The 67,035-nt window shown below is 39.6% G+C and overlaps 2 protein-coding genes, 1 long non-coding RNA gene and 2 other non-coding genes across 11 annotated transcripts; 3 read left to right on the forward strand and 2 right to left on the reverse strand.

Moving 5' to 3' along the window:
* Window positions 1-9,769: 9,769 nt before the first annotated feature.
* On the reverse strand, window positions 9,770-9,877 carry LOC148554778 (small nucleolar RNA R71). The gene has a single exon (XR_015886807.1). It is a non-coding gene; the product is annotated as a small nucleolar RNA R71 (small nucleolar RNA).
* Window positions 9,878-31,433: 21,556 nt separating this feature from the next.
* Window positions 31,434-31,541, forward strand: LOC148554779 (small nucleolar RNA R71). Its single transcript, XR_015886542.1, has one exon. It is a non-coding gene; the product is annotated as a small nucleolar RNA R71 (small nucleolar RNA).
* An 8,292-nt stretch (window positions 31,542-39,833) lies between these two features.
* LOC148554780 (uncharacterized) lies at window positions 39,834-49,090 on the reverse strand. Of its 3 annotated transcripts, none has more exons than XR_015885997.1 (3): window positions 48,337-49,090; window positions 47,893-48,033; window positions 39,834-40,399 (listed from the first exon to the last, which is right to left on the reverse strand). It is a non-coding gene; the product is annotated as an uncharacterized LOC148554780 (long non-coding RNA). The 3 variants fall into 3 exon arrangements; XR_015885996.1 differs by having other exon boundaries at window positions 47,876-48,033; XR_015885995.1 differs by having other exon boundaries at window positions 47,872-48,033.
* A 275-nt stretch (window positions 49,091-49,365) lies between these two features.
* LOC107645713 (NADPH HC-toxin reductase 1) lies at window positions 49,366-52,035 on the forward strand. Of its 4 annotated transcripts, none has more exons than XM_088491411.1 (5): window positions 49,366-49,483; window positions 49,580-49,695; window positions 50,614-50,883; window positions 51,085-51,470; window positions 51,558-52,035. In XM_088491411.1, exons 1-5 carry the CDS (start codon window positions 49,366-49,368, stop codon window positions 51,691-51,693), a joined length of 1,026 nt encoding a protein of 341 aa, XP_088347537.1. In that variant the 3' UTR covers window positions 51,694-52,035. The 4 variants fall into 4 exon arrangements, with proteins under 4 accessions (XP_088347537.1, XP_088347538.1, XP_020959829.1 ...); XM_021104170.2 differs by lacking the exon at window positions 49,366-49,483 and adding an exon at window positions 50,155-50,398 and having other exon boundaries at window positions 49,586-49,725; window positions 50,495-50,883; XM_088491412.1 differs by lacking the exon at window positions 49,580-49,695 and having other exon boundaries at window positions 50,495-50,883.
* A 147-nt stretch (window positions 52,036-52,182) lies between these two features.
* Window positions 52,183-55,168, forward strand: LOC148554781 (uncharacterized). Of its 2 annotated transcripts, none has more exons than XM_088491409.1 (2): window positions 52,183-53,923; window positions 54,011-55,168. In XM_088491409.1, exons 1-2 carry the CDS (start codon window positions 53,161-53,163, stop codon window positions 54,991-54,993), a joined length of 1,746 nt encoding a protein of 581 aa, XP_088347535.1. In that variant the 5' UTR covers window positions 52,183-53,160; the 3' UTR covers window positions 54,994-55,168. The 2 variants fall into 2 exon arrangements, with proteins under 2 accessions (XP_088347535.1, XP_088347534.1); XM_088491408.1 differs by having other exon boundaries at window positions 52,183-52,996; window positions 53,131-55,168.
* Window positions 55,169-67,035: the final 11,867 nt, after the last annotated feature.

A 67,035-nucleotide genomic window follows, 5' to 3' on the forward strand; every position in this document is an offset into this window, starting at 1 on the left:
TCTAATCCAAGCCACACATCTTCCAGAATCTCAACTAAGGGAGGTTACATCTCACATACCAACCCAAAGTGTATTGATCAAAGAAATCATGAAAGGATGAACTCTAAACTGAATTATGTAGCTCCTTTCTCAAGTTCACCACATAATTCATATAGATTCAATCCCTCTCTCGATGGTGATTAAATCTGTGAAGAACAAGAGTTTCCTCTTAGATGAACCACTTGAATTGAGAATGAAAAGAAAAGTTATCAACCCATTCAAATGAGCAGAGCTCCTCCCCCTAATGAAAATGGGGTTTAGTGAATCATAGCTCTAAATTTAGCAACAAGTGCAAAAGTAAACATTCCAATTGAGTAGTGAAGAATATTGAGGAATGAAGGAAAAGTTCTTGAAAACTGAAATTCAAAATTGCCAAAAGAAAACAAAATAGAAGATGGTTGAGAGGCAGTAAAAACAGAAAAAGTCTAAGTGTAAAAGTAAAAGTCTCTAAAAAGTAAAATGTTCAAAAAGTCCTAAAATTCATAATCCCCCTTAAAGTACAAACTCCTTCTCTATTTATACTAGTCCTAAAACTCATTTGGAGATCTTCAATTGGGTTAGCAATGTGGGCTTTATCCTTGTTGAATATTGCTTCATGAAAGAATTCTTGTCAAACAGAGAAAACATGGCTCATTCTCATTGCTCTGGCCTAATGGCCTGGTGTTGTTGCCCAAGTTATTGGCAAAACACACCAGTGACAACGTGCATGGCAATTTCCTGGGAGTGGGACATGGTGCTTGGGCGTTGTTGCCCAAGTTGTTGCCCAAGTTGTTGCCAAACACTTGGCTTGTTCTTCATTCTTATTTCACTTTTTATGCTTGATGTTTCCTGTGATTTGAACTTTAATTTTGTACTCCACTATAGACTATGATATATGGTTGGAAAGCTCTTGATGTCTACTTTTCAACGCAACTGGAAGTACCTCAATTAGATCTCTGTAGCTCAAGTTATGTTCCATTGAAGAAGACATGGTCAGGCTGCCTGGCGTTGTTGCCCAAGTTATTGGCAAAACACGCCAGCAACAACGCCCTTAGTCTCTGAGGCTCTAAATAAAGCCAGCTTTTGAGTCTTCAAATAAACTCCAATCCCATACTATGATATATGGTTAGAAAGCTCTTGATATCTTCTTTCTAATGCCACTGAAATCACCTCATTTGGAGTTTTCTAGCTCAAGATATGCTCCTTTGAAGAGAGCAAGGTCAAGCTACCTGTCGTTGTTGCCCAAGTTGTTGGCAAAACACGCCAGGAACAACGTGCATGCCTCTTCTTTGGTGGCTTCCTGGAATTGTTGCCCAAGTTATTGGCAAAACACACCAGGAACAACGTGTATGCCTTCTCCTCCATTTTTCATGGGCGTTGTTGCCCAAGTTGTTGGCAAAACACGCCAGGAACAACGTGTATGCCTTCTCCTCCATTTTGCATGGGCGTTGTTGCCCAAGTTGTAGGCAAAACACGCCAGGAACAACGTGCATGCCTCTTCTTTGGTGGCTTCCTGGCATTGTTGCCCAAGTTATTGGCAAAACACGCCAGGAACAACGCTCAACCTTCTTCTCCCTGGCAGCTTGATTTGTTGGGTGTTGTTGCTGGAGTTGTTGCTGAACACGCAGACAACAACGCCCCTTCTTCCTCCTTGCTCCATCACCTAACATAAACCAAAGAATTTTCCTCAAAGTTTTGCCATCTTATGCAATAATTTTCAAGAGAATCATTCACATCAACTTATATATAAACTCCTTGAGTCATTTGCATGAATTATGCCAAATTTCACTTAGTTCTTGGTTCATGGATGCATAGATGAAACACTCACAAAATTGCTCATTTATTTCAAAGAAAATGAATGAAACTAAGCTAAAACTACTTAAACTAACTAGCTAAAATAGCAAAGATACAAACGCATCACAACACCAAACTTAAACCTTGCTTGTCCTCAAGCAAGAAAAGAACTATGCACAAAGGTTTCTTTTAATCGGAACAAGTTGAGGGGTAACTTGTAATGCCTTGGTGAGTGAAGTGATTAAGTGATAGTGGGATGAACTCTGAATTATATGCTCATGTAAGAATTCCAGTGCTTATTAGTCCCTACATTTTGGAAGTCTTAGATCTTAGGACTTTCATTCAAATGATATCATGGAAATCTCTCTATATGTAATCACCTTGAAGCAGTCTTATAGTTTTTGTGTTTTGGCCTTGACTCTAAGTGTCATGTCTCAAAGCAGCTCTTTAGATAAGCTTTCAATCAATACTCCTAAACCAGTTGGTTTTAAGGTATTAGGTGTTGAAGCACCCCCCTTAGGATTTACTTGCTCAAGCCTCTCTCTTTGACACAATTCTACCACATGCATTTGACTAGGATAATAACTCTTTGAGTTCTTATTTCTTTCTTTTTCTTCCTAGTAATTGATGCTCAGAGCCTTTTGCCATGTTCTTTTTTTTTTCTTTTGCTGCTTCTTGGATCAAAAGATATTTGAGAATCTCCACAATACTTCTTTGAACTCTATTTCCTGCCTATGAGCTCCCATGCAGGTTTTCACAAACATGCAACCTCAATACACAATCATACAACTAGAACTACCACTTCTCTTAATCTTTTGCTTGCCTCAAAACAAATTTTTTGACTCCTCAATCATTCTTTTCAAAGAACTGTTCTCTATTTGCAATTTATAGATCTTGAGTGTAAGCAGATTTTCAAGTGTATGGTGCTATGATGTATTTAGCATCTTAATTATTGAACTTTTAAAGAGATTATGCTAAGCAGACAAGCAGGGGTGCAATATTGCTTTCAATCATAACAGTTTTAAATAAAAGACAATCACTTAACAATACAACCTTTTTTGAGTTCACTTGCTTTACTCCTTATCATCATCATTGTTGGTCTTTACATCCTTCTTTGCCTCTTTGATTGATGATGCTTAATCCTTCCAAAAATTGAAGTGACTGCCTACAATGAATTTTGAAAGTTGCTTGTCCCCAAGCACTTGAGAAATGGTTAGCATGCATGAATTATTTGTGGGCTTTTGAACTTACTTTGGTATGGGAACACCAAACTTAGTACCTTTCCAATGGTTCTCATGCATCAAATCAACCATATGTGGAACTTCTTTTTCTTTGCCAAAGGTAATAGAACTAAAAACTAGGAAACAGCAGAATAGTTAACTAGTTTATCTAAATACTTGAAGCTAGCATTATGCAGAAGGAGAGAATATGTTTTATGATGAGATTTTGGTGGAACACCAAACTTAGAATCCTTCATTCTCCCTTATATTATTTTGGTGTGCAACACCAAACTTAGCTTCTTGCAATATGGATAAAGCTAATTAACTTTTTTATTAAACTAGCTATGAAAAGAAAACTACCTCAGGTTGGGTTGCCTCCCAACAAGCGCTTCTTTATCGTCATTAGCTTGACAGTTGTCTCTCTTTAGGGAGGATGATGATCATAGTGCCTTAATCCTTCCCCTCTCACCGTGAGCTTCCTTCCAGTGTCTCTCTTGATGATTTCCACATGTTCAAGTGAGAGGATTTTGTTCACTGTGTAATATCCAGAAAAGTGTGGAGATGTTTCCAGTGGTTGGTAGGTTAGCATCACTTTATCCACTGGCGAGAAACCTTCAGTGGGGATTTTTTTGTTTCTCCATCCTCTTGGCACTTTCTTCTTGGGACTCTTTTCTTTTTTTGGAGGTAGTTCAGATTTCGAAGCCTCAATTTTTGGAATGTTCTTGCTGAGAATCTCAAATGCAGGCTTTGGTTGTAGCTTCTCCTCTATTCTTTGAGCTTGTTGCACCACTTCTAACTCTTCCTTTCTTTTCCAGCATGAGCTTAGGTGCATTGGAAGTGTTTCATCAGGTACCCCTTTCAAGTTTGGATTTATGGAATCAATCTTCATACACTCCTCCTCTTGGATAGAGTCTTGCAAATTCTTGAAGACATGGAACACTATATGCTCTTCATGCACCCTTAGCATCAATTCTCCTTTTTCAACATCTATCAATGCCCTGGCAGTAGCTAAGAAGGGTCTCCCTAGGATAATGGGAGTGTTTTCATCTTCCTCTATGTCTAGGATGACGAAGTCAGCTGGGAGAAAAAATTTGTCCACCTTTACCAATACATTCTCCACAACCCCAAGTGCTTGTTGAATAGATTTGTTTGCCATTTGAAGGGCTATTTTTGTGGGTTTCAATTCATGAATCTGAAGCTTCCTCATCAAAGATAGAGGCATTAGATTTATGCTTGCACCAAGGTCACAAAATGCTCTCTCAATCATCATGTTGCCTATGGTGTAGGGGATATGAAAGCTCCCTGGGTCCTTCCTCTTTCTTGGCAATCCTTTCTGGATGATGGCACTACACTCCATGGTCATTACAACCATTTATCCCTCCTTTAAGGATCTTTTCTTTGTCAACAATTCCTTCATGAACTTTGCATACAATGGCATTTTTTCAAGTGCTTCTATGAAGGGGATGTTGATGTGCAGTGTCTTGAATATCTCTAGGAATTTGGAGTATTGCTTCTCTTTGTTCTCTCCCTTGAATCTTTGAGGATATGGTAGCATTGGTTGATATGCTCTCACTGCCTCTTTCTTAGTTGACTTATCACTTTGTGTAGAGGTTTCTTGCTCCTGCTTTTGCTCATTCACCTCTTCTTTTAAGCCTTCTTTGTTGTGCTCTTCCTGAGTGATGGCTTCTGTCTCCACCTTCTTACCACTTCTCAGGGTGATTGCTTTACACTCTTCCCATTTTATGGCTTTTCCTGTGTCCCTTGGGTTGTCTTCAGTGGTACTAGGGAATGCTCGCTTCTCACCTATCTCTGTGATATGTTTAGCCATTTGTCCCATTTGTCTTTCAAGATTTTTCATAGATGCATCTTGGTTTTTGAGTGTCAGGGCTTGATCTTGTCTTGCCATCTCTTGAGTCTTGATGAGTTTCTCTATTAACATCTCTAAGTTAGAGATCCTCTGAGAGTCTGGATGTGGTTGCATGGGAGGTGATGGTTGCTGGTGGAGGTTGTTTGGAGCATTGAGGTGGTTATTTTGTGAGTTGAGTGGAAGTGTGGAAAAGTTATTTTGGTGAGTTTGTGAGTTGTTATGAGGTGGATGATATGTGTTTTATGAGTTTTTGTATTGGTTAGTGTTACTGGATGAATGATTTTGGTTGTTTGTGTTGCGGGAGTTGTTGGAATTGTGGTTTCTCTGCCATGAATTTTGATTGTCACCCCATCTTAGGTTGGGGTGATTCCTCCAAGATGAGTTGTATGTGTCACCATGGAAGTCATTTTGAGAAGAATTTGAGGCATTTTGCATATATTGAACCTGTTCTTGTTGCTGCTCAACATGGCTCGCTTCATTTTGACCCCATTCAATTGAAGGTTATTTGTTATGCTCACTGAAGCTAGTTGGAGGCTATCTATTCTCTTAGCCATCATTTCCATTTGTTGCTGGCTTTGTTGGTGCATCAACTTGTTCTGTGTCAAGATCGTGTCCACTCCTTCCAGTTCCAACACACCCTTCTTTTGAATAGGTTGGCGTTGCCTCTGATGAGCAAAGAAGTATTGGTTATTTGTCACCATGTCTATGAGATTCTGAGCTTCTTCGGCTGTATTCATCAATTGTAGCGAGCCTCCTGCAGAGTAATCTAAGGACTCTTGAGATTTTTGAGTCAACCCTTCATAGAAATTTTGAAGTTTATCCCATTCACTGAACATCTCAGGTGGACATTTCCTAATCAGAGCTTTGTATCTTTCCCATGCCTCATACAATAATTCTCCATCCATTTGAGTGAACGTTTGCACCTTCGTTTTCAACCTGATGATCCTCTGAGGCGGATAGAACTTGGATAGGAATTTATTCACCAGATCATTGATGAGCGGATAATTTATACGCTTTTTGGCATTGTTTTTAGTATGTTTTTAGTAGAATCTAGTTACTTTTAGGGATGTTTTCATTAGTTTTTATGTTAAATTCACATTTCTGGACTTTACTATGAGTTTGTGTATTTTTCTATGATTTCAGATATTTTCTGGCTGAAATTGGGGGACTTGAGCAAAAATCAGATTCAGAGGTTGAAAAAGGACTGCTGATGCTGTTGGATGCTGACCTCCCTGCACTCAAAATGGATTTTCTGGAGCTACAGAACTCAAAATGGCGCGCTTCCAATTGCGTTGGAAAGTAGACATCCAGGGCTTTCCAGAAATATATATATAATAGTCTATACTTTGGCCAAGAATAGACGACGCAAACTGGCGTTCAACGCCAGCTCTCTGCCCAATTCTGGCGTCCAGCGCCAGAAAAGGATCCAAAACCAGAGTTGAACGCCCAAACTGGTACAAATACTGGCGTTCAACTCCACAAATGGCCTCTGCATGTGCAACACTCAAAGCTCAGCCCAAGCACACACCAAGTGGACCCCGGAAGTGGATTTATGCATCAATTACTTACTTCTGTAAACCCTAGTAGCCAGTTTATTATAAATAGGACATTTCACTATTGTATTTGACATCCTGGATTGTATTCTGATCCTGTGATCTTGTTTAGAGGGGCTGGCCATCTCGGCCATGACTGGATCTTTCACTTATGTAATTTTAATGGTAGAGTTTCTACACTCCATAGATTAAGGTGTAGAGCTCTGCTGTTCCTCAAAGATTAATGCAAGTACTACTGTTTTCTATTCAATTCATCTTATTTCGCTTCCAAGATATTCATTCGCACTTCAACCTGAATGTGATGAACGTAACAATCATCATCATTCCCTATGAATGCGTGCCTGACAACCACTTCCGTTCTACATTAGATTGAATGAGTATCTCTTAGATCTCTTAATCGGAATCTTCGTGGTGTAAGCTAGAATGATGGCGGCATTCAAGAGAATCCGGAGAGTCTAAACCTTGTCTATGGTATTCCGAGTAGGATTCAATGATTGAATGACTGTGACGAGCTTTAAACTCGCGATTGCTGGGCGTAGTGACAGAACGCAAAAGGATAGTAAATCCTATTCCAGCATGATCGAGAACCGACAGATGAATAGCCGTGCCGTGACAGGGTGCGTTGACCATTTTCACTGAGAGGATAGGATGTAAACCATTGACAAGGGTGATGCCTCCAGACGATTAGCCGTGCCGTGACAGGGCATTTGGATCATTTTCCCGAGAGAAGACCGAAAGTAGCCATTGACAATGGTGATGGATTACATAAAGCCAGCCATGGAAAGGAGTAAGACTGATTGGATGAAGATAGCAGGAAAGCAGAGGTTCAGAAGAACGAAAGCATCTCTAGTGCACTTGCTGGTTAGTTGTGCGAAGTTGTGAACCATGGTATTGGCATCATGTTTTTGGCGCCATTACTAGGGAAAGAAAGAGCGATGAATTTTATATAATCAAAGTGTAATCACAACTTCTGCGCACCAAGTTTTTGGCGCCGTTGCCGGGGATTGTTCGAGTTTGGACAACTGACGGTTCATCTTGTTGCTCAGATTAGGTAACTTTCTTTTCGTTTTCTTTTCAAAAATTTTTAAAATAAAAATGTTTTCAAAAATATATCTTTCTTCAAAATCTTTAAGAATGAATTCTAGTGTTTCATGAAGCATGTTGAAGCCTGGCTGGCTGTAAAGCCATATCCAAACTCCTTTGGGATTGGTCTTCAACTAATCACCTCAATGGATGTAATTCCATTCTAAAGCTTGGCTGGCTATTAAGCCATGCCTGACCCTTTGATTGGAGCTTTAGAGCATAAGATTCCTGGAATTTATATTAAAAATTTTTGAATCCTTATTTTTCTTTTTCAAATAATTTTTGAAAAATATAAAATAAAAATCCAAAAAAATTAGAAAATCATAAAAATCAAAAATATTTTTTGTGTTTCTTGTTTGAGTCATGTGTCATGTTATAAGTTTGGTGTCAATTGCATGTGCATCTTGCATTTTTCGAAAAAAATCATGCATTCATAGTGTTCTTCATGATCTTCAAGTTGTTCTTGGTAAGTCTTCTTGTTTGATCTTTGCATTTGCATGTTGTGTCTTTTCTTGTTTTTCATATGCATTCTTGAATTCTTAGTGTCTAAGCATTAAAGAATTCTAAGTTTGGTGTCTTGCATGTTTTCTTTGCATTAAAAATTTTTCAAAAATGTGTTCTTGATGTTCATCATGATCTTCATAGTGTTCTTGGTGTTCATCTTGACATTCATAGCATTCTTGCATGCATTCATTGTTTTGATCCATAACTTTCATGCATTGCATCATTTTTCTTGTTTTTCTCTCTCATCATAAAAATTCAAAAATAAAAAAAATATCTTTCCCTCTTTTCTCTCATAATTTCGAAAATTAGATTTGACTTTTTCAAAAAAATTTTAAAATCTAGTTGTTTTATGAGTCAAATCAAATTTTCAATTTAAAAATCTTATCTTTTTCAAAAAATCTTTTTCAAAAATCAAATCTTTTTCATTTTTCTTAGTTATTTTCGAAAATTCTAAAAATATTTTTCAAAAATCTTTTTCTTATTTTTATACCAAATTTTCGAAAATAACAATAACAATTAATGTTTTGATTCAAAAATTTCAAGTTTGTTACTTGCTTGTTAAGAAAGATTCAAACTTTAAGTTCTAGAATCATATCTTGTGATTTCTTGTGAATCAAGTCATTAATTGTGATTTTAAAAATTCAAATATTTTTCAAAAACTAATTTCTATCATATCTTTTCAAAAATATCTTCTTATCTTTTTTTTCAAAAATTTGATTTCAAAATATCTTCTCTAACTTCCCAACTCCTTATCTTTTCAAAATTGATTTTTGTTTCAACTAACTAACTAACTTTTTGTTTGTTTCTTACCTTTTTCAAAACCACCTAACTAACTCTCTCTATTTTCGAAAATATCTTCCCCCTTTTTCAAAAAATTTCTTTTTAATTAACTAATTATTTTATTTTTATTTTGAATTTTCGAAAAAAAAACAACTACTAACCTTTTTCAAAAACTATTTTCAAAAATCACTAACTCTTTTTCAAAAATTATTTTCGAAATTTCCCCTCTCTCATCTTATTCTATTTATTTATTCATCTACTAACATCTCTCCCTCACCCACCAAAAATCCGAACCCTCTCTCTCTCTTTCTGAGTTCAGATTTTTTCTCTTCTTCTCTTCTTCTACTAACAATAAGGAACCTCTTTACTGTGACATAGAGGATTCCTCTTCTTTTCTTTTTTCTCTCCTCTTTCTTATGAGCAGGGACAGAGAAAAAGGCATTTTTGTTGAAGCTGATCCAGAACCTAAAAGGACTCTGAAGAGAAAATTAAGAGAAGCTAAATTACAACAATCCAGAGACAACTTGATTGAAAATTTCGAACAAGTAAAGGAGATGGCAGCCGAACCCAACAACAATGCAAGGAGAATGCTTGGTGACTTTACTGCACCAAATTCCAATTTACATGGAAGAAGCATCTCCATTCCTGCCATTGGAGCAAACAACTTTGAGCTGAAACCTCAATTAGTTTCTCTGATGCAGCAGAACTGCAAGTTTCATGGACTTCCATCTGAAGATCCTTTTCAGTTCTTAACTGAATTCTTGCAGATATGTGATACTGTTAAGACTAATGGAGTAGATCCTGAAGTCTACAGGCTCATGCTTTTCCCTTTTGCTGTAAGAGACAGAGCTAGAGTATGGTTGGACTCTCAACCTAAGGATAGCCTGAACTCTTGGGATAAGCTGGTCAAGACTCTCCTAGCCAAGTTCTTTCCTCCTCAAAAGCAGAGCAAGCTTAGAGTGGATGTTCAAACCTTCAGACAGAAAGAAGGTGAATTCCTCTATGAAGCTTGGGAGAGATACAAAGGACTGACCAAAAAGTGTCCTTCTGACGTGCTTTCAGAATGGACCATCCTGGATATATTCTATGATGGTCTGTCTGAGTTATCTAAGATGTCATTGGATACCTCTGCAGGTGGATCCATTCACCTGAAGAAAACACCTGCAGAAGCTCAAGAACTCATTGACATGGTTGCAAATAACCAGTTCATGTACACTTCTGAAAGGAATCCTGTGAATAATGGGACGCCTATGAAGAAGGGAGTTCTTGAGATTGATACTTTGAATGCCATATTGGCTCAGAACAAAATATTGACTCAGCAAGTCAATATGATTTCTCAGAGTCTGAATGGAATGCAAGTTGCATCCAACAGTACTCAAGAGGCATCTTCTGAAGAAGAAGCTTATGATCCTGAGAACCCTGCAATAGCAGAGGTGAATTACTTAGGTAAACCTTATGGAAACACCTATAACTCATCATGGAGAAATCATCCAAATTTCTCATGAAAGGGTCAAAAGCCTCAACAGGGCTTTAATAATGGTGGAAGAAACAGGTTTAGCAATAGCAAGCCTTTTCCATCATCCACTCAGCAACAGACAGAGAATTCTGAGCAGAACCCATCTAGCTTAGCAAACTTAGTCTCTGATCTATCTAAGGCCACTGTGAGTTTCATGAATGAAACAAGGTCTTCTATTAGAAACTTGGAAGCACAAGTGGGCCAGCTGAGTAAAAGGATCACTGAAATCCCTTCTAGCACTCTCCCAAGCAATACAGAAGAAAATCCAAAAGGAGAGTGCAAGGCCATTGACATAACCAAAATGGCCGAACCCAATGAGGGAGAGGAGGACGTGAATCCCAAGGAGGAAGACCTCCTAGGACGTCCAATGATCAATAAGGAGCTTCCCTCTGAGGAACCAAAGGACTCTGAGGCTCATCTAGAGACCATAGAGATCCCATTAAACCTCCTTATGCCATTCATGAGCTCTGATGAGTATTCCTCTTCTGAAGAGAATGAGGATGTTACTGAAGGGCAAACTGCCAAGTTTCTTGGTGCAATCATGAAGCTAAATGCCAAATTATTTGGCAATGATACTTGGGAAGTTGAACCTCCCTTGTTCATCAATGAACTAAGTGATCTGGATCAACTGACATTGCCTCAGAAGAGACAGGATCCTGGAAAGTTCATAATACCTTGTACCATAGGCACCATGATCTTTAAGGCTCTGTGTGACCTTGGTTCAGGGATAAACCTCATGCCCCTCTCTGTAATAGAGAAACTGGGAATCTATGGGGTGCAAGCTGCTAAAATCTCATTAGAGATGGCAGACAATTCAAGAAAACAGGCTTATGGACAAGTAGAGGACGTGTTAGTAAAGGTTGAAGGCCTTTACATCCCTGCTGATTTCATAGTCTTGGATACTGGAAAGGAAGAGGATGAATCCATCATCCTAGGAAGACCTTTTCTGGCCACAGCAAGAGCTGTGATTGATGTGGACAGAGGAGAATTGATCCTTCAATTAAATAAGGACAACCTTGTGTTTACAACTCAAGGATCTCTCTCTGCATCCATGGAGAGGAAGCATAAAAAGCTTCTCTCAAAGCAGAGTCAAACAAAGCCCCCACAGTCAAACTCTAAGTTTGGTGTTGGGGAGTCTCAACAATGCTCTGAACATCTGTGAGGCTCCATGAGAGCCCACTGTCAAGCTATTGACATTAAAGAAGCGCTTGTTGGGAGGCAACCCAATTTTTATTTATCTAACTATATTTTTCTTAGTTATATGTCTTTATAGGTTCATGATCATGTGGAGTCAGAAAATAAACAAAAAAATTAAAAACGGAATCAAAAACAGCAGAAGAAAAATCACACCCTGGAGGAGCATCTGCCTGGCGTTCAATGCCAGAACAGAGCATGGTTCTGGCGCTGAACGCCCAAAATGGGCAGCATCTGGGCGCTGAATGCCCAGAACAAGCATGGTTCTAGCGTTCAACGCCAGAAATGGCAACAAATAGGCGTTGAACGCCCAAAATGGGCACCAACCTGGCGCTGAACGCCCAGAGTTGTGTGCAAAGGCATTTTACATGCCTAATTTGGTGCAAGGGGGTAAATCCTTGAACACCTCAGGATCTGTGGACCCCACAGGATCATCTCAGGATCTGTGGACCCCACAGGATCCTCACCTACCTCCACTCACTTCTTCTCACCCCTCTTTCACACAATCCCATAAACACTCTTCCCCAAAACTCTTCACCAATCACCTCAATCTCTCTTCCCCATCACCTCTTCTCCACTCACATCCATCCACTTTTCCCCATAAACCTACCTCATAAACCCCACCTACCTTCAAAATTCAAAACCAATTTCCCACCCAAACCCACCCATATGGCCGAAACCTTTCCCCCCTCCCTTCCCTATATAAAGCCCTCCATTCTTCTTCAAATTCACACAACACAACCCCCCTATACCCTTCTTGGCCGAAACACAACACCTTCCCCCTTTCCTCCATATCTTCTTCTTCTCCTTTTATTCTTTCTTTTATTGCTCGAGGGCGAGCAATATTCTAAGTTTGGTGTGGTAAAAGCACAAGCTTTTTTGTTTTTCTATTACCATTGATGGCACCTAAGACCGGAGAATCCTCTAGAAAGGGGAAAGGGAAGACAAAAGTCTCCACCTCCGAGTTATGGGAGATGGAAAGATTCATCTCTAAAGCCCATCAAGACCACTTCTATGATGTTGTGGCCAAGAAGAAGGTGATCCCCGAGGTCCCTTTCAAACTCAAAAGAAATGAGTATCCAGAGATCCGACATGAAATTCAAAGAAGAGGTTGGGAAGTTCTAACAAATCCCATCCAACAAGTCGGCATCCTAATGGTTCAAGAGTTCTATGCCAATGCATGGATCACCAAGAACCATGATCAAAGTAAGAACCCGGATCCAAAGAACTATGTTACAATGGTTCGGGGGAAATACTTAGATTTTAGTCCGGAAAATGTGAGGTTAGCGTTTAACTTGCCTATGATGCAAGGAGATGAACGCCCCTACACTAGAAGGGTCAACTTTAATCAAAGGTTAGACCAAGTCCTTATGGACATATGTGTGGAAGGAGCTCAATGGAAGATTGACTCCAAAGGCAAGCCGGTTCAACTAAGAAGATTGGATCTCAAGCCTGTGGCTAGAGGATGGTTGGAATTCATCCAATGCTCCATCATCCCCACTAGCAACCGATCTGAAGTTACTGTGGATCGGGCCATCATGATTCATAGCATCATGATTGGAGAGGAAATAGAAGTTCATGAAGTCATCTCTAATGAACTCTACAAAATAGCCGAAAAGTCATCCCCCATGGCAAGGCTAGCTTTTCCTCATCTTATTTGCCATCTATGTTACTCAGCTGGAGCTTTCATAGAAGGAGACATTCCTATTAAGGAAGAGAAGCCTATCACTAAGAAAAAGATGGAGCAAGCAAGAAAGCCCATTCATGGAGCTCAAGAGGCGCAAGAAGCTCATCACCATGAGATCCCGGAGATGCCTCAAATGCAATTTCCTCCACAAAACTATTGGGAGCAAATCAACACCTCCTTGGGAGAATTAAGTGCCAACATGGGACAATTAAGGGTGGAACATCAAGAGCACTCCATCATGCTTCATGAAATAAGAGAAGATCAAAAAGCAATGAGGGAGGAGCAACAAAGACAAGGAAGAGACATAGAAGAGCTCAAGGACATCATTGGTTCCTCAAGAAGGAAACGCCACCATCACTAAGGTGGACTCATTCCTTGTTCTTATTTCTTCTGTTTTTCGGTTTCTATGTTAAGTGCTTATCTATGTTTGTGTCTTCATTGCATGATCATTAGTAGTTAGTAACTATGTCTTAAAGTTATGAATCTCCTATGAATCCATCACCTCTCTTAAATGAAAAATGTTTTAATTCAAAAGAACAAGAAGTACATGAGTTTTGAATTTATCCTTGAACTTAGTTTAATTATATTGATGTGGTGACAATGCTTCTTGTTTTCTGAATGTATGCTTGAACAGTGCATATGTCTTTTGAAGTTGTTGTTTAAGAATGTTAAATATGTTGGCTCTTGAAAGAATGATGACTAGGAGACATGTTATTTGATAATCTGAAAAATTATAAAAATGATTATTGAAGCAAGAAAAAGCAGCAAAGAACAAAGCTTACAGAAAAAAAAAATAGGCGAAAAAAAAAGAGAAAAAGCAAGCAGAAAAAGCCAAAAGCTCTTAAAACCAAGAGGCAAGAGCAAAAAGCCAATAACCCTTAAAACCAAAAGGCAAGGGCAATTAAAAAGGATCCCAAGGCTTTGAGCATCAGTGGATAGGAGGGCCTAAAGGAATAAAATCCTGGTCTAAGCGGCTAAACCAAGCTGTCCCTAACCATGTGCTTGTGGCGTGTAGGTGTCAAGTGAAAACTTGAGACAGAGCGTTTAAAGTCAAGGTCCAAAGCAAAAAAAAGAGTGTGCTTAAGAACCCTGGACACCTCTAATTGGGGACTTTAGCAAAGCTGAGTCACAATCTGAAAAGGTTCACCCAATTATGTGTCTGTGGCATTTATGTATCCGGTGGTAATACTGGAAAACAAAGTGCTTAGGGCCACGGCCAAGACTCACAAAATAGCTGTGTTCAAGAATCATCATACTGAACTAGGAGAATCAATAACACTATCTGAACTCTGAGTTCCTATAGATGCCAGTCATTCTGAATTTCAATGGATAAAGTGAGATGCCAAAACTATTCAAGAGGCAAAAAGCTACAAGTCCCGCTCATCTGATTGAAGCTATGTTTCATTGATAGTTTGGAATTTATAATATATTCTTTTCTATTTATCCTATTTGATTTTTAGTTGCTTGGGGACAAGCAACAATTTAAGTTTGGTGTTGTGATGAGCGGATAATTTATACGCTTTTTGGCATTATTTTTAGTATATTTTTAGTAGAATCTAGTTACTTTTAAGGATGTTTTCATTAGTTTTTATGTTAAATTCACATTTCTGGACTTTACTATGAGTTTGTATGTTTTTCTGTGATTTCAGGTATTTTCTAGCTGAAATTGAGGGACTTGAGCAAAAATCAGATTCAGAGGTTGAAAAAGGACTGCTGATGCTGTTGGATGCTGACCTCCCTGCACTCAAAATGGATTTTCTGGAGCTACAGAACTTAAAATGGCGCGCTTCTAATTGCGTTGGAAAGTAGACATCCAGGGCTTTCCAGCAATATATAATAGTCCATACTTTGGCCAAGAATAGACGACACAAACTGGCGTTCAACGCCAGCTCTCTGCCCAATTCTGGCGTCCAGCGCCAGAAAAGGATCCAAAACCAGAGTTGAACGCCCAAACTGGCACAAATACTGGCGTTCAACTCCACAAATGGCCTCTGCACGTGCAACACTCAAAGCTCAGCCCAAGCACACACCAAGTGGGCCCCGGAAGTTGATTTATGCATCAATTACATACTTCTGTAAACCCTAGTAGCTAGTTTATTATAAATAGGACATTTCACTATTGTATTTGACATCCTGGATTGTATTCTGATCCTGTGATCTTGTTTAGAGGGGCTGGCCATCTCGGCCATGCCTGGATCTTTCACTTATGTAATTTTAACGGTAGAGTTTCTACACTCCATAGATTAAGGTGTAGAGCTCTGCTGTTCCTCAAAGATTAATGCAAGTACTACTGTTTTCTATTCAATTCATCTTATTTCACTTCCAAGATATTCATTCGCACTTCAACCTGAATGTGATGAACGTGACAATCATCATCATTCCCTATGAACGCGTGCCTGACAACCACTTCCGTTCTACATTAGATTGAATGAGTATCTCTTAGATCTCTTAATCGGAATCTTCGTGGTGTAAGCTAGAATGATGGCGGCATTCAAGAGAATCCGGAAAGTCTAAACCTTGTCTGTGGTATTCCGAGTAGGATTCAATGATTGAATGACTGTGACGAGCTTCAAACTCGCGATTGCTGGGCGTAGTGACAGAACGCAAAAGGATAGTAAATCCTATTCCAGCATGATCAAGAACCGACAGATGAATAGTCGTGCCGTGACAGGGTGCGTTGACCATTTTCACTGAGAGGATAGGATGTAAACCATTGACAAGGGTGATGCCTCCAGACGATTAGCCGTGCCGTGACAGGGCATTTGGATCATTTTCCCGAGAGAAGACCGAAAGTAGCCATTGACAATGGTGATGCATTACATAAAGCCAGCCATGGAAAGGAGTAAGACTGATTGGATGAAGATAGCAGGAAAGCAGAGGTTCAGAGGAACGAAAGCATCTCTATTCGCTTATCTGAAATTCTCACCAGTGATTTACATAAGTATTTCTATCCCTATTTTATTAATTACTTTCGAGAACTCCATTATTATTTTATATCCGCCTGACTGAGATTTACAAGGTGACCATAGCTTGCTTCATACCAACAATCTCCGTGGGATTCGACCCTTACTCACGTAAGGTATTACTTGGACGACCCAGTGCACTTGCTGGTTAGTTGTGCGAAGTTGTGAACCATGGTATTGGCATCATGTTTTTGGCGACATTACCAGGGAAAGAAAGAGCAATGAATTTTACATAATCAAAGTGTAATCACAACTTCTGCGCACCAATCATCCCAAGTGTTGATACTTTCTTTGGAAAATGTCTCCAGCCATTGAAATGCCTTGTCCCTCAAAGAAAATGGGAATAATAGCAGCTTGTAAACATCTGGATGCACACCATTTGTCTTGATAGTTTCACATATTCTTAGGAAGACAGATAGGTGTTGATTTGGATCCTCAAGGGGACCTCCTCCATAGGAACAATTGTTTTGCACGAGAGTGATGAGCTGAGGCTTCAATTCAAAGTTGTTTTCATGAACATTGGGAGCGAGTATACTGCTCCCACAGTGTCTTGGATTTGGGAGAGTGTAAGAAGCTAGAACTCTCCTTTGAGGTGGGTTGTTATTGTTGGGAACTCCCTCAGCAGGGTTATGTGAGTTGCCCTCCATGACCTGGTCTTCTCCTTCTGAATCCTCTTCACCAATTATCCCTTTTCCTGTTGCTTCTCTTCTTAACCTTCGGAGGGTTCTCTCGTCTCCAGGATCAAGTCTCCTTGCCCCTGACATACACAAACACAAACCAACAACACAAATGAAACACTCTATTGCTAGAGTGAAGTTAAAGTTAACGAAACAAAATATCAAATAGTTAGTGGGCTTTAACAAAGAAAAGAAAAATGCTTAATCTAAACTACCATTCACGTAATCATTGTCAATCTTTTCCAATCCCCGGCAACGGCGCCAAAAACTTGATACGCGAAAATTATAAATATTAACGCACAACCGGCAAGTATACCGAGTCGTATCAAGTAATAAAACTCACTAAGAGTGAGGTCGATCCCACAGAGATTGGTAGATTAATCAATTTTAGTTAAATGGTAATTTTAGTCAAGCAAACATGGTTTTGAATTCATGAGATTTGATTTTTTTGAATGTAATTGCGAAAAGTTAAATGACAAAGAATTTAAAGAACTAGAATAAAGAAGAACAATGAAAGTAAATAACTGAAACTTAAAATGTAAGAAACTTAAATGACATAGAAAATAAATTGCAAGAAAGTAAAGGTTGTAGAATTTTAAAGAGCAGAAGAGTAAATTGCAAGAAATAGAGAAACATAATGTAAATGACAAGAATAATAAATTGCAAGAATGTAGAAGGGAATTGGGTAATGGGTATTCAAACAACTAAAGAGCAAAAGAAATGAGAATTAATGATGGAAAGGATCATTAGGGATCAGAGATGCAAATTCTCATGAATTGATGTTGATCAATTCCTTCTCAATCATGGGCATAGATCCATGGCAGATTGTGGGTAACTGAGTCCCAATCTCTTGGTAACTCAATTTCTCTCAACACAACCAATTGCCACTCTCGTGATCTAATTGTTCATGAGAAGAGATGAAGTTTAATTTCTAATCCAAGCCATACATCTTCCAGAATCTCAACTAAGGGAGGTTACATCTCACATACCAACCCAAAGTGTATTGATCAAAGAAATCATGAAAGGATGAACTCTAAACTGAATTATGTAGCTCCTTTCTCAAGTTCACCACATAATTCATATAGATTCAATCCCTCTCTCGATGGTGATTAAATCTGTGAAGAACAAGAATTTCCTCTTAGATGAACCACTTAAATTGAGAATGGAAAGAAAAGTTATCAACCCATTCAAATGAGCAGAGCTCCTCCCCCTAATGAAAATGGGGTTTAGTGAATCATAGCTCTAAAATCAACAACAAGTGCAAAAGTAAACATTCCAATTGAGTAGTGAAGAATATTGAGGAATGAAGGAAAAGTTCTTAAAAACTGAAATTCAAAATTGCCAAAAGAAAACAAAATAGAAGATGGTTGAGAGGCAGTAAAAACAGAAAAAGTCTAAGTGTAAAAGTAAAAGTCTCTAAAAAGTAAAATGTTCAAAAAGTCCTAAAATTCATAATCCCCCTTAAAGTACAAACTCCTTCTCTATTTATACTAGTCCTAAGACTCATTTGGAGATCTTCAATTGGGTTAGCAATGTGGACTTTATCCTTGTTGAATATTGCTTCATGAAAGAATTCTTGTCAAATAGAGGAAACAGGGCTCATTCTCATTGCTCTGGCCTAATGGCCTGGTGTTGTTGCCCAAGTTATTGGCAAAACACACCAGTGACAACGTGCATGGCAATTTCCTGGGAGTGGGACATGGTGCTTGGGCGTTGTTGCCCAAGTTGTTGCCCAAGTTGTTGCCAAACACTTGGCTTGTTCTTCATTCTTACTTCACTTTTTATGCTTGATGTTTCCTGTGGTTTGAACTTCAATTTTGTGCTCCACTATAGACTATGATATATGGTTAGAAAGCTCTTGATGTCTACTTTCCAACGCAACTAGAAGCACCTCAATTAGATCTCTGTAGCTCAAGTTATGTTCCATTGAAGAAGACATGGTCAGGCTGCCTAGCGTTGTTGTCCAAGTTGTTGGCAAAACACGCCAGCAACAACGCCCTTAGTCTCTGAGACTCTAAATAAAGCCAGATTTTGAGTCTTCAAATGAACTCCAATCCCATGCTATGATATATGGTTGGAAAGCTCTTGATGTCTTCTTTCCAATGCTGCTGAAATCACCTCATTTGGAGTTTTCTAGCTCAAGATATGCTCCTTTGAAGAGAGCAAGGTCAAGCTGCCTGGCGTTGTTGCCCAAGTTGTTGGCAAAACACGCCAGGAACAACGTGCATGCCTCTTCTTTGGTGGCTTCCTGGCGTTGTTGCCCAAGTTATTGGCAAAACACGCCAGGAACAACGTGTATGCCTTCTCCTCCATTTTGCATGGGCGTTGTTGCCCAAGTTGTTGGCAAAACACGCCAGGAACAACGTGTATGCCTTCTCCTCCATTTTGCATGGGCGTTGTTGCCCAAGTTGTTGGCAAAACACGCCAGGAACAACGTGCATGCCTCTTCTTTGGTGGCTTCCTGGCGTTGTTGCCCAAGTTATTGGCAAAAACGCCAGGAACAACGCTCAACCTTCTTCTCCCTGGCAGCTTGATTTGTTGGGTGTTGTTGCTGGAGTTGTTGCTGAACACGCAGCCAACAACGCCCCTTCTTCCTCCTTGCTCCATCACCTAACATAAACCAAAGAATTTTCCTCAAAGTTTTGCCATCTTATGCAATAATTTTCAAAGGAATCATTCACATCAACTTATATATAAACTCCTTGAGTCATTTGCATGAATTATGCCAAAATTTCACTTAGTTCTTGGTTCATGGATGCATGGATGAAAAACTCACAAAATTGCTCATTTATTTCAAAGAAAATGAATGAAACTAAGCTAAAACTACTTAAACTAACTAGCTAAAATAGCAAAGATGCAAACGCATCAACAGGACTTACCCAAGAACTGTCAGAAATAGGATAAATAATACTTGCTTCCCATAGTTTCATTACCTCTTTTTGGACCACCTCTTTCATAGTTGGATTAAGTCTCCTTTGTGGTTGCACAACTGGTTTAGCATCATCTTCAAGGAGGATCTTGTGCATACACTTGGTTGGACTAATCCCCTTTAAGTCACTAATGGTCCACCCAAGAGCTGTTTTATGACTCCTGAGCACTGAAATAAGCGCCTCTTCCTCTTCAGGCTTCAGGGAAGAGCTAATAATCACTGGATAGGAACCATTTCACCCAAGAACACATATTTCAGAGAAGGAGGTAAATCTTTGAGCTCAAGCTTGGGGGCTTCCTCCTCTGCTTTAGGCGTGTGAACTAGTGCCTTCTGGGGTGGTGAATCATCAACTTCAACTAACTCATATTCAGAAATAGGATCCAGAATGTCATCAAGTACCTCAGCTTCCAGTACTTCTTGGACAATTTGTTCAACAACATCAATTCTCATGCACCCTTCAGAATCATTAGGGTGCTTGAGAGCTTCAAAACCATTCAGGACCACCTGTTCTTCATTGACCCTCAAGGTTAATTCACTCTTTTGCACATCAATCAGAGCTCTACCTGTAGCTAAAAAGGGTCTACCAAGAATAATAGAGGATTTTACATCCTCTTCCATGTCTAATATAACAAAATCAGTAGGAAAAATAAATGGTCCTACTTTCACAAGTAAATCCTCAACAACACCCACAGGTAATTTAATAGAGAGATCAGCAAGTTGAAGAGAAATACGAGTGGGTTTTACCTCCTCAATTTGAAGCTTTTTCATCACTGAAAATGGCATGAGATTGATGCTAGCTCCAAGATCACATAAAGCTCTCTGAATGGTAACATCTCCAATGGTGCAAGGAATCACAAAACTCCCTGGATCTTGCATTTTCTCAGGAAGTTTATGTTGAATAATAGTACTGCATTCCTTGGTTAACACCACGGTTTCTTACTCCTTTCAATTCCTCTTGTTAGTCAACAATTCTTTCATAAATTTTGCATAGAGAGGCATTTTCTCAAGAGCCTCTGCAAAAGGAATGTTGATCTGTAGCTTCTTGAAGACATCTAAAAATTTAAAGAACTGCTTTTCTTTGGAAGCCTTCTGAAGTCTCTGAGGATATGGCATTTTTGGCTTGTATTCAGGAGCCTTTGGCAATGTAGGATATGTGCAAGAGAGTCGGGGAATGGGTTGTCTGCACGCTTTGGAGGGGCGTGCTCCACTTTTTCCTTCTTCTCCTCTGGAGCTTTCTTTTCAACTAGCTCTTCATTGGCCCTTGTCTCAGAGCCAGCTATTTTACCACTTCTCAATTGAATAATCTTGTAATATTCTCTTAGGTTCACCACTGTATTACATGGAAATGTACTTGCAGACTTTTCAGGTATTTGCTTGCTCAATTGGCCTATTTGCACCTCTAAGTTTCTAATCGAGGCTCTGGTTTCCTGCATAAAACTCCTCATCATCTCCCAATTAGAATCTTCTTGGGATTTAGATTTTGCCTGCTGAGGTGGTTGTTGCTGCTGAGACTGAAATTGGCGGTTATTGTGATTGTTCTGTTGGAAGCCACCCTGAGAATTATTGTTGAAATTCTGAGGATATGGATCATTGTTGGGATTTCTCCACCCCTGATTGTATGTCTTAGAATATGGATCATTGTTGGGATTTCTAGGACTACTTCCCATATAATTGACCTGTTCAGAAGAACATTGAGCATAGTCACAATTATCATTTTGCACAAAATTACCTGTCATGTCATAAGAGACCTCTTGAGATGAGTTTTGGGTGTTGATAGCTGAGATTTGCATGCCACCCATTTGTTGAGTAAGTAAACTTATTTGCTGAGACATAAACTTATTCTGAGCAAGAAGAGCATTAAGAGCTTTTACTTCCATAACACCCTTCTTCTGAGGAGCCTCAGAGTTCATAGGATTCCTGTTAGATGAGTATAAATATTGGTTACTAGCAGCCAATTCAATTAGCTCAATAGTCTCCTCCGGTGTCTTCTTCTTGTGCAATGAACCACCTGCAGAATTATCTAAGCACATCTTGGACATTTCACCCAAGCCTTCATAAAAGATATCTAGTTGGGTCCATTTAGAGAACATGTCTGGAGGGCATTGCCTAATCAGTAGCTTGTACCTCTCCCAAGCTTTATAAAGAGTTTCGCCATCCCTCTGCTTGAAGGTCTGAACCTCCACCCTAAGCTTCGTCAGCTTCTTTGGTGGAAAAAATTTAGTAAGAAACTCAGTAACAACCTTGTCCCAAGTATTCAAACTCTCCTTGGACTAGGAATCTAGCCATAGCTTTGCTCCATCCCTCAGAGCAAACGGGAAGAGCATGAGTTTGTACACCTCTGGGTTCACTCCATTTGTCTTCATAGTATCACAAATCTGCAGAAAAATAGAAATAAATTGATTTGGGTCTTCGTGGAAAAGACCATGATACTGGCAGTTTTGTTGCACCAGGGTGACCAATTGTGACTTCAACTCAAATTTGTTCGCAGTTATAGGAGGCACCACAATGCTTTTTCCATAAAGATCTGCAGTAGGAACAGAGTAAGAGCCAAGCACTCTCCTTTGTTCTTCATTCGGATTTGCCACATTGGCATTAACAGCATTATTGTGATCCATAGTGGATTCTGCAGCCTTGTAAAGTCTTGCTTGTTGTAAACGTCGCCTACAAGTCCTTTCAGGTTCTAGATCAAAGTCTAACAGAGGTTCCTTGTCTCTGTTCCTGCGCATAAACAAACAGAAAATAAGAAAAGATGAGATTCTCTATATCAGAGTGCAGAGAAGTCCCAGTGAGGTATCCTGTGTAAAATAATAAAATAAAAATACTAAATAAAATAATAAATAACTTTCGAAAATAATAACTTAAATTAGACAGAAATTTTCAAAAATTAACAGGAAAAATAAACAAGAAAATTAAACTAAAATTAACTAGGTGACACCAAACTTAATTTCAGAACTTAAGGAAAAATATTAGTGTTATTTATTAAAAAAAAATTTCGAAAAAAAAAACTAAGAAAAAATTAAAGAAAAATTAAAACTAAAATGCCTAATCTAAGCAATCAAACAACTGATAGTTGTCAATCACAGTCAATCCCTGGCAACGGCGCCAAAAACCTGGTGCGGTATTTATAACCCACAAACTAACCGAAAAGTACACCAGGTCGTACCAAGTAATACCTCAGGTGAGTGAGGGTCGATCCCCCGAGGATTGAAGGACTAAGCAACAATGGTTGATTAATTTACTTAGTTAGGCAAACAGAAAATAGTGGTTGAGAGTTCAAAGACATTAAACAATAGCAAGAATATTGAAGAAAGGCAAGTAAATAAGTTGGAAATAAAATATGGAGAAGGCAGTTAAGGCTTCAGAGTTATCTATTTTCCGGATTGATTGTTCTTATTAACTATTTTAATCATGCAAGATTTAATTCATGGCAAACTATATGTGACTAGACCCTAATTCCTTAGACCTTTCTAGTCTCCTCTAAAATTCATCAATCGCCAATTCTTTGGTCAACTAATTCCAATTAGGGGGTGAAGTTTAATTCTAGTTTATGTGCCACAAAAACTCTAATGACCCAAATATAAAAGGATTATATGTCACGTATCCCGTTAAATCCAGATAATTAGAAGTTTAGGAGAAATTGTTTTCAAGTTGTTGTTCAAGTAAAGAGCTTTTCCAAGTTATACAAGAACTCAATTAGAAAGAGGGTCATACTTCCGTTCCACCCAAATTCATAAGATAAAGAACGAAAACAATTCTTGAATTATAAATCAATACATGAATTAAAATAGAAAAATAATAGTATCAATCCATACAATAGATAGAGCTCCTAACCTTAACAGTGGAGGTTTAGTTGCTCATGGTAAAGAGAAAATAAGGATTCTGATAAAAATGTATTTTGGTAGTTTGAATGGAATAATGTTGTGTTTGAATCCCCCTGTTGGAATCCCCTTTTATATCTAATCCTCATTGATTTAAAAATCTATCTTCTAAAACTAAAATAATATCTTTTCCTATTTTATAATAAAAATTAAAGTTTAAATCAGAATTAATTAAAGTAATCAGCATGTCTTCAATTGATGGATGGGGACCACTTGCTTCGTAGGGTCCACACCTAACTTGGAGTGGGCATAACCATTCTTGTGTGAATCTTCCTTGAGTCTCTACTATCCCCTGGCTCTAGTCTGTATTTCTGGGCCGAAAACTGGGTTGAAACTTGGCCTGAAATCGCCCCTAGCATTTTCTAGGAATTCTGCATGTCGCGCATGTCACGCGTAAGCGTCAGTCACGCGTACGCGTCGATGGTCTTCTTCGCCTGTCACGCGTACGCGTCAAGTACGCACACGCATCACCATGGACAGCTCCAAATCACGCGCACGCATTAGGCACGCGCACGCGTCGCTCCTTACTGGTCAGCTCCTTGGTTTCTTCTCTTTCTCTGCAAAAACTCCATCAAATCCATTCGAATGCTACCTAAAATAAATAGAATTGCGCAAGACTCAAAGTAGCATCCATAGTGGCTAAAAGATAATTAATTCTTGATTAAACTCAACAATTTAAATGCAAATTCACTAGGAAAAGATAGAAAAGATGCTCACGAATCAACAAGCTCACAGAATCAGGCTCGGATCATGCTCCTATCTTGATGGAAACTGAACCTCAATCCTGGCATAGTAAAAGGCATTTTAAATACCATGAATGTTGGTATGGAGAAGATGATGTCAAAAGAATTGTCAGCAAAGTGTGAAAATGGAAGTAGTAGGCTCGGCTATGTTCTCCTTGGCCCAAAAGTTGAAAGAATGTAGACATAGATTAGTTCAATGACAGATAACTCACAAAGCAAACTCTCGAAAAGAAATTGAGGACCTTCAAGCTAGCCTAGAGGAGCTGTGGGTGGCTAGAATCAATTGGAAGAGAAGTTAGAGCTAGCATATATGAAAGAAGAGAGCTATTGGAGAGAAAAATCTAGAGTCAAATGGCTAAAAGAAGGAGATCAGAACATCAGATTCTTTCATTAGAAATTTCAATCAAGGGTGCGAAGGAACATGGTGCACGAAATTGTGATCTTAGGCAACGGCGTCAAAAACTCTGTACGCACGTCTTAATAAATTGTTTTTCATTCACAACTTCGATACAACTAACCAGCAAGTGCACTGGGTCGTCCAAGTAATAAACCTTACGTGAGTAAGGGTCGATCCCATGGAGATTGTCGGTATGAAGCAAGCTATGGTCATCTTGTAAATCTCAGTCAGGCGGATAATAATTGATTATGGAGTTTTCGAAAACACTAATAAATAAACAGAAAATAAAGATAGAGATACTTATGTATATCATTGGTGAGAATTTCAGATAAGTGTATGGAGATGCGTTCGTCCCTGTAAACTTCTGCTTTCCTGCTGTCTTCATCCAATCAATCTTACTCCTTTCCATGGCTGGCTTTATGTAAGGATATCACCATTGTCAATGGCTACTTTTAATCCTCTCTGGAAAATGGTCCGATACGCTGTCACTGCATGGCTAATCGTCTGGAGGCATCACCGTGGTCAATGGCTGCATCCTATCCTCTTGTGAAAATGGTCCAAATGCTCTGTCACAGCACGGCTAATCATCTTGAGGTTCTCGATCATACTGGAATAGGATTCACCCTCCTTTTGCGTCTGTCACTACGCCCAGCACTCGCGAGTTTGAAGTTTGTCACAGTCATTCAATCCCAGAATCCTACTCGGAATACCACAGACAAGGTTTAGACTTTCCAGATTCTCATGAATGCCGCCATCAATCTAGCTTATACCACGAAGATTCTAATTAGGAGATCCAAGAGATAATCATTCAATCGAAGGTAGAACGGAAGTGGTTGTCAGGCACGCGTTCATAGGGAATGATGATGATTGTCACGTTCATCACATTCATGTTGAAGTGCGAATGAATATCTTAGAAGCGGAATAAGTTGAATTGAATAGAAAAACAGTAGTACTTTGCATTAATCTTTGAGGAACAGCAGAGCTCCACACCTTAATCTATGGAGTGTAGAAACTCTACTGTTGAAAATACATAAGTGAAAGTTTCAGGCATGGCCAAATTGCCAGCCCCCAAAACGTGATCACAGGATCAAAAATACAATCCCCGGATCCCAAATACAATAGTAAAAAGTCCTATTTATACTAAACTAGTTACTAGGGTTTACAGAAGTAAGTAATTGATGCATAAATCCACTTCCGGGGCCCACTTGGTGTGTGCTTGGGCTGAGCTTGAATGTTTCACGTGCAGAGGCTCTTTCTGGAGTTAAACACCAGGTTGTAACGTATTTATGGCGTTCAACTCTGGTTTGTGACGTGTTTCTGGCGTTTAACTCTAGACAACAGCGTAGAACTGGCGTTCAACGCCCTTTTACGTCGTCTAAACTCGATCAAAGTATGGACTATTATACATTTCTGGAAAGCTCTGGATGTCTACTTTCCAACGCAATTGGAAGCGCGCCATTTTGAGTTCTGTAGCTCCAGAAAATCCACTTTGAGTGCAGGGAGATCAGAATCCAACAGCATCAGTAGTCCTTCTTCTACCTCTGAATCTGATTTTTGCTCATGTCCTTCAATTTCAGCCAGAAAATACCTGAAATCACAAAAAAAACACACAAACTCATAGTAAAGTCCAGAAATATAAATTTAACATAAAAACTAATAAAAACATCCCTAAAAGTAACTAGATCCTACTAAAAACATACTAAAAACAATGCCAAAAAGCGTATAAATTATCCGCTCATCACAACACCAAACTTAAATTGTTTCTTGTCCCCAAGCAACTAAAAATCAAATAGGATAAAAAGAAGAGAATATACTATAAATTCCAAACTATCAATGAAATATAGCTCCAATCAGATGAGCGGGACTTGTAGCTTTTTGCCTCTTGAATAGTTTTGGCATCTCACTTTATCCATTGAAGTTCAGAATGATTAGCATCTATAGGAACTCAGAGTTCAGATAGTGTTATTGATTCTTCTAGTTCAGTATGATGATTCTTGAACACAGCTATTTTATGAGTCTTGGCCGTGGCCCTAAGCACTTTGTTTTCCAGTATTACCACCGGATACATAAATGCCACAGACACATAACTGGGTGAACCTTTTCAGATTGTGACTCAGCTTTGCTAAAGTCCCCAATTAGAGGTGTCTAGGGTTCTTAAGAACACTCTTCTTTTGCTTTGGACATTGACTTTAACCGCTCAATCTCAAGTTTTCACTTGACACCTTCATGCCACAAGCACATGGTTAGGGACAGCTTGGTTTAGCCGCTTAGGCCAGGATTTTATTCCTTTAGGCCCTCCTATCCACTGATGCTCAAAGCCTTGGGATCCTTTTTATTTACCCTTGCCTTTTGGTTTTAAGGGTTATTGGCTTTTTGCTCTTGCCTCTTGGTTTTAAGAGCTTTTGGCTTTTTCTGCTTGCTTTTTCTCTTCTTTTTTTTCCATTTTTTTTCGCCATTTTTTTTTTGCAAGCTTTGTTCTTTGCTGCTTTTTCTTGCTTCAAGAATCATTTTTATGATTTTTCAGATTATCAAATAACATGTCTCCTTGTCATCATTCTTTCAAGACCCAACATATTTAACATTCTTAAACAACAACTTCAAAAGACATATGCACTGTTTAAGCATTCATTCATAAAAACAAAAAGTATTGTCACCACATCAATATAATTAAACTAAGTTCAAGGATAAATTCGAAACTCGTGTACTTCTTGTTCTTTTGAATTAAAACATTTTTCATTTAAGAGAGGTGATGGATTCATAGGACATTCATAACTTTAAGACATAGTTACTAACTACTAATGATCATGTAATAAGACACAAACATGGATAAGCACTTAACATTAAGAAAACGAAAAACAGAAAATAAGAACAAGAAATGAGTCCACCTTAGTGATGGTGGCATTTCCTTCTTGAGGAACCAATGATTTCCTTGAGCTCTTCTATGTCTCTTCCTTGTCTTTGTTGCTCCTCCCTCATTGCTTTTTGATCATCTCTCATTTCATGAAGGATGATGGAGTGCTCTTGATGTTCCACCCTTAATTGTCCCATGTTGGAACTTAATTCTCCTAGGGAGGTGTTGATTTGCTCCCAATATTTTTGTGGAGGAAAATGCATTTGAGGCATCTCCGGGATCTCATGGTGATGAGCTTCATGCGTCTCTTGAGATCATGAATGGGCTCTCTTGCTTGCTCCATCCTTTTCTTAGTGATGGGCTTTTCTTCCTCAATGGGAATGTCTCCTTCTATGAAAGCTTCAACTGAGTAACATAGATGGCAAATAAGATGAGGAAAAGCTAGCCTTGCCATGGGGGAGGACTTTTTGGCTATTTTGTAGAGTTCAAGGGAGATGACTTCATGAACTTCTATTTCCTCTCCAATCATGATGCTATGAATCATGATGGCCCGATCCACAGTAACTTCAGATCGGTTGCTAGTGGGGATGATGGAGCGTTGGATGAACTCTAACCATCCTCTAGCCACAGGCTTGAGGTCCAATCTTCTTAGTTGAACCGGCTTGCCTTTAGAGTCAATCTTCCATTGAGCTCCTTCCACACATATGTCCATGAGGACTTGGTCCAACCTTTGATTAAAGTTGACCCTTCTAGTGTAGGGGCGTGCATCTCTTTGCATTATAGGCAAGTTGAACGCCAACCTCACATTTTTCGGACTAAAATCTAAGTATTTCCCCCGAACCATTGTAATATAATTCTTTGGATTCGGGTTCTTACTTTGATCATGGTTCCTAGTGATCCATGCATTGGCATAGAACTCTTGAACCATTAGGATGCCGACTTGTTGGATGGGGTTTGTTAGAACTTCCTAACCTTTTCTTTGGATTTCATGTCGGATCTCCGAATACTCATTTCTCTTGAGCTTGAAAGGGACCTCGGGGATCACCTTCTTCTTGGCCATAACATTATAGAAGTGGTCTTGATGAGCTTTGGAGATGAATCTTTCCATCTCCCATGACTCGGAGGTGGAAGCTTTTGTCTTCCCTTTCCCTTTTCTAGAGGATTCTCTGGTCTTAGGTGCCATCAATGGTAATGGAAAAACAAAAAGCTTATGCTTTTACCACACCAAACTTAGAATTTTGCTCACCCTCGAGCAAGAAAAGAAAGAATAGATGAAGAAGAAGAAGAAATGGAGGAGAGGGAGAGAGAGATGTGTTTCGGCTAAGAAGGGGAAGAGAGGGTTGTGTTGTGTGAAAATGAGGAAGAATGGAGGGCTATATATAGGGAAGGGAGGGGGGGTAAGGTTCGGCCATATATGGTGGGTTTGGGTGGGAAATTGATTTTGAATTTTGAAGGTAGGTGGAATTTATGAGGTAGGTTTATGGGGAAGAGTGGATGGATGTGAGTGGTGAAGTGGTGATAGGGAAGAGAGATTGAGGTGATTGGTGAAGAGTTTTGAGGAAGAGTGTTTATGGGATTGTGTGAAAGAGGGGTGAGAAGAAGTGAGTGGAGGTAGGTGGGGATCCTGTGGGGTCCACAGATCCTGAGGTGTTCAAGGATTTACAACCTTGCACCAAATTAGGCATGCAAAATGCCCTTGCACACAACTCTGGGCGTTCAGCGCCAGATTGGTACTTGTTCTGGGCGTTGAACGCCCATTTGTTGCCCATTTCTGGCGTTGAACGCCAGAACCATACTTGTTCTGGGCGTTCAGCGCCAACTCTTCTCCAGAGTGCAATTCTGGTGTTCAAATGCCCAGATGCTGCCCATTTTGGGCGTTCAGCGCCAGAACCATGCTCTGTTTTGGCGTTGAACGCCAGCCAGATGCTTCTTACTAGCGTTTAAACGCCAGTGAGATCCTCCTCCAGGGTGTGATTTTTCTTCTGCTGTTTTTGATTCCGTTTTCAATTTTTATATTTATTTTGTGACTCCACATGATCATGAACCTGATAAAACATGAAAGAACAAGAAAAATAAAATTAGATAAATAAAAATTGGGTTGCCTCCCAACAAGCGCTTCTTTAATGTCAATAGCTTGACAGTAGGCTCTCGTGGAGCCTCACAGATGTTCAGAGCATTGTTGAGACTCCCCAACACCAAACTTAGAGTTTGACTGTGGGAGCTCTGGTTGACTCTATTTTGAGAGAAGCTTACTGTGCCTTTTTTCCATGTTTAAAGAAGGATAACCTTGAGTTGTAAACACAAGGGAGTCCCCATTCAATTAAAGGACTAATTCACCTCTGTCAACATCAATCACAGCTCTTGCTGTGGCTAGGAAGGGTCTTCCAAGGATGATGGATTCATCATCATTCTTCCTAGTATCCAGGACTATGAAATCAGCAGGGATGTAAAGGCCTTCAACCTTTACTAACACGTCCTCTACTTGTCCATAAGCCTGTTTTCTTGAATTGTCTGATCTCTAATGAGATTTTAGTAGCTTGCACCCCAAAGATTCCCAGTTTCTCTATTACAGAGAGGGGCATGAGGTTTATTCCTGACCCAAGGTCACATAGAGCCTTCTCAAACGTCATGGTGCCTATGGTACAAGGTATTAAGAACTTTCCAGGATCCTGTTTCTTCTGAGGCAATGTCAGTTAATCCAGATCACTCAGTTCATTGGTGAACAAGGGAGGTTCATCTTCCCAAGTCTCAATACCAAATAATTTGGCATTCAGCTTCATGATTGCACCAAGGTACTTGGTAACTTGCTCTTCAGTAACATCCTCATTCTCTTCAGAAGAGGAATACTCATCAGAGCTCATGACTGGCATAAGGAGGTTTAATGGAATCTCTATGGTCTCTAGATGAGCCTCAGATTCCTTTGGTTCCTCAGAGGGAAACTCCTTATTGATCACTGGACGTCCCAGGAGGTCTTCCTCCTTGGGATTCACGTCCTCCCCTTCCTCTTTGGATTCGGCCATGATGGTTATATCAATAGCCTTGCACTCTCCTTTTGGATTTTCTTCTGTATTGCTTGGGAAAGTACTAGGAGGGATTTCAGTGACTCTTTTACTCAGCTGGCCCACTTGTGCTTCCAAATTTCTAATGGAGGATCTTATTTCATTCATGAAACTCATAGTGGCCTTAGATAGATCAGAGACTAAGTTTGCTAAATTAGAGGTATTTTGTTCAGAGTTCTCTGTCTGTTGCTGAGTGGATGATGGAAAAGGCTTGCTATTGCTAAACCTGTTTCTTCCACCATTATTAAAGCCTTGTTGAGGCTTTTGATCATTCCATGAGAGATTTGGATGATTTCTCCATGAGGGATTATAGGTGTTTCCATAAGGTTCACCTAAGTAATTTACCTCTGCTATTGCAGGGTTCTCAGGATCATAAGCTTCTTCTTTAGAAGATGCCTCTTGAGTACTGTTGGATGTAGCTTGCATTCCATTCAGACTCTGAGAAATCATATTGACTTGCTGAGTCAATATTTTATTCTGGGCCAATATGGCATTCAGAGTATCTATTTCAAGAACTCCCTTCTTCATAGGCGTCCCATTATTCACAGGATTCCTTTCAGAAGTGTACATGAACTGGTTATTAGCAACCATGTCAATGAGTTCTTGAGCTTCTGCAGGCGTTTTCTTTAGGTGAATGGATCCACCTGCAGAAGTATCCAATGACATCTTAGATAATTCAGACAGACCATCATAGAATATATCCAGGATGGTCCATTCTGAAAGCATGTCAGAAGGACACTTTTTGGTCAGTTCCTTGTATCTCTCCCAAGCTTCATAGAGGGATTCACCTTCTTTCTGTCTGAAGGTTTGAACATCCACTCTAAGCTTACTAAGCTTTTGAGGAGGAAAGAACTTGGCTAAGAAAGCCTTGACCAGCTTATCCCAAGAGTTCAGGCTATCTTTGGGTTGAGAGTCCAACCACACTCTAGCTCTGTCTCTTACAGCAAAAGGGAAAAGTATGAGCCTGTAGACTTCAGGATCTACTCCATTAGTCTTAACAGTATTACAGATTTGCAAAAATTCAGTTAAGAACTGAAAAGGATCTTCAGATGGAAGTCCATGGAACTTGCAGTTCTGCTGCATCAGAGAAACTAATTGAGGTTTCAGCTCAAAATTGTTTGCTCCAATGGTGGGGATAGAGATGCTTCTTCCATGTAAATTGGAATTTGGTGCAGTAAAGTCACCAAGCATCCTCCTTGCATTATTATTATTTTCGGCTGCCATCTCCTCTTCTTGTTCGAAAATTTCTGACAGGTGCTTGCTGGATTGTTGTAATTTAGCTTCTCTTAGTTTCCTCTTCAGAGTCCTTTCAGGTTCTGGATCTGCTTCAACAAGAATATTCTTGTCCTTGCTCCTGCTCATATGAAAAAGAGGGACAGAAAAATAATAATAATAGGGATCCTTTTTACCACAGTATAGAGGTCCCTGTGTGAGTAGAAGAAAGGAAGAAGAAAAGAATTTAATGTAAAGAAAGAAACACAAGGGTGAGGAGAGCAGAGATGTGAGATAAAGTGTTAGTAGATGAATAAATAAATAGAATGAGATGAGAGAGAGAGGATTTTCGAAAATAATTTTTGAAAAAGAGTTAGTGATTTTTGAAAATAGTTTTTGAAAAAGGTTAGTAATTTTCGAAAATTAAAATCAAAAATTAAAATAATTAGTTAATTAAAAAGAAATTTTGAAAAAGAGGGAGATATTTTCGAAAATTAGAGAGAGAGAGTTAGTTAGGTAGTTTTGAAAAAGATAAGAAACAAACAAAAAGTTAGTTAGTTAGTTGAAACAAATTTGAAAATCAATTTTAAAAAGATAAGAAGATAAGAAGTTAGAAAAGATATTTTAAAATCAAATTTTTGAAAAAGATATGATTTTGAAAAAGATAAGATAAAAAGATATTTTTGAAAAGATATGATTGAAATTAGTTTTGAAAAAGATTTGATTTTTAAAATCACAATTAATGACTTGATTCACAAGAAATCGCAAAATATGATTCTAGAACTTAAAGTTTGAATATTTCTTAACAAGTAAGTAACAAACTTGAAATTTTTGAATCAAAACATTAATTGATGATGTTATTTTCGAAAATTATGAGATAAAGATAAGAAAGAGATTTTTGAAAAATATTTTTATAATTTTTGAAAATAAATAAGAAAAATGAAAAAGATTTTATTTTTGAAAAATATTTTGAAAAAGATAAAATTTTTAAATTGAAAATTTGATTTGACTCATAAAAACAACTAGATTTTAAAAATTTTTGAAAAAGTTAAATCTAATTTTCGAAATTTTAAGAGAGAAAAAAAAAAGGGAAAGATACATTTTTTTTATTTTTGAATTTTTAATGATGAGAGAGAAAAACATGAAAATGATGCAATGCATGAAAATTTTGGATCAAAACAATGAATGCATGCAAGAATGCTATGAATGTCAAGATGAACACCAAGAACACTATGAAGATCATGATGAACATCAAGAACATATTTTTGAAAATTTTTATATGCAAAGAAAACATGCAAGACACCAAACTTAGAAATTTTTCATGTATAAACACTATGAATGCAAAAATGCACATGAAAAACAAGAAAAGACACAAAACAAGAAAACATCAAGATCAAACAAGAAGACTTACCAAGAACAACTTGAAGATCATGAAGAACACTATGAATGCATGAATTTTTCGAAAAATGCAAAATGAGTATGCAATTGACACCAAACTTAAAAATTGACTCAAGACTCAAACAAGAAACACAAAATATTTTTTATTTTTATGATTTTATGATTTTTTTGGATATTTTGAAAATTATTTGAAAAATAAATATAAGGATTCCAAAATTTTTAATATGAATTCCAGGAATCTTGTACTCTTATTCTAAAGCTCCAATCTGAGGGTTAGACATGGCTGAATAGCCAGTCAAGCTTTAGAAGATATTGATACTTTCCATGCATAGAGCAACTAAGTGTGTGAGAATCAACAAGCTCTTGTGATGATAAGTTGAAACCCCAGTCCAAAAGATTTGGACATGGCTTTACAGCCAGCCAGGATTCAATCAAATCATCATGAAACACTAGAATTCATTCTTAAAAATTCTGAAGAAAAATATATTTTTGAAAACATTTTTTTTTTAAAAGAATTTTTTTAAAAATTTTTTTTTTCGAAAACAAAGGAGAAATTTTTGAAAGATTTTTGAAAAATTTTTGAAATTAAAACAAAAAGAAAATTACCTAATCTGAGCAACAAGATGAACCATCAGTTGTCCAAACTCGAACAATCCCCAGCAACGGCACCAAAAACTTGGTGCACGAAATTGTGATCTCAGGCAACGGCGTCAAAAACTCTGTACGCACGTCTTAATAAATTGTTTTTCATTCACAACTTCGATACAACTAACCAGCAAGTGCACTGGGTCGTCCAAGTAATAAACCTTACGTGAGTAAGGGTCGATCCCACGGAGATTGCCGGTATGAAGCAAGCTATGGTCATCTTGTAAATCTCAGTCAGGCGGATAATAATTGATTATGGAGTTTTCGAAAACACTAATAAATAAACAGAAAATAAAGATAGAGATACTTATGTATATCATTGGTGAGAATTTCAGATAAGTGTATGGAGATGCGTTCGTCCCTCTGAACTTCTGCTTTCCTGCTGTCTTCATCCAATCAATCTTACTCCTTTCCATGGCTGGCTTTATGTAAGGATATCACCATTGTCAATGGCTACTTTTGATCCTCTCTGGAAAATGGTCCGATGCGCTGTCACTGCATGGCTAATCGTCTGGAGGCATCACCGTGGTCAATGGCTGCATCCTATCCTCTTGTGAAAATAGTCCAAATGCTCTGTCACAGCACGGCTAATCATCTTGAGGTTCTTGATCATACTGGAATAGGGTTCACCCTCCTTTTGCGTCTGTCACTACGCCCAGCACTCGCGAGTTTGAAGTTCGTCACAGTCATTCAATCCCAGAATCCTACTCAGAATACCACAGACAAGGTTTAGACTTTCCGGATTCTCATGAATGCCGCCATCAATCTAGCTTATACCACGAAGATTCTAATTAAGAGATCCAAGAGATAATCATTCAATCGAAGGTAGAACGGAAGTGGTTGTCAGGCACGCGTTCATAGGGAATGATGATGATTGTCACGTTCATCACATTCATGTTGAAGTGCGAATGAATATCTTAGAAGCGGAATAAGTTGAATTGAATAGAAAAACAGTAGTACTTTGCATTAATCTTTGAGGAACAGCAGAGCTCCACACCTTAATCTATGGAGTGTAGAAACTCTACCGTTGAAAATACATAAGTGAAAGGTTCAGGCATGGCCGAATGGCCAGCCCCCAAAACGTGATCACAGGATCAAAAATACAATCCCCGGATCCCAAATACAATATTAAAAAGTCGTATTTATACTAAACTAGTTACTAGGGTTTACAGAAGTAAGTAATTGATGCATAAATCCACTTCCGGGGCCCACTTGGTGTGTGCTTGGGCTGAGCTTGAATGTTTCACGTGCAGAGGCTCTTTCTGGAGTTGAACGCCAGGTTGTAACGTATTTATGGCGTTCAACTCTGGTTTGTGACGTGTTTCTGGCATTTAACTCTAGACAGCAGCGTAGAACTGACGTTCAACGCCCTTTTACATCATTTAAACTCGGTCAAAGTATGTATTATTATACATTTCTGGAAAGCCCTGGATGTCTACTTTCTAACGCAATTGGAAGCGCGCCATTTTGAGTTCTGTAGCTCCAGAAAATCCACTTTGAGTGCAGGGAGGTCAGAATCCAACAGCATCAGCAGTCCTTCTTCTACCTCTGAATCTGATTTTTGCTCAAGTCCCTCAATTTCAGTCAGAAAATACCTGAAATCACAAAAAAAACACACAAACTCATAGTAAAGTCCAGAAATGTAAATTTAACATAAAAACTAATAAAAACATCCCTAAAAGTAACTAGATCCTACTAAAAACATACTAAAAACAATGCCAAAAAGCGTATAAATTATCCGCTCATCAGAACAGAATTTGGAGATTAGTTGGGAGGAACAATGAGATTGCATCGAAACCGGAGGATATTGCAAAGGTAGCTGAAGACTACTTCTGTGATATTTTTACTTCTTCTTGTTCGGTTGATCCGAATCCATATTTGGAGGATTTGGAGCCTAAGGTTACAGCTTCCATGAACCGTAGGCTCCAAAGGCCGGTAACTATGGACGAGGTCAAAAGAGCTACGTTCAGTGTCATTGCTCAGAGTGCTCCTGGTGATGACGGGTTTACAGCTAAGTTTTTTCACTTTTTCTGGGATATAGTTGGAGGTGACGTTTTTAAGGCAGTGCGAAATTTCTTTCACAGTGGCAGAATTCTAAAAAGTTTCAACCATACTCAAATTTGTTTGATTCCAAAGGTGCCAGATGTCAGTGACATGACTCAGGTACGACCGATTAGTTTGTCCTTAGTTATGTATAAAATTATTTCTAAAGTTATGGTGCACCGACTACAAGGTATCATGAATAAAATCATAAGCCCAAATCAGAGTGCTTTTCTCAAAGGTAGACTCATTTCAGATAATATTCTAATTTCCCACGAATGTATGCACTATTTAAAAAAATAAGAGAAGTGGAGCAGATCATGAGATGGCTATTAAACTAGATATGAGTAAGGCTTATGATAGGGTTGAATGACACTTCTTATGAAAAAGCTGGGCTTTAATGCTAAATGGATTAACTGGACTAAGGAATTGGTAACGACTGTTTCTTACTCTGTTGTTGTGGAAGGGCAACCTTTTGGCTACTTTAGGCCAAATAGGGGAATCTGAAAGGGTGACCCCCTATCTCCATATCTATTTCTTTTTTGTGCAGAAGGGCTTTCCTTCTTGCTACACAAGGCAGAGCAAAACAGATTAATTCAAGGAGTTTAAGTTAATCGGAGATGTCAAACAGTTAATCACCTTTTGTTTGCTGATGATTCAATCCTTTTTTGCAAGGGCTCACCTAATACAAGCCAAAGCATTTTGGAATTGCTAGAGATCTACGAGGGCTTCAGTGGGCAAAAAGTCAATTTGAACAAGTCGTCCATCTTTTTCAGTCACAACACACCTCAGAACACAAGACTAACAATTGCACAGACACTAAATATTGAACATATTGGAGCCCAAGACAAATACTCGGGGCTGCCTGATGCACCACTATTCCGTGGTACATCTTGTGCTTAATTGAGTGAATTTTATCCACTATTCTCACACTTGTTCATGTAAATCGCATGTTGTACATTTTCCTTCCTGATTTTGTGCTATGATTGAAAACATGTTTCTTTGACCTTATATTTGCTAATATTAATCCTCCTTTATTACCATTCGATGCTGTGATATGTGCGTTAAGTGATTTTAGGGATTACAAGGTAGGAATGGCTCAGAGGATGGAAAGGAAGCATGCAAAAGTGGAAGGAATACAAGAAACTGAAGGAACTGCTAAAGCTGTCCAGCCTGACCTCTTGGTACTAAATCGACCATAACTTGAGCTATAGAAGTCCAAATGACGCGGTTCCAGTTGCGTTGGAGAGCTAACATCCGGGGCTTCACAAGATATATAATTTTTCATAGCTGTCCTGAAGCCAGGTGACGCGCACACGTGGATCACGCGGACGCGTGACCTGGCAAAAACACAATCCGCGTGAACGCGTGGACGACGGTTCCGCGTGACTTTGCAGCGACCTGTACGTACCAAAAATCGCTGAGGGAAATTTCTGGGCTATTTTTGATCCAGTTTTTGGCCCAGAAAAAACAGATTAGAGGCTATAAAGTGGGAGAATCCATTCATTCATTGAAAAACTCATACAACATTCATTATTCATAATTTTAGGTTTTAGATGTAGCTTTTAGAGAGAGAGGCTCTCTCCTCTCTCTTAGGATTTAGGATTAGGATTAGGATTTCTATTATGATTAGGCTACTTCTCTTCATTCCAGGTTCAATGTTCCTTTAATTTATTTTCTACTTTTATTTATTCTATTACTTTAATTATTATTTATCTTTTCAATTTGGCTTATGAATCTTTCCATGTTAGATTTGAATATTCTATTTAATATGATTTGAGGTATTTTAGATTTATGATTATTTTACTCTATTTATAATGCTTTCAATTTAATTTAAGATTTATTCCCTTTTGCTTTGGTTAAGTAATTGGTAACACTTGAGTTATCAGACTCAGCAGTTGATTGAAAATTGGGAATTGCTGATTGATTTGGATCACTCTAAAGCTAGTCTTTCCATAGGAGTTGACTAGGACTTGAGGAATCAAGTTAATTAGTCCACTTGAATTTCCTTTATTTAGTAAGGGTTAACTAAGTGAGAGCAAAATCCAATTCTCGTCACACCTGATAAGGATAACTAGGATAGGATTTCCAGTTCTCATACCTTGCCAAGAGATTTTGTAATTATTAATTTATTTTTCTTGTCATTTAAATTACTTTTCTCTATTTCAAAAACCCAAACAAAAATACACCGTTTTCCATAACCAATAATAAATCATACTTTCCTGCAATTCCTTGAGAAGACGACCCGAGGTTTAAATACTTCGGTTACAAATTTTATTGGGTTTTGTTACTTGTAACAACCAAACTTTTGTACGAAAGGATTCTCTGTTGGTTTAGAACTATACTACCAATGAGATATTATTTTTACAAAATTATAAATTAGCAAGAAATCCGATCGTCAAAATGGCGCCGTTGCCGGGTAATTGCAAACATGTGCCTTATTATTGGTTATTATAAATATTTTATTTTGCTTGTTTATTTGTTTTAGTTTTTGTTTTTGTTTTTAATTTTTATTAGTTACTATGAGTTCTCACCCCCGTCGCTTTGAGTTTGGTTCTAATGTTATTGTAAGGAATGGAAGCTATAACAGGAACATGCATCAAGGTCAAAACAATCAAAGATGGAAGGAGCCACGAGGATCTGATCAACCCTTTCGGCAACAACACCTTCCAAGATACCATGGACAACGACCATTCTACGATGCATACCCAGACAATAGTTATGGTGGACCCCTTCGTGACAAACCACCCCCACCAAATTACTATGGTCAAGAGCCATTCTACAATGCATACCAAGATGATAGATATGGTGGACCCCCTTGTAGTTACCATCAAGCCCCATCATATGCCTATGAACCACCTCCTCAACAAGCTTTGAACCACATACTCACAAGCCACCCACAACCATTCACCACCATATGACCCTAACCCTTATCCACCCCAATTCCAATCCAATTACCCCCAAGAACCACCACTTCCATATGCACCATGTCCATATCTGGTGCACGAATTGTAAATCACACTTTTCACAACTCGTACCACTAACTAGCAAGTGCACTGGGTCGTCCAAGTAATACCTTACGTGAGTAAGGGTCAATCCCACAGAGATTGTCAGCTTGAAGCAAGCTATGGTTATCTTATAATTCTTAGTCAGGAAATCAATGATAAGAGTGATTCTATTTATGAAGAGTAAAAAGCATAAATTAAATAGTACTTGTTATGCAGTAATGGAGAACAGATTGAGGTTTTGGAGATGCTCTGTCTTCTGAATCTCTGCTTTCCTACTGTCTTCATCTTCACGCACGCAGGTCTCCTTCCATGGCAAGATGTATGTTGGTGGATCACCGTTGTCAATGGCTACCATCCGTCCTCTCAGTGAAAATGGTCCAAATGCGCTGTCACCGCACGGCTAATCATCTGTCGGTTCTCCCTCATGTTGGAATAGGATCCATTGATCCTTTTGCGTCTGTCACTACGCCCAGAACTCGTGAGTTTGAAGCTCATCACAGTCATCCCATCCCAAATCCTACTCGGAATATCACACACAAGGTTTAGACTTTCTGGATCTCAGGAATGGCCGCCAATAATCCTAGCCTATACCACGAAGACTCTGATCATGAACCAAGAGGCTAAGAGATACACACTCAATCTAAGGTAGAATGGAAGTGGTTGTCACGCACGCGTTCATAGGTTGAGAATGATGATGAGTGTCACGTATCATCACATTCATCACGGTTAAGTACAAGCGAGTACCTTAGAACAGAAACAAGCATGATTGAATAGAAAACAGAAGTAATTGCATTAATTCATCGAGACACAGCAGAGCTCCTCACCCCCAATCATGGAGTTTAGAGACTCATGCCGTAGAGATACAATGTAAAACGTGAAAATGTCATGAGGTACAAAATAAATCTCTAAAAGTTGTTTAAATACTAAACTAGTAACCTAGGTTTACAGAAAATGAGTAAACTATGATAGATAGTGCAGAAATCCACTTTCGGGGCCCACTTGGTGTGTGTTGGGGCTGAGACTTGAGCTTTACACGTGCCTAGGCTGTTTTTGGAGTTAAACACCAGGTTGTAACCTGTTTTGGGCGTTTAACTCCAACTTGTAACATGTTTCTGGCGTTTAACGCCAGAATAGGGCAGAGAACTGGCGTTGAACGCCAGTTTGCATCATCTAAACTCGGGTAAAGTATGAACTATTATATATTTCTGGAAAGCTCTGGATGTCTACTTTCCAATGCAATTGAGAGCGCGCTATTTGGACTTTTGTAGCTCCAGAAAATCCACTTTGAGTGAAGGAAGGTCATAATCCAACAGCATCTGCAGTCCTTTTCTAGCCTCTGAATCAGATTTTTGCTCAAGTCCCTCAATTTCAGCCAGAAAATACCTGAAATCACAGAAAAATACACAAAATCATAGTAAAGTCCAGAAATGTGATTTTTATTTAAAAACTAATAAAAATATACTAAAAAATAATTAAATCATACTAAAAACTATGTAAAAACAATGCCAAAAAGCGTATAAATTATCCGCTCATCAATATCCATCGACCCAAGAATCACAGGCTCGCCTCAAGGAAAAAGTAGATCAATTTCATGCAACCCTTCACTAACTGGAGCAAGCGATAAATCGATTACCTTCCAGACGTTCGGACACTCAAGGAACCCCTATGGCTTTATGTGGAGAATCTAATGAAGAACGTAGCATGAAGGAGACACTAGAAACTCCAGTGGACAGTAAGGAGCATGACTTTGTATTGGAAAAATTGGAGGAAGCCGGAATTATTGAAGAGGAAGAAGTGGTTGAAGACTTGGGAGATGCAGAACCTCCATGGGAAAGTTCAGTCATAGAACCTCTTTCCAAGATGTTTGAATTTGATGTTGAAGAGGGTGTATAACCTCCAAGGCATATCATGATTGAAGACTTTGAAGGGGATGATCAAGAGATGGATTCAATCATTGATGAATTCTTATCTACATTTGAATCCTTTCCCATTGGACTTGACATGGAGATTAAAGAAGAAGAAGCACAACCTCCCATGCCCTTGGTAAGTAATGAAGAAGAGATTGAATTGGAAGAAAACTACCAAGAGGGAGAAGTTGAAATTGAAGAAACTCGCAAGAAGGTGGAAGTTTTCAAGGAAGAGCTCAAGGGAATGGAGCTAGAAATCACCTTGCCAAAATTGTTGGAGACCTCTCCCCCAAAGCCATCACTGTCCATTCCTTCATTCAAGTGGGTAAATCTTTCATCTCTAAGCTTAATTATCTTACTTGAATATGCTTTGCTTGAGACGGATGGGCAACTTAGAGATCTTTGTGGCTACAAGAGTAAGAGGGAGATGGTCAGTGGTTGGCAACACAATCCTAGGTTGATTGTGGTAAGAAGCTCAGGGCTGAATTATCATGGTTGGAAGAATACTAAATTGTATGGGTCTAGGAAGCTGTTAGGGCGTCTCAGTGAGAATATAAATTGTGTGCCACCCGGTTGGAAAAATGATGATCAACAAGAAGACGAGTGCAAAAGCAAGGTTTGGGACCCCAAAATTTATTCTAACAACTAACACTCCCGGAGCCTTGTCACTTGCTTTAACTTGCTTGAAGAATTTATGCAACTAGTGTGAGATCCCAGAGGATATTGGAATTGCAAACACTGGTGGAGATTCCTGGATGAGATCAAACACAAGCCTCCATGACAAGAAGCTCCCCAAATGTCCAACTTAAGGACTTTAACTAAAAGTGCTAGGTGGGAGACAACCCACCATGGTATAATCGTTCTTTTTCAGTCTTAGTTTTATTTTATTTCGTTTTATTCTTAGTTTTATTTTATTCTATTTTTCTTAGTGTTCATTTATAATATCTGCATCAGCATCTACATTTTGCATTCTGCATACTATATATATATATATATATAAAGCGCGTCCCACGCGTGCGCGTGAACCACGCGCACGCGTCACATGCGACGCTAAACCTTACAGAGAGTTGCGCGGGAGCGTGGCTGGAGGCATTCCTCAGGCACAAACACGCCCACGTGAACGCGTCCCTGACGCTAAGGGTGTTCAAAACCGATCCAATCCGAACAAAATCGACCAACCGAGCCGAAAAAACCGATAACCGAACAAACCGAAAACCAAAAAAATGATATTTTGCAGTTTTTTTGTGGTTCGATTCGGTTTTTGGTTTTTATTTGAAAAACCCTAACCAAACCGAACTGAACCAGTTTACTAAAAAACCCTATATAAAAACCAAACCCCACCCCCTTCCAGCAAGATACAACGCCACTCAGGAACCCTAAATCTCTCCTCTTCCCCACTCTCCACTCTCTTTTTCCACTTCCACATCCCACCCTCACACGCCACCGTCCTCTAATCCCCTGACGTCGCCGGACAGCACCCTCGCGGTGGCCTTCCTCTTCGTGCTTCCCTCTTCTCGGCGCGGCCCTTTCTCTCCTTCTCTTCCTCATCGCGATTCCCTCTCCTCGGCGCAGCCCTTCCTCCACGCACAGAAGCCGCCCTTCTACCACGCACAGAAGCTGCCGTCTCCTCCACGCACAGAAGCCGCCCTTCCTCCACGCACAGAAGCTGCCGTCTCCTCCATGTACAAAAGCCGCCATCTGCTCCCATCGTCTTCCTCCCGTTGTCCTCCCAGCATCGTCCTCTACACCGTCGTTTTCAATAATAGTTCGCTGGCTCTTCGCATCTCTGAATCGCAGTTCTAAATTTGTTGGATCTGACTATTTGTTGTTGTTTCGTTTTTAGATTCTGATTTGATACTTGTATCTGTTCTGATTTGTTATTTTGATTTTTAGCCTTGATTACTGATTATTTGTTCTTGGTTGTGAGTTTTGTTTAGGGTTTTGGATCTGATTACTTCTTTATTTTGGTTGTATGTTTTGTTCTGAGTTTTGCATTTTGGATCTGATTACTTCTTTGTTTTGATTGTATGTTCTGTTTTGAGTTTTGCTTAGGATTCTGGATCTGATTACTTCTTTGGTTGTGATTACTAATCATTTGTTATTTTGGTTTTTTATTATTTGTTCTTGATTTGTGTTCTGCTCTGGTATTTGATTTTAGGGTATGGATAGAAGTTTAGATCGGGATATTTTTTTTTGAATTATTTGAAAAACCGAAAAAACCGAACCGAACCAAACTGATTTCAATTGGTTTAGTTTGGTTTGGTTGGTGTTGGTAAAAAAACCGAACCAAACCGAACCGAAAAATAAATATAAAATTGGATCGGATGACTTTTTCTCCAATAACCGAACTAAACCGCACCGTGAACACCCCAACCTGACGCGTCCGCGTCAATTGCAAAATCAGCCTTCCACGCGTACGCGTCACTCACGCGTACGCGTCACCCTGCAAAATCGATGTAAAAGGGTGTATGGAAGAAAGTTATGATGGAGTGGGGTTGGAATGGTGCTGGAAGCACCAGCCCTACCACGCGAACGTGTGCCCCACGCGTCTGTGTCAGTATACAAAAAGAGGCCATTCACGCGTGCGCGTCACCCACGCGCACGCGTCACCCTAAATTTTGGCATTATGCGAACAAAACAGAGAGTTGTGCGTACGCGAGGCTGCTCTCGCGCCAATGGCACAGTTCATTTCACGCGAACGCGTGACCCACGCGTCTGCGTCACTTGAAAATAGCGCTAATCACGCGACCGCGTGCCCCACGCGTCCGCGTCGCATGCAACGCACAGTTTATCCAGATCAGTGCCAGAATTCCTATCTTTTCTTCTCCAGTCCTACTTATCTTTCTATTATCATTCTTTCTTCTTTCTTCTAACTTTTCTTATTCTTTCTTCCTCCTTTCTTACTTTCTTTTTCTTCGTTTATTTACCTTTTCATCATTATTCTCTTTCATTCTATTTTTCCTATTGCATTTGCATACTTTCATTCATTGCATTTTAATTTTGTGCATATTTTTTATTTTCTTTTCTAAATTTATTATTTTTCCATTGGTGTTAAAATTTTCTTATTCAACTGTTGCATCTTTTCTTGCATTACTCTGGTGCTTCATGACTTGGTTATTCTGATTAAGTAATATTATTTAAGTCATTGCTAATTTTTTATGATACTTGTACTCCTTTTGCATTGACATGAATTTATATTTTCTTTCATTACCGACACTCCTCCCCTTTGTTGCAAATTTTGCACTATTGATATGCCATTGTCTTCCACTATTTTCTCACTTGCATGTTGTAGCTACCATGTAATTGAGACCCTTATTATTTGGCATTAACACCCATATTTTATTTGTTTTCTATCTTTGTTTTTGGGTTACTTTTCTTCTTTTTCTCTTCTTTCAGGCTGGCCACCGAGAAAGGAAAAGAGAAACTTCAATATGGGGCAACAGACAAGTCCATCTGCACAAGCTCTAGAAAAAAAGCTTCAGTTGTAGTAGCCCGTCCACCTGCACATCTCAGCATGCACCGAGGACGGTGCAATCTTTAAGTGTGGGGAGGTCGATACCGATCTCCGTGGGTTAGAACCTTCCTGTCTCAACACCAATGTTTAAATTCTCTTTGTAGTTAGTTGTTGCATTTGCATGTTTGATTGCATGTTTGTTACATTTTGTGCATATTTTACCACTTAGTTGAAGTAATATTTACTTTTTCAAGAAACTTTTTAGAGTATTTCACTAATTTGAATAAAACTTTTTATTAAACTTGCTTGAAGAAATTTTATATTGGAACATGGTTTAGAGCTCGAACACATAAAATCAGTGAGATTTTGAGCCTACTTGATTGGTTGCATCTTATCAACCAATATTTTATTTTTAGCGTGTGTTGTTCTCTCTAAAATTGTGATCTTTGTCTTGCTTGATTCTATATTTCCATGGTTTGATGTATGCATGCACTTATATGATTGAGGCCTTTGTTTCACTAAGCTTACATACCCATATGGCCTTACCTTTTATTATCCCTTGCAAACCAATTTTAAGCCTATTTTACACCTTTGTTCTTTACTTTAGCACATCATTAACTCTAAGCGAAAAACAATAATGTCCTTAATTTGAATCATTGGTTAGCTTAGACTAGTGATAGTGCTCATGAATTAAGTGTCGAGAAATTGGGTTTGCCAATATTTGGTTTGAGAATTGGGTGTTGTGTATTCTTGAGAAAGTATGAACAAGAATGTTAAGAATATGTTTATGCATTCAATACCTTAATCATATGCATTGAAAAAAAAATATTTATTAAGAAAAGAACAAAAAAGAAAAGAAAAAAAAAGAGCAAATAGTAAAAGGGGACAAAATACCCCAAAGTAAATGGTGAAAGCAATGCATATGAGTTGTACTCAAATTCGGATGCATGAATATGTGGAAAATATGGTTAATGGATAGTTAGGTTTTGAATTATGATTACTTGGATTGTCTAAGTTAGGTGGAAAGTTTAGGTTAATTAAAGATTTAGATTTGAGTCCACTTGGCCAAATACAATCCTACCTTGACCCTAACCCCATTACAACCCTTAAAAGACCTCTTGATATGTGTATTTGTGCATCAAATTTGTGTTGATTAGTAGAAGAAAAGCAAGCCTTAGAAAGCAAGATTAGTAGAGAATTGAGAGATCGAACCTTAAACACCTGAGCGATTAGAGTGTATACACTTCCGGTGAAGGTTCGATGCTCGATTATTTGTTCCCGGCTTTCATGAGCTATTTTCTTCTGCAAGTCTATTTGTACTTCATTTTTTATGAATTGAATTAGTGAGATCCAGTTCATATTTGTTTCTGAAAGGTTTATTTACTTTTAACCAAGTAGGTAGAAGCATTTCACATTTAGTTGCATTTATAGGTTGCATTTCATACTTTCTACCATTCCTCTTCACTCCTTTATAGCTTCTCTTGAGCTTAGCATGAGGACATGCTAATGTTTAAGTGTAGGGAGATTTGATGCACCACTATTCCGTGGTACATCTTGTGCTTAATTGAGTGGATTTTATCCACTATTCTCACACTTGTTCATGTAAATCACATGTTGTACATTTTCCTTCCTGATTTTGTGCTATGATTGAAAACATGTTTCTTTGGCCTTATATTTGCTAATATTAATCCTCCTTTATTACCATTCAATACCGTGATATGTGCGTTAAGTGATTTCAAGGATTACAGGGTAGGAATGGCTCAGAGGATGGAAAGGAAGCATGCAAAAGTGGAAGGAATACAAGAAACTGAAGGAACTGCTAAAGCTGTCCAGCCTTATTGGTACTAAATCGACCATAACTTGAGCTACAGAGGTCCAAATGATGCGGTTCTAGTTGCGTTGGAAAGCTAACATCCGGGGCTTCGCAAATATATATAATTTGCTATAGTTTCCCTGAATCCAGGCGACACGCACGTGTGGATCACGCGGACGCGTGACCTGGCAAAAACACAATCCGCGCGAACACGTGGACGACGCTTCCGCGTGACTTTGCAGCGACCTGTACATACCAGAAATCACTGAGGGCGATTTCTGTGCTATTTTTGACCCAGTTTTTGACCCAGAAAATATAGATTAGAGGCTATAAAGTGGGGGAATCCATTCATTCATTGAACAACTCATACAACATTCATTATTCATAATTTTAGGTTTTAGATGTAGCTTTTAGAGGGAGGCTCTCTCCTCTCTCTTAGGATTTAGGATTAGGATTAGGATTTCTATTATGATTAAGCTACTTCTCTTTATTCCAGGTTCAATGTTCCTTTAATTTATTTTCTACTTTTATTTATTCTATTACTTTAATTATTATTTATCTTTTCAATTTGGCTTATGAATCTTTCCATGTTAGATTTGAATATTCTATTTAATATGATTTGAGGTATTTTAGATTTATGATTGTTTTACTCTATTTATAATGCTTTCAATTTAATTTAAGATTTATTCCCTTTTGCTTTGGTTAAGTAATTGGTAACACTTGAGTTATCAGACTCAGCAGTTGATTGAAAATTGAGAATTGCTGATTGATTTGGATCGCTCTAAAGCTCGTCTTTCCATAGGAGTTGACTAGGACTTGAGGAATCAAGTAGTTAATTAGTCCACTTGACTTTCCTTTATTTAGTAAGGGTTAACTAAGTGGGAGCAAAATCCAATTCTCATCACACCTGATAAGGATAACTAGGATAGGATTTCCAGTTCTCATACCTTGCCAAGAGATTTTCTAATTATTAATTTATTTTTCTTGTCATTTAAATTACTTGTTCTCTATTTCAAAAACCCAAACAAAAATACACCGTTTTCCATAACCAATAATAAATCATACTTCCCTACAATTTCTTGAGAAGACGACCCGAGGTTTAAATACTTCGGTTACAAATTTTAATGGGTTTTGTTACTTGTGACAACCAAACTTTTGTACGAGAGAATTCTCTGTTGGTTTAGAACTATACTACCAACGCGATATTATTTTTACGAAATTCTAAATTAGCAAGAAATCCAATCATCACTGCCCTCCATAGTTCAGAAATCAAAGAAAGCAACCTTTGGAGCTATCAAGGATAAAGTTCAGAAGAGGATTATGGGTTGGAAACGAAGTTTATTGTCCTCAGGTGGCAGGCACACGCTATTTAGAGCGGTGGGGGAAGCGATTCCTATTTACACACTCTCTTGTTTCAAGCTCCCAGACACGCTGTTAACTGAGATTCATAACATGCTCTCGCAATTTTGGTGGGGTCAAAAAGGCGCAGAACGAAGAATGGTTTGGATTAAATGGGACACAATGACGAGATCGAAGAAAGATGGAGGGTTGGGGATCAAAGATCTAAGGGCACAAAATTTGGCCTTATTGGGCAAGCAATGTTGGCGTCTAATGAAATACCTTAATTCTACACTGTCAAGAATGTTCAAAGCTAAATATTTCAGATATACAGATTTCTTACATACAGAGATAGGAAGCATACTGTCGTGGAGCTGGAGAAGTGTTCTTGAAGGCCGCAAGGTGATTGAGAAAGGCTTGTTATGGAAAATAGGCTCTGGTGCTAATGTCCGCATCTTCCATGATCCATGGCTCCCACAACCATTGCCCTTTAATGTCCATCAAGCTGCAGTCACAATCCCACCGAATATGCAAGTGTATTATGTTAGTGCGCTACTAAATCCTTATAGAAGCTAGAACAGAAACTTGATTGAGTCAATTTTTTCAGTTGATATATGCAATAAAATTTTTTCCATCAAACCAACATAGGAGGAGGATGAAGTTAATTGGTGCTGGACAAAATCTGGTATATACGAAGTTGGGTCAGGATAGAAAGTTGCTTATGGGTTCTTTCATTCTCCTACTTCATTGATGCCTCAGAACATACAGAATAACAAAGTATGGAATAACATTTGGGAATTAAAATTACCTCATAAAAATTAAGATTTTTTTATGGAAGAGTCTGCATGAAAAGCTTCCGGTTTTGCAACAAATCCATAGCCGGTTTGCATCCACCCCCGCTACTTACCCAAGATGCATGCTGAAAGATGAATCAATTTCTCATGCCTTGTTCCAATGCCCTCTGTCTTCAATAATCTGGAGTCTAAGCTTAATAACCCCTGACTTATGGCAGAGAGAAGAGGAGACCTTCATCAATTGGTGGCAACGAGCCTTATCTTGGGCAGCGGCTCAAATTAAAGGTAGACAAAAGATCCTCTTCATTGCGGCGCTGTGTTGGAGCACTTGGAAAGCGAGGAATAGGTGTGTTTTTGAGAAGCTAATAAGCCCAGCGCCGGAGATAGCTCAAGAAGTGCGTGAACTCAATAGCCATACCTGATGAATGCTAATAATTTCTCTTTATTCTTACTTTACTCTTTCTTAAGCTATTTGTCTTTCAATCACATTTGGTGATAATTGGGAATATCCAACTTCTTTTGTACTTCCTTATGAAAATATTATTATTTTATAATAATAAAATAATATCTATCTTTGAGAAAAAAAAAATTTGAACTTTTAAATTTGTATTTGAGTTTGAAGGTGATAAATGGTGGTAGTGGTGATAACGATAATATTGATAAAGTATAAGTAACGGTAAAATTAAAATTAAAAAAGAAATTGGCTAATATTTAAAAAAAACGATCGATAAACTAGAATGGATTAATATTAAATTATTTTCAAAATTTTAGAAATAAAAATTATTTTACTCCCTTAAAAAACTTTAATATTAATTAATTGTCATCGCATAAAAAAATTAAAAATGGTAGAAATAAAGGACCGAGTGAATGAGTCTCGATCATATAAATATAATACATTATACATACAATATTGAAAAAAATAGATGGTGATGGTTCCAATCTTTTTATGATAATAATTAATAAAACACTGCAGTAGTGGGTGGGTGGCCCTCTTAGATTGTTTGGTTGGTGAGAGAAGAGGAGGGAAAAGATAAATAACTAAGATGGAGAAGAGGGAGTGGAAGGTATGCGTCACCGGCGGTGGCAGCTTCATTGGTTCTTACCTCGTTAACAAGCTTCTCCAAAAGGGCTACATAGTCCATGCAACCCTTAGAAGCTTAAGTATATATGATATGATTATCATCATTATTATGAAGTCTTATTTATTAATGGCATATCAGATCCATTATTTGATGATTTCATATATATATATTGCAGAGGACGCAAAGACAGGCATTCTGAGAGGGTTTCCAGAGGCAAAAGAAAAGCTGGTGCTATTTGAGGCAGATTTGTACAGTCCACATCAATTTGAGGCTGCAATTCAAGGCTGTGACTTTGAATTATATGAAAATACGCAATATTAAGTAAATATCTCTGTCCTTTTCTATTTGTATGTATTCTTCATCTTTGATTATACTAAGTGGTAGTTCTTTCGTTTGATTCATGTTTTCTGGAACGTCGTCTATGTGCTAGCCACTTGAAGCCGATTGAGATATTATCAATTTAATATCGGATGTCCCCGAAGGAACCAAATAATTTAATTCATTCGGTTCACGCTTTCTTATAGAAATTACAAAAATACTATTTTTCATTTTGTTTGTTATATATACCTTTCATGGTCTTGCAATTTTGTTTAGTAGTAGTGTCTGTCTAGGAGCTATAGATTGAAAATTAAAATTTATTATTCTTTATCATTAATTAATTATTAATATTTAAAAGTATAAGATAAAATATGTGGTTGAATTATTAGTAATAAATTCTGATGGTCTAGCATTTCTCTTTACATGATATAGAAGGATTATAAATATTAGAAAACTTTGTAATCACAAAGTACCATTAGTCCATTACCATTGGCGATTTCTCTATGTATGCACTTGTATACGTATTCGTGAGTTAAAGAGACAAAGACGAAGATGGAGAGAAGAGGAAGAAGATGCAAGGTTTGCGTAACAGGAGCCACTGGTTACGTTGGTTCTTACCTGGTGAAGAAGCTCCTAGAGAAGGGTTACACCGTGCACGCCACTCTCAGAGATATCAGTACTTGTTTAATCTCATTACAAACAAATCTTCTTCTACTAATGATGATGATGAGCACTCTCTGAATTCTGAGTTTCACTTTAATTATTATTGCAGAGAATGAATCCAAGGTGGGGATTCTCAAGAACATTCCAGATTCCCAAGGGAAACTTTTCTTGTTCGAAGCTGATATTTACAACCCCGCTGACTTTGACCCTGCCATTCAGGGATGCGAGTTCGTCTTCCACGTGGCTACTCCCCTCAACCATGAACCCGGTTCTTCTCAGTACAAGAACACGGTTGAAGCAGCACTTGCAGGCTCCAAAACCATCTTCATGTCTTGTCTCAGATCAGGGACTGTGAAGCGCTTAATCTACACAGCTTCTGTTCTCTCTTCTTCTCCCTTGAAGGAAGATGGAACTGCTTTCAAGGATTTCGTCGACGAAACTTGCTGGACCCCTCTCAATGATTCTTTATCATATGTCTACCATGACGATCATCATAAGGTTAGAGATTCATTTGGTAGGTAGTAGTTCCAATTCCAAACATAACTAGAGATTAAATCTAGAATTTAAAATAATCATACACGTGCATCTAATTCTGTAACGTTAATAAAATTTTTTACATTGAAAGATTATGGAAAATACACCGTATTAATCTATCCTAATATGTTTGATTTGACTGTGGTAACTGGTGTTGCTATGAAGGACTACACTTATTCAAAGACACTAACAGAGAAAGAAATGTTGAGCTACAATAACAATGAAAACGGTTGTGGTGGATTAGAGGTGGTAACAATTCCATGTGGTCTTATTGGTGGGGACACCATTCAATCCTTTGCATCTGGTAGCATTGCAGTTTGTCTTTCACTGATCACAGGAAATTCAGAGACCTACAAATCACTCAAATTTTTAGAATCATTGCTGGGGAAAGTCCCTTTAGTGCATATTGATGATGTATGTGAAGCTCACATCTTCTGCATGGAAAATTCCTCAATGAAGGGAAGATTCTTGTGTGCAAGTTCCTATGTTTCAATAGCAGAGATTGCTGGTTATTACATTCAACATTATCCTGAATTCAATGTCAAGCAAGAGTATGTGACCTACCCTTATTATTTGCTTATTAATTTCAATTATGTCTTGATTAATTGAAAGTAATCTAAGTTGAGATTACATTACAGATACGTGGAGGGGAAGAAGGTGGATGTAAAATGGGGTTCAACAAAGCTGTGTGAGAAGGGATTCGTCTACAAATATGACACCAAAAAGATATTGGATGATACCATTGAATGTGCTAGAAGGATTGGTTATCTCTAAACCTATCTTTGATTTGGTACACACGTTCTATTTTGCTGCAAACAAAAACAGAGTTATTATTTTGGTCCCGGAAAGGAAATCATGTTGGCCAATGAACTTATTTGGATTAAAGGGCAAACGATAATGGAGGGATTATATTGGGAGTGCGTGGTGAACTCATTCTCGTACCATATACATATGGTGAAAAACATCTGCATCAAGGTGTTGAGGTTGTGTGATGTGTCAGTTCTATGGGGTTTTGCTGCGCTCACAGATATCACTAGTTGAAAAACTTATGTCTACGGATAATCATGATGAGTAATCCCTAATAAATGTGCATTCATTACTGTGCTTTATAGTTTATACAGTAAATTGCCGCATCTTTCTATCAATGGAATGAATGAATATTGTTATGGTGGGTAACCGGAGATTAATGGGTTGGATGGCGCTGGTTGGCCCAAACGTATGAAGGAGGTGGCTTTCGAGTGGGTCTGTTCTCGGTGTTCCTCCGTCCGACTTGCACGTGTGAAAATAATGGGGGGTGGTACCTGCAAAGACACTCCGATGCCTAAATTAGCAAGAGTGTGAGCAGGTTAGAGAGTATTGGAACTTAGAGATACCTGAATGGTGTTAGTGTATTTATAGTGGTGAACCAATAACCACCGCTGAAGTAGTGCCACCTTTTTAGGTGGATAACCGTTCCCATATCTTAGGGAGGTTAAGATATGGCTCTATGAAGTGGTTAGAGAGTTTCTAGGGGCAGTTACTCATTCGAATGAGTGTTATCTGCCAGCTAACCCTCGTATCCGACTTCTTTGGAGCAGGTCGTGTTTAGTACCGACTTCTTGGGATGAAGGCTGGTACTGGGTGAGGGCCAACCCTTTGGGTTGGGCCTATTTGCTTGGGTCCTGGACCTTTATTATTGGGCTAGGGTATGAACAGTGCCCCTACTCGAGCCCAATTTCCTTTTAGGATTTGGGTTCGAGTATTCAACTCGGGGTCGTAGCCGATTTGCAAGAGGACCGATGTGATGGTTTAAGAACCGACGTGATTTTCCTTGACCTTTCGGTTCTGACAGTTATGTCTAATCAAGCGTCGTGTCCGTTAGGGGTGTGCGTAGGGATTTAATGGCCTTGGTAACGGTGCATCTTCATTAATGATTGCCCCAATTTTACCATTATGCCCCTAACGTTCTTATAAATACTTTTCCTCTCTTTCGTTGTTTCGTTTCTGCGATTTTTCAAATTTCCCTTGCATTCGTTCGTGCTGCATTCTTGCGTTTCGAAGGCTTTTACTTCCTCCCGTCTTGATTTCAGACTTAAAGGTTAGCTTTTTCCCCTTCTGTAACATGCTTTCTATTTGCGTGCTTTTATTTTGTAGGTAGATTGGTTTGTAGGCTTTAGTTCCGTACCCCGTCCCTTTAGAGACCGTGTGTTGATTTTCCTTTTCTTTTTGTAGGTTTCTTGTCACCCCTTTTAAGAAAAGAAAATGGCTTCCGTAGATGTTCTCTCTCAGTGGGTCGATGTCACGGTCCTAGGGGAGGAGCCTTCAGTCGATACCGAGTTTATCACCCACCTTCGTACTCACCATAGAATTTGTACTTCTGAAGAGGATGAGCCGAAGTATGAGTTGGTAGTCCCGGGTCCAGAAGACTGGGTTTGCTTCGGGAGGGCCGACGAGGCGGCCCCTCATTTCTTTTTTATGTATGAGAGTATGGTCACCCGTTTGGGCGTTTTTCTTCCGTTTTCAGAGTTTGAAATGTCTGTGTTACGTCACTGCCAGGTTGCTCCCACCCAGCTTCACCCCAACTCTTGGGGTTTTTTGAAAATTTACCAATTTATCAGCCAGGCCTTAGAGTTCCCGATTTTTCTGAGGATTTTCTTCTATCTCTTCCATATGACCAAGCCCTTCAGTGGGCTAAATAATAAGCAACAGTGGGTGTCCTTCCGAGCCATACAAGGTCGGAGGCTTTTTACCCTTTTTGACGAATCCTTTCACGATTTTAAAAGCTATTTTTTCAAAGTTCAAGCAGTAGAGGGTCACCACCCCTTTTTCTTAGATGAGAGTTCTTCTCCTCGCTTTCCTCTATACTGGTTAGAGGCCTCCCCCTGTGAGAAATATGGTCTGGATGACCTAGACGAAGTGGAGGCGGCCATCGTAGAGTTCCTCCGAGAAGTGTGGGGGAGGGCCCCATACTTGGATACTAAAAAATTTCTCCAGGGGTCGCCGACTTTTGTCCAGTCACAACTAGGTAGCTTTTTGCGTTTCTTATTTATTTCCGACTTGCAATTTCTTTTACCGACTTGTCTGACTTTTAGCTACCAATTTGTTTTTGCAGAGATGGCAAAGAAAAACGCTCAAGAGTCTTACCAGAGGGTTCAGGAAGCCAAGGCAAGGTCTCGTGCCAGATCTGGTGGTGCTAGGGCGGTTGTCTCTCCTCCTCCTCCTCCTCCTCGGAACGTCGGGACTCCCTCCCAACCTATTGTAATTTCTTCCTCTGCTTCCTCTCTGCCACCCCCTTCTATCCGACCTACTCCTGAACCAGAGCCGAAGAAGCGCAAGACCTTAGAGTCTGGCGCTTCTGGTGAGGCGGACGCTCTTGCGTTCGTCCGAAAGAACATTTATCCCCATGCTCGTATGAGTATGGATGATGTTTCTGTTCGGCACTACCTCACCACTGTGGTTGAGGAGAGTCTCAAGACGGCGGGAGTTTGTGGCAAACTCTTAGATATATTTGAGAAGACTCCTCTCAGCTCTTTAGGGACGACCTCGAGGGTCGATGAGCTGGAAGGCAGGCTTCGCATATATCAGGAGCATGAGAGGGAGTTGGAGGGGGAAGTTGCCAAGCTGAAGGAGGAGAGGGCCAGCCTCCGGGAGAAGGAGAAGAAGTTGCAAGTCCAATGCAACATAGAGGTGGATTTGAGGAAAGCAGCGCAAGCCAGCTACAATAGTTTATTTGCTGATCTTGTGTCTGTAAAGAATGACTTGCTGAATGCCCGGAAGGCCTATACCGAGTTGGAGGATTCTATTGCGGATGGTGCTGATGAGGCTTGGAGGGTTTTTAAGGAGCAGGTCGGAGTCATTGCTCCTGACTTGGACCTTTCTCCTTTGGACCCTGATAAGGTTGTTATTGATGGTGCCATCGTGGATCCTCCTGTCCCCGTGGTGGAGTCTGAGTCTGATTTGAAGACTCGGGGGCAGAGGATCATAGAGTCCCCTCCTCGCTCTAAGGACGCTCCGAGTTCTTCTGCCGCTCCTCCGACTTTCTCTCCAACTCCTGGTCCTGGTGGTGGTGATCCTTCTACTCCTCTTAAGAAGTGATTTTGGCTATTGGGGCTCGGCCTGTGGGTCCCTCTTTTTAAACTCTTTTTATATTTATTTGTTGATGTTTACAACAATTTTCTGGCCTTTTAGGGCCGTAAACAAAACAAATTTTCGATACCCTTTTTAATAAGGGTTTAATTTAGCGTTTAAATAAATGCCCTTTTTTGGATAAGGGTTTTGAGTTACCTTATGCGCGCATGCTTTTCTGTTCGTGGTTCTTTTGACTCTTTGATCTTTTCTGGAAAAAACCTTTTCTTTGGGGCTTGCCTGCTTTTCTGAATCTCTTTGATCCTCAAGGCAGCCTTATAACTTTTTCTTAGTTTTTCCTATCTCTTTTTGTTATTCCTAGTACTCAATTTTGTTTTATTGAGTTTTTCGTGACTTAGGCTACTTTTGCGATTCATTTTAATTTTACTCGGTTTCGCATTCCGACTTATGAGTCTTACTGCTCCCGAGTTTATCATGATCGACTTCTATAGCCTCTTTACGCCGACTTGTACCTCGTCGTTTTATCCTGACGACCATCTAGGTCGGTTCATGGGATTTTCACGTTTTGTCGAGCTTAAATCGGCGCGTTTCGTAGAAAGAGAATAAAAAGGGAATTTAAAAGAGATATTTAAAATGAAAGAGATCTTTATTAATTGAGGAGGTACCTTATTGCTACTAAGGGCTTTTGATAATTTATTTTCCCTTAGCCCCTACTATGATGCTTCGTTAAAAACCCTTTTCAGAAAAAACCCTTTGATTTTGGGAAAAAATCATGAAATTGGGAAAAGAGTACATCAGGGAGTAGTTCGCTTTTAGCTGTAGTACCTTTTCATATTACAAGCATGCCATGATCTTGGTAACTCGTTGCCGTCGAAGTCGGTTACCCTATAATAGCCTTTTCCTAAGACCTCGTTGATCTTGTATGGTCCTTTCCAATTAGCAGCGAGCTTTCCTTCTCCTGATTTGTTGACTCCAATATCGTTTTTGATTAGGACCAAGTCATCTGGGGTGAAACTCCTTCGAATGACTTTTTTGTTGTATCTCGCGGTCATCCTTTGCTTCAACGCTGCTTCTCTTATCTGGGCTTCTTCTCGGATTTCGGGGAGCAAGTCGAGCTCCTCTTTGTGCCCCTGTATATTCCCGATCTCGTCGTGGAAAATCACTCTTGGGCTTTGCTCATTGACCTCTATTGGGATCATAGCTTCTACGCCATAAACTAGTCGGAAGGGTGTTTCTCCAGTGGCGGATTGGGGGGTTGTTCTGTAAGCCCATAGTACTTGTTGGAGCTCTTCAGCCCAAACTCCTTTCGCATCTTGTAATCTTTTCTTCAGCCCTGCCAGTATGACTTTGTTGGCTGCTTCGGCTTGCCCATTGGCTTGTGGGTGTTCCACTGAGGTGAACAGGTGTTTGATGTTCATACTGGCTACTAGGCTTCTAAAGGTGGAGTCGGTGAACTGGGTTCCGTTATCTGTGGTAATGGAATAAGGTATCCCATACCTTGTGATTATATTTTTGTAGAGGAACCTCCGACTTCTTTGTGCAGTGATGGTGGCCAGTGGTTCTGCTTCTATCCACTTTGTGAAATAATCTATTCCCACTATTAGGTATTTGACTTGTCCTGGCGCCTGGGGAAAAGGACCTAACAAATCCATTCCCCATTTTGCAAAGGGCCATGGGGAGGTGATACTGATGAGCTCCTCTGGGGGGGCCACGTGAAAATTTGCATGCATTTGACACGGTTGGCATTTTTTCACAAAGTCTGTGGCATCTTTCTGCAAGGTTGGCCAGTAGAATCCAGCTCGGATCACCTTTCTGGCTAATGACCTTGCTCCGAGATGGTTCCCGCAGATTCCACTATGTACCTCCTCTAATACCTCGGTGGCTCTTGAGGTCGGTACACACTTTAACAATGGTGTTGATATCCCCCTTCTATAGAGAATATTTTTCACCAAGGTATAGTGTTGTGCTTCCCTTCGGATTTTCTTGGCCTCCTTTTCCTCCTTGGGGAGGATGTCGAATTTCAGGTATTCGACCAAGGGGTTCATCCATCCGAGGTTTAATCCGACCACTTCAAAGACTTCTTGTTTGTCTTCCATTTTTACCACTGAAGGTTCCTGGAGAGTTTCTTGGATCAGGCTTCTGTTATTTCCTCCTGGCTTGGTACTTGCTAACTTGGATAGGGCGTCTGCTCTGCTATTTAGGTCTCGAGTTATGTGCGTGACCTCGGTTTCTGCAAAACGCCCAAGGTGCTCCAGAGTTTTTTCCAAGTATCTCTTCATATTTGGGTCTTTTGCCTGATATTCTCCGCTTATTTGGGAGGTCACCACTTGAGAATCACTGTATACCATTACCTTCGTAGCACCGACTTCTTCTGCCAGCTTCAATCCTGCAATCAAGGCTTCATATTCTGCCTGATTATTTGAAGCTGGAAATTCAAACTTGAGGGAGACCTCTATCTGGGTTCCCCTTTCATCTACCAATATTATGCCTGCGCCGCTTCCTGTTTTATTGGAGGATCCATCTACATAGAGTTCCCATGTAGTTGGTTTATCCTCTTGATCCCCTGCATATTCTGCAATAAAGTCGGCGAGGCACTGGGCTTTAATCGCCGTCCGAGTTTCGTACTTCAAGTCGAACTCGGAGAGCTCTATTGCCCATTGAACCATTCTTCCTGCAACATCCGTCTTTTGGAGGATTTGCTTCATGGGTTGGTTCGTGCGGACTCTTTTTGTGTGAGCTTGAAAGTAAGGCCGTAGCCTTCGAGAGGCTATCACTAAGGAGTAGGCAAACTTCTCTAATTTGTGATACCTTAGCTCAGGGCCCTGTAGAACTTTACTGATGAAATAGATTGGGTGTTGACCATCCTCGTCTTCTCTTATCAAGGCTGCTGAGACAGCCTTGTCTGCCACGGATAGGTATAGGACGAGGTCTTTTCCGGCTACAGGTCGGGTCAAAATAGGAGGTTGGCTCAAAAACTTTTTGAACTCCTGGAACGCCTCTTCGCATTCGGGAGTCCATTCAAATTGGTGTCCCTTTCTCAATAGGGAGAACAGTGGAAGGGATCTTAGTGCTGATCCTGCCAAAAATCTGGAGAGAGCTGCTAGTCGGCCATTCAGCTATTGGACCTCTCTCAAACAAGTCGGGCTTTTCATTTCTAGGATAGCTCTACACTTGTCGGGATTGGCTTCGATCCCTCTTTGTGTTAGTATGAATCCTAGAAATTTTCCTGCCTCCACCGCGAAGGCGCACTTTGCAGGATTTAGTCTCATCCCGTGCAACCTTATGGTGTCAAAGACTTGTGAAAGGTCAGACAAGAGGTCGACTTCTTTCTTGGTCTTTACCAGCATATCGTCGACGTACACTTCCATTAAGCTCCCTAAGTGAGGGGCAAACACCTTATTCATCAGCCTCTGATATGTGGCCCCTGCATTTTTCAATCCAAATGGCATGACCACGTAGCAAAAGTTAGCTCTGGGCGTGATGAATGATGTTTTTTCCTGGTCTGGTTCATACATCGGGATTTGGTTATACCCTGAGTAGGCATCCATGAACGACAAGTATTGATACCCCGAGCTAGAGTCTACTAGGGTGTCAATGCTTGGTAGTGGATAAGGGTCCTTGGGACATGCCTTATTTAAGTCGGTATAGTCGACGCACATTCTCCATTTACCATTTTGTTTTTTGACTAGCACCACATTGGCTAGCCATGTTGGATATTCGACTTCTCTGATGAAACCGGCTTCTAGGAGCGCTTGTACTTGCTCCTCTACTATTAGAGCTCGCTCTGGGCCGAGCTTGCGTCTTCGTTGTTGTACAGGTCGAGATCCCGAGTGGACCGAGAGCTTGTGGGACATGAGTTTTGGATCTATCCCAGGCATGTCGGAGGCCTTCTAGGCGAAGAGATCGGAATTATCTCTTAGGAGCTTAATCAATTCTTGTCTTAGGGTTTCCCCCAGGTTGGTTCCTATGTGAGTGCTTTTTCCTTCCTCTTCTCCGACCTGAATCTCCTCGGTTTTTCCTCCGGGTCGTGGTCGCAGCTCTTCTTTAATCCTTGCTCCACCGAGCTCTATTGTGTGAACTTCTTTGCCTTTTCCCCTCAGGTTTAGGCTTTCATTGTAGCATTTCCTTGCCAGCTTCTGATCTCCCCTCACCGTTGCTATCCCCGCTGAGGTCAAGAATTTCATGCAGAGGTGGGGTGTCGATACCACCGCTCCGAGTCGATTAAGGGTAGCTCTGCCGATTAAAGCATTACAGGCCGACCCCACGTCGATAACTATGAAGTCTATACTCAGAGTCTTTGATTTCTCCCCCTTTCCAAAGGTGGTGTGGAAGGGCAAAAATCCTAGTGGCTTTATTGGCGTGTCGCCTAATCCGTACAAGGTGTCGGGGTAGGCTCTTAACTCTTTCTCATCTAAACCTAGTTTGTCGAAAGCGGGCTTAAAGAGGATGTCCGCTGAGCTTCCTTGGTCTACTAGTGTTCTGTGTAGATGGGCATTTGCCAGGATCATGGTAATTACCACTGGGTCGTCGTGCCCAGGGATTATTCCTCGCCCATCTTCCTTTGTGAATGAAATGGTTGGAAGGTCGGAGGACCCCTCTCCGACTTGGTAAACTCTCTTGAGATGTCTTTTACGAGAAGATTTTGTGAGTCCCCCTCCCGTAAACCCTCCTGAGATCATATGGATATGTCTCTCCGGAGTTTGTGGTGGTGGGTCTCTTCTATCCATATCATCTCGCTTTCTTTTTCCATGACTGTCCGACCTTTCTATGAGATATCTGTCAAGCCGACCTTCTCTGGCCAGTTTTTCTATCACATTTTTAAGGTCGTAACAGTCGTTTGTGGAGTGCCCATATATCTTATGGTACTCACAGTAATCACCGCGGCTCCCCCCTCTTTTATTTTTAATGGGCCTGGGAGGAGGCAGCCTTTCGGTATTGCAAATTTCTCTGTATACATCCTCTACAGGAACTTTCAGTGGAGTATAAGAGTGATATTTTCTTGGCCTATCGAGGCCGAGTTCTTCCTTCTTCTTAGCTTCCCTCTCCCTCTCTTTCCTTGAGGGAGGGTGACCGGGTCGCAAACTCGGGTCTCTTAGCCTAGCATTTTCTTCCATATTGATGTACTTTTCAGCTCTTTCCTGTACATCACTTAATGAGGCGGGGTGTCTTTTTGATATGGACTGTGAGAAGGGACCTTCTCTAAGACCATTGACTAGCCCCATGATGACTGCTTCGGTGGGCAGGTCTTGAATCTCCAAACATGCTTTGTTGAACCTTTCCATATAGGCCCGTAAGGACTGCCCGACCTCCTGTTTTATTCCCAGGAGACTTGATGCATGTTTTACTTTGTCTTTCTGGATGGAGAACCTCATCAAGAACTTTCTTGAGAGGTCTTCAAAACTGGTAATTGACTTCGGAGGGAGGCTGTCGAACCACTTCATCGCTGCTTTTGACAAGGTTGTCGGAAAAGCTTTGCATCGCGTAGCGTCAGAGGCGTCAGCCAGATATATCCGACTTTTAAAGTTGCTCAGATGATGCTTTGGATCAGTGGTTCCGTCATAGAGGTCCATATCGGGGCTTCTAAAGTTTCTCGGAACTTTTGCCCTCATTATGTCCTCGCTAAAAGGATCGTTCTCCCCTAAGGGCGAATCTTCTCTACCGTCGTGGGAGTTCTGACCTTTGAGGGAGGATTCTAACTTTAAGAGTTTTCTTTCTAACTCTTTTCGTCGCTCCATCTCCTCTTTTAGGTTCTTTTCGGTTTTCTTTTGTCGTTCCCGTTCCTGTTCTAGCTGCTCGAGGCGACTGTGGACTAATCCCATGAGCTCAATTGCGTGGGATGGTCCTTCTTTTTCTGATTCGCGCCCCTCCGAGGAATTTATCTTCGGGTTTTTGATTCCGGAGGTGCCTTCCCTGTGTTGATCGTTGGCTTCCTGGTGAAGGGTCTGGTCTGCCTCATTGTTTCCAGTGTTCAGATTCTCTTGTTCAGAATCTGTCTCCACATGACCCTCTTCAGGGGATCTATCCGCCATCACTGGTTGTTCTCTCGGGTTCCTCGGCAACGGCGCCAATGTTATGGTGGGTAACCGGAGATTAATGGGTTGGATGGCGCTGGTTGGCCCAAACGTATGAAGGAGGTGGCTTTCGAGTGGGTCTGTTCTCGGTGTTCCTCCGTCCGACTTGCACGTGTGAAAATAATGGGGGTGGTACCTGCAAAGACACTCCGATGCCTAAGTTAGCAAGAGTGTGAGCAGGTTAGAGAGTATTGGAACTTAGAGATACCTGAATGGTGTCAGTGTATTTATAGTGGTGAACCAATAACCACCGCTGAAGTAGTGCCACCTTTTTAGGTGGATAACCGTTCCCATATCTTAGGGAGGTTAAGATATGGCTCTATGAAGTGGTTAGAGAGTTTCTAGGGGCAGTTACTCATTCGAATGAGTGTTATCTGCAAACTAACCCTCGTATCCGACTTCTTTGGAGCAGGTCGTGTTTAGTACCGACTTCTTGGGATGAAGGCTGGTACTGGGTGAGGGCCAACCCTTTGGGTGAGGGCCAACCCTTTGGGTTGGGCCTATTTGCTTGGGTCCTGGACCTTTATTATTGGGTCAGGGTATGAACAAATATAATCTTAATTTAAATCAACAGAGAATTCCACTCTCCTCTAAAATATGTTGAAAACTTAAAATGATACCCATTCAGTCAGCCAAAAAAAAATACACACATTTTCCTTTTATTTATAAAATATATACTCAATTACTCATCTCTTCTATAACTTTTAAAAAATTTTCTTTTTAACTAATTTAGTTTTTTTTTTTTTTAACAATAACTAATTAACGTTAACTTTACCTCTTTTAAAAAAAAAAGAGTAAAATTATTTACAAACATATCCTTGAACAAAAAATTGTTAAAAAATATTTAGACAAATACAATTTGATTTAAAAAAATAAATTTTTTGTTAAAAGATAATTTTGCAAAACACAATTTAAAAGAAAAAAAATTAACGTTAACTAGTTAGAGTTAACAAAAAAATTTTGAAATGGATTAAAGAATAAGTTTTCTAAAAGTTATAAAGGAAGAGAGTGTACATTTTACCGATAAAAGAAAAGGGAATATGATTTTAGTATCTTTTAAAGAAGGGGAATAAAATTTTCTCTAAATTAATCATAGCTTACACTACAAGAAATGCGTCGAATACCGTCCAATTTCGCAATGGACATTACCGGCGGATTTAGCGACGGACGTTACCGGCAGATTTAGCGATGTATTTTCCGACGGTTACAAGTGATATTTGACCCTCGAATAAGTTATCGTTGGATTTTAAATTCCGTAACTAAATTAGACGGTAAGTAGAGGCGCAAAAATTAATTTTATTAGCAACGAATCACTACAAAAAAGTTGCCGGATACAATCAGATTTACTGATGGAAGTTATGCGATTGTATAAACCTCGCCGAAAAATACTTACCATTAGATTTTTCTTCCGACGCTAATTTTCGTCGGAATTAGCATCGGAATATAGTGGGTATGATGACAAAATATGTAGAAAGTTACCGTCGATTAATCTGACGGTAACGGCACTATGTTGCACATTTTTGCGCTGCTTTACCGCCGACGGTAATTCCAATGGAACGTTTTTTGTGGTTTTTTAAAAGAAAATCTGTTGGCTTTTACCGACGGTAATGCCGATGGAAATAAATTTTTATTTTTTTAAATAATTATTTTCCCTCCATTTAAAGCAGTAACCTGATGACAAACATAATTGAAGCAGTCCTTTAAACCAAAAGTAAAATATCAAACAAACAACGTAAAAATATGAAATGATATATGGTGATTGATATATCCGAAACAATGTTAATTACAATATGTTCTTCTCAATGTTTGGAAAATAATTATACATATAATAGAACTATATTTACATTAACTCTATTCAAATTCAACATCTTCTTCCTCTGTTTCACTATCCTCCTCTTCTGAGTTAGTTTCCTAATCATCAAACTCGTCTTCATCTTCTTCGTCCACGTTGACCCCGTCTTCTTCTTCTTCAAGATTATTGTCCTGTTGTGGTAGTGTGTCATCCTGTAATCCAAGGTCAATGATATCATCATCCGTAACAGCAGAGCTAAGGATAATCAGCTCAGTGGTATCAACCACCATTTTTGAAGGGGTTGGGTCATCAATCAGATAAGGTTCCTGATCCTCTATCTTATCATTAGACTCGATACGGCCTCTTGGCTTAGTCTTAACCACAACCACCCAACTAGAGTTTTATGAACTCGGATAAGGCAAAAAGTATACATGTTGTACATTTTGAGGTAGAATAAAAGGATCGTAGTTCCTATATTTCCTGGTTACATTAACTTCAGTGATATCGTAGTCCTTGTGCTTTCGTGTTTCTTGTCGCGAACTTGGATCATACCATTTATATTTAAACACGCACACCTTGTACGTAGTGTGACAGAAATACTCTAACTCAATTATGTTGTGCAACACACCAATCTAATCAGAGTAAACCCCGCTTGAATCCCCACGAACCCAAACTCCAGTGTTATCAATTTTCTTCTATGTCGACCACTGTAAGGTATGGAACTGATATCCATTAACAGTGTACATCGGGTAGCTAGTGCCCTTATTCATTGAACCCCAACTAAGTGTAACTAGTTTCGAATCTGTTGTGTCACGTAGCTGCATGCTGACGTATTCTCTAAACCAACGTCGAAAGTTGTTCAATGAGGTATCAGGATTTGTCTCTTGGAATAACCTATATGATAGAATAGGATAAAGAAGTTTTGATTATATTAAGAAGTTAGAATGTTACTGATTGCAATACTTATGAGGACTTAATAAACTCACATGAGGTATGGTGAAATTTGGTCACAGTTAAGCAACACATGCAGATGTGCAACATCAATTTCCTTCTGCTCTAACTAGTAGTCACTACCCGCACCCATTGCAGCTCCTTCTGGGTAAAAGATTAGGTATGTTATTCCACCCGACGATGATTTTTTCCTCTCATCATTCCTTGCAATCCTTGTTCTACGTGACTCAACATGAGGATAAAAATAGAATGAACGAAATGCGGATGTTTCCTTAGCTAAGAATGCTTCACAGATGCTGTCCTCAATCCGAGTCCAGTTCTTCACGATGCGCTTGAATGAACCAATCATCCTCTCAAATGGGTACATCTACTGAAATTGTACTGGCCCACATAGTAGTGCTTCTAATGGTAGGTAGGCTGTTAAGTGTTCCATAACGTCAAAAAAGGATGATGGAAATGTTCCTGCCCATGACTGTGAGATCATTAACGCTAAGTTTGGTAGCACATAACTCCCTAAAAAACTCACTTATTTCTGTGAAAGATTTCCAGATGTTGGTTGGAAGTTCTCTAAACGCGACTGAAAGCAAAGACTCTATAAAAACGTGACAATCATAGCTCTTCAACCCAGCAAGCCTACCTTGTGACACGTTTGCACGCCTGCTCAAGTTAGAGGCGTAACCATCAAGAAACCTCAATTTCCTAATCCACCAACAAATATTTTACCTCTGCTCCTTTGTTAGAGCAAACACCGCCCTTGGTTTAGCCCACCGTCCGTTATCAAGTCTTTTTAAGTTCAGATCTGGCCATCTACAAATATCCATCAAGTCTAACTGTCCCTTATCATTATCCTTTGTTCACTCATTGTCCATCATTGTGTGCATGATATTATTGAACACGTTTTTCTCAATGTGCATCACATCAAGACAATGTCGAACCAAGTTGTCTCTCCAATAAGGCAACTCCCAGAATATACTCTGTTTAGTCCAACTATACTCCCTGCCATATCCCCGAGGCCTCAAAGCTGCCATGTTTTGATGATCTTTGGGATTCTACTGACACGATCTCACTTGCCTACTACCCAACTTTTTGGGTGGCTCTTCGTGTTCAGTTGTATTCTTTTTGAACGAGTCCCTGTTGCACCAAAAAGGATGATTATAGTCGAGGAATCTTCGATGGGAATCAAACCATGAATTCTTACCACCATTCAATAACCAAAATGCCTTCATATCCTCGACACAAATGGGGAATGCCATTTTGCCTGAGTGAATCAACCTGACAATATGCTGTATGCAAAAAAGTCGTTAATGGTCCACATCAAGGCAGCCCGCAGTTGAAAGTTTGTCTTTGTTGAAATATCATATGTTTCTACACTATCAATCCAGAACTCCTTTAACTCATCCACCAAGGACTGCAAGAAGACATCTATTTTGGCCTTTGCATTGCTGGGACTAGGTATGATACAAGTTAGGAACATGTATGGGTCCTTTATGCACATTTCAGGACTCAGGTTATAAGGTGTCATGACTACAGGCCAACACGAGTACGTGTTACCGAAATTGGAGTTTGGTGCGAACCCGTCAGAGCACAAAGCTAGTCTAAAATTTCTAGGCTCGCTCGTAAATGTAGGATGGATCTGATCAAAATGCTTCCAGACTTTTTCATGTGATGAATGCATCATAGTTCCATCATCTCTCTTGTTGTTACTATACAAGGTCATGTGGGAGCCGAACTGATCGATGCATATAATTGTTTCAGCCTAGGGATAAACGACAAGTAGTGCATCCGTTTCATTGGAACTTTCTTTAATCGGCATTTACCAAACTATTCTCTCTCGATTTGGAACCTCGGTGATTTACAGAATCTGCATTCAGTAATGACGGCGACACCGACGATAGTGGACACCAAGAACAGCGACGGCGTTCCCAACCTCCCCAGCTATGACCGACAGCTCCAAGAGCAACAACCTCCAACAGTAGTGGCACCAGAGGCTCTAGCAGGTGATGGCGACGCCGGCAGCACCTCCTCTGACGGTGGAGCACAAGAGAGAGAGAGAGAGAGAGAGAGAGAGAGAAGAGAGAGTGAACTCGAACAAGTGAGGGAGGAAGTGTTTGCATTTGAATCTTAAACCACTTTACCATCAGATTTACCGTCAGATTAATCCGACGGTAAATTGGTTCAACATAGCATTTCGACGGTAAATCCGCTAGTAACTGTGGCGCCATAAATCATGTTTCGTGCCACTAATCACAATTAGAATTAGCGTCAGAATGTAAAATCCGATGGCAAACATTTTCGGAAAATCTAAGCTACCTTGTATCTGACACAAAATCTGCCGCTAAATCCGCCAGTTACCATCAATGCTAAATCCAACAATAACTCCGACGGTTCTCAGCGTCTTTCTAGTAGTGAATTTAGCGTTAGGTTTTTCGTCGAAAAATTTCGACGATAACAGGATTTAGTGAAACGTGGCCTTTAGGTAATGACGAACACCTTGCGGTTGGATTTTTTTTCCAATAAATTCAACGGTATATTTGGGTAAAATTCAAACGCAAAACCCTTCTCCTTCACTTCTGCAAAATTTCTCTCTCTCTTCTCTTCTTCTCTCTCTTGTCTCTCTCTCATCTCTCTCTCATTTCTCTCCCTCTACTCCATTGAAGAAGATTACGCGCCACCACTTGGAGCTGCCATCGCTGCCGGTAAGCCACATTGTCATCATAGATCAGCAGGTCATCGTCACTGCTACTAGAGTCTCCATGAAAATCCTCCGCCATGCCGCCGCTGTTGGTGTCCCTTAATTACCATTAGAGGTCGTCATCTTGTCACCATCGGAGGTCGTCACTTTGTCACCATCACCGCGATTGAGGTCTACCACGCCAAAGGTAAGGTTGTTATCCATTTTTCCTTTTGGTTGTTTATTATATTATTAAACCCTAACTCCACTACTATAGGTTTCACTGTCACCTCCTATCACCACCACGCTTCCACCATTCGATGTAATTTTCTTATAGTTTTTATATTTTTTTCATATTTTTTTGTTTGCATTGTTTAGGATTTTTAGGTATTTTATTAAATTCTTGATTAAATTTTTTAATGAAGTATGTAATAAGGATTTGTTATATTAATTTAGTGTAGTTAGAAAGTAATTAATGTTAGGTTAGGTAGGATAGAATTTAAGGATTATTTTGAGTTGATAGTGTTTTGGATGATTGTTTATTTTCTGAGTTTATTGTTGTCTGA

Source organism: Arachis ipaensis, chromosome B6 (assembly GCF_059453495.1).
Source record: "Arachis ipaensis isolate K30076 ecotype BB chromosome B6, ASM5945349v1, whole genome shotgun sequence".
Lineage (NCBI taxonomy): Eukaryota > Viridiplantae > Streptophyta > Magnoliopsida > Fabales > Fabaceae > Arachis > Arachis ipaensis.

Excerpts from the sequence above, each read along its gene's own strand:
- LOC107645713 (XM_021104170.2), top strand. The coding sequence starts at position 50,275 with ATGGAGAGAAGAGGAAGAAGATGCAAGGTTTGCGTAACAGGAGCCACT. Across the intron at positions 50,399-50,494 it reads CGCCACTCTCAGAGATATCA|AGAATGAATCCAAGGTGGGG; the intron begins GTACTTGTTTAA and ends TTATTATTGCAG. Across the intron at positions 51,471-51,557 it reads GAATTCAATGTCAAGCAAGA|ATACGTGGAGGGGAAGAAGG; the intron begins GTATGTGACCTA and ends ATTACATTACAG.
- LOC148554781 (XM_088491408.1), top strand. The coding sequence starts at position 53,161 with ATGGCTTCCGTAGATGTTCTCTCTCAGTGGGTCGATGTCACGGTCCTA.